Raw genomic sequence first — 72089 nt, forward strand, 5'->3', positions numbered from 1 at the left:
CTAGAATCCCTATGGGTCTTTCTACAGTTTGTGGTAAAAGGTGTAGGGATTGTCTACATGCCCACCATCCTGGATTCCTGAGGGCTGGAACTCCTTTATGCTCCAGGACACAGCACAGTGCTTGGTATCTGATGTGTATACGCATTGATTTGTGCATAGATGATGGTCCACAGTTCCTGGATCCAAAGCAGCTTGGCATCAGAGACTTATGGGACCATTCTCTAACCACATCTCTTGTTCCTATCTGGCCTTCATCTTTCTTATCTGTAAATGGAATTCTCGTCTCTGTTCACTTTTTCAGTCACAGCCAGCTCTGAATGGGATGGTAGCCTGTCATGTTCCAGGGCAGCAGGTTAGTTAGAATCAGCACTGGCCTTAAGAACTCAACCAGGAAAGCGTTTGTTCTGCAACACAAAGACCTAAGCTTGATTCTCAGAATTCATGTAAAATGGCCAGATGTGGTGATATACACCCGTAATCCCAGCACGGGGGAGGCAGAGACAGGGTTCCTGAGGCTCACTGGCCAGACAGTCTAGCCTAATTGGTGGAGCCTCAAGCTGGTGAGAGGCAGGAGATGGGTGGTTCCTGAGGTTGTCCTCTGGCCTCCAGATGCGTGCACACACATGGGTACACACACATGTAAACACACACTTGTGTGCATGCACACACACACACACACATGCATAAAGAAGAAAAACAAAAACAAATCAAATCTGACAAGCTGAGAAGGGTCCCCAACACAGAGTGCAGTTATTTGGACATCAAGGGGAAGTTGTCTTCATGGGGAGGCCCAGGAGTTTCAGAGGAAGATATGCTTTTCTCTACACAATTTCAGAGGGTTGAGGTCCTTTAAAAAACAATCATTGGAAAATGTATTTAATTTATGTGTAGGGGTGTTTTGTCTGCATGTATGTCTGTGCACTGTGTGCATGCCTGGTGCCCATGGAGGCCAGAAGAAGCAATCAGATCTCCTGAGAGTGTAGTTACAGATAGTTTTGAGTCACCGTGTGAGTGTTGGGAAATGAATCCAGGTCCTCTGAAAGAACAGCAAGTGCTCTCAACTACTGAACCATTTCTCCAACTGGTTGGGGTTCTTGTCTGCCTTAAAGGATAAGCAGGTGTCCATTAAATGATAAAAAGAGAAAAGTCAATCAGAACAGAAGGAAATACACACACACACACACACACACACACACACACACACACCCCAAAAACAAACAGACAAAACCACCACCCCACCTCTGAAGTTATAGCTGAAGTTTACTCAGGTGGGGAGGGTGGGGAGGAGGAGATACAGGGCTGGAGTGGGTAGCCAACCAGAGGTCTTGTGGAACCTTGTAGGCCACTCTCAGGGAACTGTGCTGGCTAGTTTTATGTCAACTTGAAACAAACTACAGTCATTTAAGAACAGGGAACCCCAGTTGAGGAAACACCTCCGTAAGATCTGGCTGCAGGCAAGCCTGTAGGGCATTTTCTTAATTAGTGATTGGTGAGAGAGGGCCCAGACCGTTGTGGGTGGGGCCATCCCTGAGCTGGTGGTCCTGGGTTCTATAAGAAAGCAGGCTGAGCAAGGCATGAAGAGCAAGCCAATAAGCAGCACTCACTCCTCCATGGCTTCTGCATCAGCCCCTACTCCCAGACTCCTGCCTTGTTTGAGTGTTGGTCTGGACTTCCTTTGATGATGAACAGTGATATGGAAGTGTAAGCCAAGTAAATCTTTTCCTCCCCAATTTGCTTTCATCAAGATGTTTGATAGTAGAAACCCTAATCAGAACAGAAACCTACGCACCATCCTGAAGGAAGGAAGGCAAGTGGGACACCACACAATGGACATTGCTTTTGTTTTGTCCTGCCTTTGGAGACAAGGTCTTACTCTGTAACTCTGGCTGGCCAAAAAAACATATGCAGATCCCCCGCCTCCCACCTCTGCCTCCAGGGTGCTGAGAATGCAAACCTGGGTCACTATGCCCAGCTTGTGATTGGGATTTTAGACAGACCTCTCTGCTGGGGAGTCCTCTTATTATTCTACGGTTACCCTCCATACCAAGAATGGGGGCCCAGTCACATGCTTGGGCAAAAATCAAGCTTAAACCCAGCCGTCCTGTCCTGTCTTTGGCACTCAAGGGCTTAATCTCTGTGCTTGTCTGCAGTTGTGAAGGCAGTGGGTGGAGAGTCCAGGGCTGATTTAGGAGGGGGGCTCACCCCAGTATCAGGGGGAGAGGAAGAAATAAAATCCTCCTACTCAGTCTCTGGGCTCAACAGTGAATCCAGACCAATGAGCAGATTTTCTGTCCCTTCTACTACAGGTCTGGGATTCTGGGACCAGTTCCAAGTCAAGAAGAGGGTTCCTGCATCGCTGTTACTGTTACAATGGTCCTCCCAGGAGATGATGAGCAAGGTGAATGTCACCCCAAGTGCCCAGGGAAACTGAAGTCCTCTTTACCTTATCCTTCCTCTGCAGGAGCTCTGGGGAAGGGTACACACCCCCAGTAAGGTCCTCGGAGGGTTTCTCTGGCCTCCCCTGTCTTTCCAGAATTCTGTTCCTCTCAGAGGAATCCCTGGATTCAGCTTGGATGGGGGGGGGGCACTCCTATTGTGTCACATGTGGGTGGCCCGGCCCAGTCTGGTTGTCTCTGGGTCAAGTCTGGCCTTGACCTGTCTAAGGCTGGCCTGTGACAATTTCCTTGGGGGCTGGAGGATTTCTCTATCTGAGAAGGGCAGAGTCCCCGTGGGCCAGAGCTGAGAAAACAGACCTGTTTCCTGGTACACAATTTCCACTCAGCTGTGTGGTTTCTGTTTGTGTTTTCCATGGTCCACCGTTTGCACTGCTGCTACGCCATCTACATTTTGCTGAACGTTTCTAGGGACCAGCTGACGTCAGGAGACCCCGGAACTGTGCGTAACATGGCTGATTCATCTCTCCAGGCAGCGGACATCTCGACCTGCCCCTGGAGCTCTGCTTTGTCTTCTGTAGGTCAGGGCGCTGGTTTAATTTTTTTTAATAAATAAAATGGAACCTGACTCACGACTCAGGAGAGGCTACAGCTTGCTCAGTACCTTCAGTGTCTCCATGGCAACAGAGCCATCTGCGAGCACTTGAAAATGTCATTATCAACAGAGACCTTGCATATCCCTTCTCACCTCACAGCAACAGCCTTGGAGCCTCCCCAGCTTTCTCACCCTTGAGGTGGGAGGCTGGATAAATAACCCAGGCTGGACCACACCCCCTCCCAAGAGCAGAAAGTTGAAACTACGCATCCTTGTCCAACCTGCCTACCACTGGGATGTCCTTCTGGAACGGGTTGGGTGGGGGACAGGAATCTCTTTCATGCTGGGACAGGCACTAAGAGTGGGTGTGAAGCCTACACTGGAGCCCCAAAGTTTACGGTTGTCATTCCTAAAGTTGTCTGGTGGATAGACCGCATCGCAGCCGAGGCCTAGAATTCAAATAACGTCCAGGAGCTGATGGCGACAGTGATGACTGAACACCTACCAGCCGTCAGACGGAAGGTAATATGCTATACATCTTATTTTCAGGTCCTCACCGGAACTACTCACCTAGTGACAATCTAAATGAGTGCATGAGTTTCAGCTCATTTAGTAACGATGATGTGGAGCATGTGTGACTTGCCAGACACCCCATCAAGCACGTTAATGTTTAATTTCAAGCAGAACACATACGGTTACCCTTGCTTTACAGATGAGTGGACTGGGGTCAATGGAGGTGAAGTAACTGCCCAAGGCCACTTATTGAAGGGCGAAGCTGAGTTTCAGGTTCAGGACTGAGTCTGACCTGTGTCTGTTGTCTTGTGACTGCCGAAGGCCTAATGGGGGTTCAAGTTCTGGACTCAGTAGACAGAGCTTCCAGGACTGCCTGGTTTAAATGTCCTCCAGGAGCCTAGACTGACATTTCTTCCCTGAGGTGGCCCCTGGTGGCCCTCGTCAAGGTGACCCGAGGAGACTGGGTGTTTCTAGTCCACTAGAGGCGCAGGCTACAGGACCATAGGCTAATAATGATAAAGAGCTGTCACTTGAGAATGTACAGTTAACTGAACTCCTGAGGGTGGGGACCATGTCTTCTTTGAGACATGCTCAGGGTCTAGCAAGGATGTGGCCCAAGGTAGGGCCTTGATAGCATTTGTAGATCTCAAATGAAGAGTGAATGGACACCCCCCCCAAGACCTTCACACTTCTCATTCCTCCACTGCCTCAGCTTGGTTGGACTGTCTGCCAGGCTCTGTTCACTCACTCCTGTGACATCCCCTGCAATGGACAAAGCAGGCCACTTGTTGCTAAAGGAGTCTTTTTTTTTTTTGGTTTTTTGAGACAGGGTTTCTCTGTGTAGCTTTGTGCCTTTCCTGGAACTCGCTTTGGAGACCAGGCTGGCCTCAAACTCACAGAGATCCACCTGTCTCTGCCTCCTGAGTGCTGGGATTAAAGGTGTGGGCCACCACCGCCCGGCTAAAGGAGTCTATTTGATAGCAGGAAGAAACTCAGTCTCCAAGCAGGCTTTCCGGAGTGAGGTGAGATGCATCACTTGGGAGGCTGAGGAAGAAGAATTGAGAGTTCAATTGAGAGCCTGGACGACATAGTGAGACCCTGCCAAAGTTAAAAAAGAAGAACGAAAGAAAAAGAAAGCATGCAGGTGGAGAAAAAGAAGGAAGAGGTAGTGTCCTGACCTCCAGGTCAAGATCTTAGGTGACAATCCACAGTGCAGGGGACAGCTTGGGATCTCTTCAGCTTTCTTCCTCTGAGAAGTGCTTATCTCTAATAATAGTAGTAGTCATAGTAAACTGTATTTCATTTTCTGAGACAATTTCTCACAGTGTAGTCTTGGCTGGCCTTGCATTCACAGAAATTCACCTGCCTCTGTCTTCTGAGTGCTGAGATTAAAGTTGTGTACCACCACACTTGGCAAGTTTAAATTTAAATTTTTTATTATTATTACTGTGTGTATGTGTGCATGATATATGTATGGGAGTGGCTGTGATGCCACCCACATGTAAAGGCCAGAGGACAACTCTTGGGAGTTAGTTGTCTCTTTCCACCTCTACGTGGGCCCCATGAAGAGGACTTGGATTGTCAGGCTTCCACAGCAGGCTCTTCACCTGCTGAGCCCTCTTGCTGGCCCCTAACTTTCTTTTAATATGTATATAAAAAGTGGATAGAAACTCTAAAAGCAAAAATATTAGCAGACATTATTTTCTGGAAGTGAGGCTACAGGTTGTATGTGTTCTTCTGTTTATCTCCATTTTCTAGTTTTCCAACAACAAATGCAAATGCAAACTGTATTACTTCCTTTCTTTTTCTTTTCTTTTTTGGTTTTTTGACAGGGTTTCTCTGTGTAGCTTTGTGCCTTTCCTGGAACTCACTCTTAGCTCAGGTTGGCCTCGAACTCACAGAGATCTGCCTGCCTCTCCCTCGAGTGCTGGGATTAAAGGCATGCGCCACCAACGCCTGGCTACTGTATTACTTTCTAAGTAAGGAAAAAAAAACAATACATAGTACGTGTTGTGATTTTACTATGATCCACCTGAATCTCCGTCATAAAAATACCTTATCAGTAGGGCGGTTCAACTGGTGAGGTGCTTGTCACCCAAGGTGAGGACCTGAGTTCATTCCCTGTCTCCCACATAAAAAGCCAGAGGCGGTGGCACATGCTTACAATCCCTGCACTGGGAAGGCAGAGTCAGCTGGATCCCTGAGGCTTGCTGGTCGACCTCAGTCTGATTGACAAGCCACAGATTCTAGTGAGAAACTCTGTCTCAGAAAAATAATGTGGACAGCACCTGAGGAGAGACACCTGAGTCTGATTTTCTGCTTCCATACACACGTGCTCACACATGTGCCCTTATACTACCATACATGCACACCTACCCATGGGTGACCATGCACATGCCCTCTTTAAAAAATACATTAAAAAACAATTTGTAAGTTTGTTATCCCAGTCCTTGGGAAGACAATGCAGGAGAACTGAGTTTGAGATCAGTCTGGGCTATGTAATGAGAGCCTGGATTTTTTGTTTTTATTTTTTATTTATTTATTTATTTTTTTTGGTTTTTTAAGACAGGGTTTCTCTGTGTAGCTTTGCGCCTCTCCTGGATCTCACTTGGTAGCCCAGGCTGGCCTCGAACTCACAGAGATCCGCCTGCCTCTGCCTCCCGAGTGCTGGGATTAAAAGCGTGCGCCACCACCGCCCGGCTTGTTTTTATTTTTTTATATTTTATTTTTTATAATAGAATCAGAACCTTATGATTACACCAGGAAAAATCCCTTAGAAGATGTATATTTGTATAAACAAGGACACAAGAAACTGTTCAAAATATGGGAAATGGCTTTGCAATCATGAATCCTTTTTAGAGTTTATTCACTTATTTTGTGTTTGTGTGTATGTATGTGTGCCTGTGAGAGTTATGTGCACCATGTTCATGCAGGAGCCCAAAAAGGTCAGGAAAGGGCATCAGATTCCCTGGAACTGGAGTTACAAGTGGTTGTGGGCCAAATGTGCATGCTGGAAACCAAACTCAGATCCTTTGCAAGAACCCTGCATGCTCTTAACTGCTAGACATCCCTCCAGCTCCATGATTTCTTCCCTTACACAAAAAGAATAACATGGCATAAATATACACGAGGGGAAATATGTTAATGCACTAATGGTCTGGTTCTAGAGGGGAGGAGCTAATATGCCTTATGTTTCCCATTCTGTGCTTCAATTTTCATGACTCCTACCCCCAATGAAACCATGCTCTTCTTATTCTATTTTACTTTCGTGTGGAGGAACTCAAACTCTCACTTGTCCTAGACCTGTGCTTCCTCTCCTCACCTGCACCTCCAGACCCTTCTCTTCTTTACTTAGAAACATTTTTACTCAAAGAAATTTTAACAGTACAGAAAAGCACTTTGCAAACAATAATAAAGCACATATTCTTCTCCCTCCAACATTAAAATTACTAATATTTTATCCTTGTAATTACAGTTTGTATTTTAAAGAAATAAGCAGAGTCCATTTATAAAAGTACAGTATGATCATGGAAACTATTTCAATTAGAGAGACCTGACTCATGGGGACAGTCCAGCACGGGTGCTCCTACCAGGCCCGGCAAAGCCATGATTAGGAATTTTTAACTTCCGTCCACCTTTAGCTAGAGGCTTGGCTCTTGGTGACTATTTCCAGGATGGAGGCAGCCTGGGGCCAGGGCGCCAGTTTAGGCTGGCACTTCCTTTGGAACCTCAGTGGCAGGCTGGGAGAGGCCAGGAGCAGCCAGTACTTCCCTCCTGAGGTCAGCCGGTGCCCAGCTAGTGTTTACACACAGGGTGGGGCCTGTGCCTCCGGCTCTGAGCCCTCTGCTCTCAGGGGAGCTGGTCCTGGGCAGGCCACAAGCAGAGGATGGTGAAACCACTGTCTCCTGCAGGCCCAGAGACCACAGTGTGGGGAGGATTCTGGGAAAGAGCACCCCCACCTCCAAAGGTGGCCAGATGGTCAGGGAAGGCTGTGAGGACCCAGAAGGAAGAAGTTATAAAGAGGATGAGGTGGACTCTGTCACCTTTATCAGACACCTGCCCATAGGAAGGCCACTGGATGAGGACCCAGAGCCTCAGAAGGGCAAATGAAGGCACTTGTCCATGGCCTTCTGGCTCCAGTCATCCAGGTTGAGATTGATGCTGACTCTGAGGCTGGGACTCCTGATATCACAGCAGATGGTGGCATCCTGTGATGCTGTCATGAGAGAGACTCAGCCTGCAGCAAGGCTGGGGACATGTGGAGATGGCTTTCCAGGAGGTGGATGTCTGGGGATGAGACATTCGAGGGTGTCTGTCTTTTCCTGAGTTTTCAGAGAACAGGACTTTCAGGGTCTCCAGGAAAATATTTCCGCAGGATTGAGAAGGGGTGAGAGTAGCAGACCCAGTACTGGGCCCACTGGCCCTGCCAAGTCTCAGTCCTTCTAATATCTGGCATGCATCCCAGAGAAAGACCAGGCCTCGCTGAGGCAGATCTCACTTCCTTGCCTCAAATGCCAGCACCCATGGAGCTTCTGTGCAGAGCCACAGACAGAGAGTCACAATAAGTTCCCTGGGTAGCCTGCATTTTGTTTTTGTTTTCTCAGGCAGCCCTGGCTGTCCTGGAACTAGCTCTGTAGACCAGGCTGGCCTTGAGCTCATATATCTATCTGCCTCTGCCTCAGGAGTACTGGGATTAAAGGTGTGCGCCACCACCGCCCGGCCTAGATTGGTTAAAATTCTGTCTCTGCCACCTTCAGGCTGTGTGATCTTAGGCAGGTTCCTTAGCATCCCCAAAACTTGATGCCTTTAAAGAACTGGAATGCGCTGGGTGGTGGGAGAGGAAGAGGCAAGTGGATCTCTGTGAGTTCGAGGCCAGCTTGGTCTGCAAAGTGAGTTCCAGGACAGCCAGTATGGTTACACAGAAACCCTGTCTCAAAAAACCAAAAATAAATTAATTAATACTATTAATAATAAAACTGGGATGCTGCTAGTAACAACGACAGCAAAGGATCATGTCTTGTCCCGTGACTGGAGGGTTAAACACGATAATATACCAGAAGTGACTGTGGATTTTGCACTCACCAGGAGAACAGCAATGTGAGTTAAGGGCACCTGTGTCTCCCCTCAGCCTCCCTCCTGCCTTAGATTCAGTCCTTGGTCTCCAGTGGCCGAGGAGCCACATAGCCTCTGTCTCCTTCCCCAGTTGCTGAGCAGTCCCCTGATGGGAATGTGGCAGCAGCTGGTAAGCAACAAGAGAGAGAGGACGGTGGAGGGAGAAGTGTCGCTGAGTCTGAGATCCCAGGGACATGGTGCCAGTCCTTGGGGTGCCAGCATGTGGACATAGACACACAGACCCCAAATCTTCGCACTTCCAACTTCGATAGCCACATATTGGTCTCCCTTGTCCCTGCTTCCTGAATATTCTCACAGGTAGGCTACTGATGTCTCTCATGCTGCCCAGGCTGGTGTCATCATTGTCATCATCATCATCATCATCATCAACAGTGGTGGCTGGTCCCATTGACTATTTATTTCATACCAGGCAATGAGCGATCTTCTCCACAGTTTGATGAAGACACTGAAGTACCAAGAGGCTATGTTGTTTTCTGAAGTCACAGATATGAAGTGGCCCTGCTGGGATTCTTACTAAGGCTAGGGGAACGTGAGTAGCAGTAAAACCCACTGAACAGGAAGGCATCCCAGACTCTCCTATTGCCAAGACTCATGTGTGGAACACAGTGGGGTCTGGCAGCCAGCAGCATGACCACCTGAGTTGGCAACCATGGGGTACTGTGGTGGCCTAGTTACAGAATGAGGTCCTAGTAACCCTCACATGTGGTGTTTACCTAGCACTTTGCCCTGTGAGGTTCTGCCCAGATCCAGCAGGGGTAGGAAGCAACTCCCGTGACTATCTCCTTCCAGTCTGGGCCAGGCAAGGTCTAGGTAGTGCACCAGTGCCAGATCCAATGACAGAAATGGTTGCCAAGTTAAAAGGAAGTGAAGGGCTGAGGGAGTGGGCAGATAGGCTGTGAACAGCTGTGAACACCACCGCTAACCCTGAGGCTGCACAGAGGGGAGGAGGTGCAAGAGTTCGGTACTTGGGGCTGCCACCAAGAGAGCAGTTATCATCAGAGATGCCAGGGATTGAGAAAAATGCTCGCCTTCCTGCTCCCATCTTCCTCTAGCACTTGGGTGGGGTAATTCTAGTCAGAAGCCAGTGGGCAAGGAGCTCTGAGGCATGAAATTTACCTCCAAGGTGCTAAGTGGAGAAAGGCAGGGGATGAATGTGTCCAACAAAGCATGACTAGGACCCAGACCTCCTACGGCTACCTCCTGTCCCCATGGCCACTCCCATCTGCCAAGACCTGCTCTTGGGTGAAGAACTGCCTGGCAGACTCCCACTGCCCATGACCATATTTCCTCTAGGAAAGACCCTCTGCCCACCCTGACACTGTCTCCATCTCCTGCCTTTCTCTGTATGTAGTTTTGGCCACAGGCTGGGAGCTGTTTCCAGGCTCAGCAGTGTCCAGAGGGAGAGAGAAGAAGAGGGTTCCCTGAAGCTCTCACGTAAACACAAGGACGTTCTTCCTAGAAGCTCTCACTTCCCTTCTGTTTACTGGCCCTAACTAGCTCACATGCTCGGTCCCGAGTCCATTTCTCAGAGCTGAAGGGCCAGGTGTTTACAGACTGTTGGAAAAGCTGCCTCTGAATACAGAAGTCCAAGCAAAACAGAAAAAGATGTCTGTCTCATGTAATACTTTAGATAAAAACAGTCCAAGACTGGTGGGAGGCTTGGCCATCATCTGCACACAGTTTCCCTTTTTAGCTCTGAGGAGAGTGATTCAGTTTCTGTCACCTCCTAGTCAGGGAGAAGAACAAGGGAAGGGTTCAGAAAGCAGTATACATTCCCTCTGAGGGCACAGCTTAGAAACAATACAAAAAAGGCCTGAAGAGGGTGTCAAATTCCCTAGAACTGGAGCTGCACAGTTGCAAGGTGCCGCGAACTGAACCCAGATCCTTTGGAAGAGCAGCCGGTACTCTAACCACTGAGAAGTATCTCTAGTCCCCTTAAAGAAGGGGAGAATGGATATTTGTGGATCAAGGAAGTCTTGTTGCACAGGAACTCAAGCCTGAGTTTCTGGGTCTACTCTTGGAAGGGTGGTAAGCCCATGCTTAGGTTGCATACTGGTCATCTCTGCGGAGGCTCAGGCTTTTGCTTGTTGCAACAGCTGAGCTGCTGTTTGAAGTTACACACTGAGCTTTGCATTTCCTCGGCTCCTCTGAGGGAACTGAAAGGAGGAACGTGCATTGGATAGTCAGTCACCCAGCAGAGTTTACTTTATTACCTGCCTGTGAGCTCCTCAGACCATGGAGGAGGGGACAGATTTAAACAGCTAATGATGGGCCAACGTGACAAATGGTCACATAGTAGCAATAGAAGAGCCATATAAAGCCCAGGGGAAGCAGATGGAAAACTGAGAGAAGCGTCTTAAGGGAGAAGAGCTTTGAGAGTGTGTTTCAGCTGGGTCTTAATTGGTTTGTGAGAATTTCACAAACGCTTGGTAGGGAAGGGGATTTAGACAGAGAGAAGAAGACTTTAGAGGTGTGGAGGATTTCAGGGTGTGACTAGCGGGCTTGTGTAGCCAGAGAGCAGCAAGCTAGAGGCCTGTTGGGATAGGTCAAGGAAGAGCACCCGGAAGCCCCGGGAAAAAGGCAAGCTGCGTGACAGACTTTGGAAGTCAAGAGGGTCAAGACAGGGGAGGTGTGATCAGATTGATGTCTTTTTTCTGAGGTAGGGACTGGAGACTGACTCGTTAGGGAGCTATTTCATGAATCTGAGTGAGTAAGAAGACAGCCTACATCACACCAGGGGTTTGGTGGGAATGGAGGCCGCGAGCCGGTTCACGGTCTACCCTAGGGTAGAACGGCACAGCTTGGTAACCAGTTGACTGAGGAGGGTTGACTGAGGACGAGGGGGTAGTGGTTGAAAGATGGTTAAATACGATCCTCAGTTTATATGTCCGTGCTGGGAATGCAGAAAAAAAGAGCACAGGAAGTGAAAGTTTGGGGGATGAGAGGAGAAGACGCTGGCCCACTGTCCAGAGCCCAGTCTGCTGCAGACTCTCAAGGCATCTGAACACTCTCTCTCCGTTCTGCAGAGCCCCCTCCCCCAGCCTCCAGCTGGCTAAGTCCTCGTGTTCTCCAAGAGCCTCGTTTGATTCCCGTAATCTGGGTCAGAACCCTTTTCTAGAGTCCTGTCTCTCTTTTCCATATGTCTCACTGAAAGCGACTGCTGTCCCAGAAAGCCTGTCATTTCCCTGAGGGCAGGACCCGTGTCTGCCCTGCTTCCTGCTCTAGTAGCAGAACAGAGAACAGAGCCTGCCTAGCACCCGGTGGGTATTCACACTCAGCATGGGGCATTCGCAGCTGCGCCTGGAAACAGGAGTTCACCAGTAGTTTAGATCCAGGCCCACTAGATCAGTGGTTTTGACCCAGTGTCACACTGGCCATCTTTGATTGTCCTGACTGAGTGTGTGCGTGCTACTGGCCTCAGAGGAGGAGTGACTAGGGATGCTACTGAGCACCCTTCCAGGCCAGCGCAGTTCCCCACAAAGAGTGATCCAGCCCAACGTGTCAACAGTGTTGAAGCTGAGAAGCCTGGCTGGAGAGACGGGCAAGTCAGCTGGCACAGTCCAGTTCCAATGCGGCCTACTGGTTGTGACGGCCCGAGTGAGTAAGAGCAGAAGCATAGTGGCTGTCATAAGAAATACGGACTTGTGATGTGCAGCCAGGAACCACCTTGGATGGAGCCTCAGTCAAAGGGCCCACCTTGGGCGGTTTCCCCTTAACTGAACTCCAGGCCATCAGCCCAGTCGGCCCAGCCTGGCGCTCGCCTCTCTCTGACTCACCCCGTTTGGATTTCTCCCACTCTTTAGTGGAAGGGTACCACTTTCTTCCCACCCCATCTGCCTTGCTGATTATTTTCAGCTTGGCTTGCAGAGGTCCAACGCTGCAATTACTCACCAACCTCAATGGCTCCTTCTGAAAATAACATTTGGGTGGAAGGAAACCTCAGTCTGGTGGGCTGGATTTTATACGAAATGGTTAAAGCATGGGTGTGGGGATGGGGGTGGGGAAGAAGACAGGGAGTGGCTCACTGGTACAATTAGGAGAAGAATCTGGAAGAAAGAAAGTGGTAAGGGCTGCTGCGGAGAGAAAATAGGCCTCCTGGACAGGGGTCCTCCCTCACTCTTCCAGAAGCTGCATGCCAAGTCTTCACGCATGCTTCTAATTGAAGGTTCTGTTTGCTGTAATAACTTGTCCCCTCCCCTGATCTCTGAGGCCTGGGAAATCCATGTCTGCCTGGGGCCAGAAGAATTAAGACTATGGGCATACCAATCTTTATCCAAGCTAGTGACCAAATTTTCCGACCCCAAAATAGGAGACACATGGTTGACATAGGATTTTTGCTCACGGTCCAGGAGAGAACGGCATTCTGGGATATGTAGTTTTCGGATTCGTAAGTGGAATTTCTGATTACATGGCCAATAGAGGAAGAGTAGAGAAGGGCCAGAAGATGGCTCCCTGGGTAAAGTGCTGGCTGTGCAGCATGAGGACCTAGTTTGTCTACCCAGCACTAGTAAAATGCTGAACGCGGTGGAATGCATTTGTGACCCCAGATCTAGGGTATAGGAACAGGCAGGCTGGGCGGTGGTGGCGCACACCTTTAATCCCAGCACTAGGGAGGCAGAGGAAGGCGGATCTCTGTGAGTTCAAGGCCAGCCTGGTCTACAGGCACCAAAGCTACACAGAGAAACCTTGTTTCAGGAAAAAAAAAAAAAAAAGGTAGATCCTGGAGGTTTGCTGGTCAGCTACTCTAGCCAAAACGGCAAGCTCCAGGTTCAATTTTTTAAAAAGATTTATTTACTTATTATGTACATTGGTGTTTTGCCTGCATGTATGTCTGTGTGAGGATGCCAGATCCCCTGGAATTGGAGTTGCAGATAGTTGTGAGCTGCCAAGTGGTTGCTGGGAATTGAACCAGGGTCCTTTGGAAGAGCATCCAGTGCTCTTAACCTCTGAGTCATCTCTCCAGCCTGCTCCAGGTTCAATTTGAGACCCCATCTCAAAGAAAGAAAGAAAGAAAGAAAGAAAGAAAGAAAGAAAGAAAGAAAGAAAAAGAGAAAAAAGTGGAGAGCGATTGAGCAACTGAGGCAGACATCTGATGTTAACCTCTGGTTTCCACATGTGCACCCATGTACACGCAAGCATCCGGGGCGCACGCGCACGCACGCACACACGCACGCACGCACACACGCACGCACGCACGCACGCACGCATGCACACACACAGAGGATCCTTGGGGGGGGGATTATAGATTTATGGAGTACTTTGGTTCAGAGAGGAAAATGAAAAAGTAAAGGTAGATAACCTTGTCCCAACCCTTGCCAGGTGGAGTGGGGGCTTTTGTAGGGATGAGGTGGGGACTCACTGGAAGCCCCTATGGGATTTCCAAGGAGGTGAGGGTGGGGGAGAAGGCCATGTGAGGTAAATTTTAGAAAAGAGGTGGGGATAGTTCTACATATTTGTTAAAAGTTTATTTCTGGAGTTTAATTCCAGACGGTTTAAATCCCTGGGTGGACTTCCAAGGGCAGCTTGGCATCTCTGGCTCTCCATTGCCTCACTTAAGGTGAGTAGGGCGGGGCTGAGGGGACATGTGGACTTGATGTTTCAGGAGCGCTGCAGTGGCGAGGGCACTGGAGAACTGAGGCTGAGGGGGTCTCTCCTGAGAGAGTCCAGTGTTGGAATCCTTGCCCTTGTCATCATTTCCGCCTCTGAAGTGTCAGAGCCAGCCCACTGGTTTTCTGGAGCCATAGTACCTGGGGAAGGAGCCTCAGACAGGCAATGTCCTGTGTTCTGTGGGGGATGTTTCCATCATCTGGGACTGGGAAGGGAGGGCCTTCCTCTCTCCAGGACTCACTCTGCTCACTGGTTCAATATGATTTCTCTCGTCCCTGGTTCTGAGAGAGAGGTATTGGAGACGCAGTGGCAAGTGGGCACAGACTGTATGCTCCAGGAGCTTTTGGTCCAGTGGGCAAGCAGGTCATTGCAGTACAGTGCTATTAACTGCCCTAATCCACACAGGTGCCAAGCCAGAACACACTAAGGGTGGAGTCCGAAACCCACCTCACCTTAGAAGAAAGGAAGGCCATTAAAGAAGAGTCTTCTAGGCTGGGAAGTGAGTACTGAGTTGGCCGGATCAAAAGTGTGGGAAGAACACTGGGAGATGGTGGCTCCCACCTTTAATCCCAGCACCCCGGAGGCAGAGGCACAGAAATCTCTGTGAGTTCAAGGCCAGCCTGGTCTACAGGGCTAGTTCCAGGACAATTGGGGGCTACACAGGGAAACCCTGTCTTGAAAACGAAATAAAACAACAAAAAGGTGTGGGAAGAAACTATTACTGGGGCTGGAGAGATGGCTCAGCAGTTAAGAACACTGGCTGATCTTCCAGAGGACCTGGGTTCAATTCCCAGCACCTATAGAGCAGTTTGCAACCATATGCAACTCTAGTTCTATGGAATAAAATGCCCTCTTCTGGGGCTGGAGAGATGGCTCAGAGGTTAAGAGCACTGACTGTTCTTCCAGAAGTCCTGAGTTCAATTCCCAGCACCCACATGGTGGCTCACAACCATCCGTAATGGGATCTGGTGCCCTCTTCTGGCTTGCAGGAATACATGCAAACAAAACACTGTAAACATAATAAATAAATAAATCTTAAAAAAAAAAAAGCCCTCTTCTGGCCTCAGGGCACACAAATGATGCACAGATAACACATACGGATAAAACACTCATATACATAAAATAAAAACAAATAAAACTGAGTAGATTATCTTTAAAAAGAAAGACGCAGTTAAGGCAAAGGCTCAGCTCATAGCTGAGGTGAGCCTCCTCCCTCCTGCGCCTGGATTCCCTGACACTGGATTCCCGGAGGCCTTCATACAGACCCTGGTTTTGGAAGAAGGGTGTGATTTGGAGAAATCCTTGGGTTCTTCTAGCATTGGGCTTTTGAAGGGAGGCCCTGGAATCAGGCTGATGGAGTTTGCCTCCTGGCTCTGTGATCTCAGGCAATTGCTTAACTCCTCTGGGCCTCCCTTTTCTTCTCTGTAAAGATGTAGAAAACAATCACTTCCTAGAGCATCATGAGGCAATTGAATGTGTACAGTGCTTAGAATAGTCCTGGAAACGTTGTCAAAAACCTCAGTACAATGGTTATTATTACCGCTAGACACCCCCAATGTGGTAGGTAAGCTAATTTTAGCTAACACAAAAACATTTTTTATTTGAATAGTTCTGAGTTTATTTTCAGGCTGTGGTTTCTCTAATGTTATCGCTTAGGGCAAGGATACATAAAAAAGGGAATCGATTTAAAGTTAATTTAGAGAAACAGTTAATAAAATAAAAGTCAATTAAAAATCTATAATACAGGGCGAATGTGGATATGGGAGACAATCGTGATATCTGCAAGTTTTGTGAACATATTGACGTGACATGTTCCCATGCAAAGAAAACGTTCAGGGCAAGATAAGAGGTACAGCGTCAGAGATCGGGAGGATCGGGAAGGGAGGCGACTCAAAAGCCAACTCTTCAATTTCTCTCTCCAGGCACGTTTGGGGCGAGTTCGGCCCCTGCGATTTTTTTTTTTTTTTTTTTTTTTTTTTGGATCACTGGGTCAGTCAGCCAATACCTCGGGAGAAGTCTAACTCAGCTCAGATCGCAAGCCCAGCTGCCAAAGGTCTCCGCGCCTCTGGCTCCGCCCCTCTTCCCCGCCCAGCACATCTGGAGAAAAGCTTCCCGCCGCGGGGCGGGGCAGAGCGCAGCCCGCGCATGCGCGTCGGCGGGCCGGCGTGCGGCACCGCAGGCCTCCACTCCCAGGACCGCGTTGCAAACTGTTGCATCAGACAGCAAGCAGCGGCCCGGGCCGCCAAAGGTTTCTAGGAAGATAGCGAGGTTTTGAGCTCCTCCTTGGTGGCTTAGGCGCGTTAACTGTCCCTCCCTATGTATACAGCCGGCAACACAAACCCCTAAAATCTCAAGCTCGCGGGTCAGGGTGACATCCGGGGGACTCTTGCTCCCGCCCCCACCCACGGCCGGCAGCGGGCAGGACCGGCTGAACTGTATTGGGTTTACTTTCTTAACGGCAAGGACCCTGAAGGAAAGAGCTGGGTTTGATTTCTCTTTCCGAGTACAAGAATGCCCCTGAGGAATTTCACACTCTGGGAAAGTGCAAAACTCATTTCCCCAGATTAAGCGCTGCAGACGGTTCCCCAAAGGGCTTGGCAAGCTCCCAGCAGAAATGCGCTGGGAGAGTTTCCAGCTCTGTACCCCGGGCAGCTGAACGTGCAGACGACCCTGCGCTAGGAAGGAGGTCCCCTGGCCACTCGGAACGTCTCTGTAGGAAGACACAGTCCTTCCCAGATAGGTCTACCTTTGGCTTATCGCAGGCCCCAGTGTGGCTGAGATTTGGGGCTTCCGACAGAGAATGCAGAACCACACATTCACGCATAGGCGGCGCCTGTATAGTTTTCTTGACTCAAATAGCTCAAGCGTGCCTGACTGCAGACAAATTTGCCTGTCGCTTCTCCCTCACTCCTCCAGGTTCTAGTCCCGCTGCCGTCCTCAAAGGGAAGAAAACGGTGCGGCGTCTAGAAGCGCTGGAAAGTCTTGGGGGTGGCACGTTAAGAACACTAAGTGGTCTGGGGATGGAGCTCGGTAGGTGAGCGCTTGCCTAGCACGCAGGCACGCATCCCTGCCTGCCAATCCAGCACACAGTGAGAGTACCATCTGAATCTCACCTCCATTCTTTTCGTTTTTAAAAGTAGGTCAAGGCCAAGCTCATTCAGTGTTAATAGGTTTTCCAGAAAAAAAGAAAAACTGGCATTTTACCTTAAGTATTCTGTCTTTTTTAGGGTGTGGATGGTGAAAGTCTATTTTGACTGAATAATCTTGAGAGTTAACAAAAGCCCAGTGTTCTTCCTTCCCCTGATTATTGAGACTCACTTAGTTCCAAAATGGAATTAAAAAAAAAAAGACTGAAAGCCTGGTAAGCTTTATCCAGTGTGTCCCAACAGTCGATGCTGTTTAAAGTAGCATTTTCCCCTCAGCAATGGAATACTGTGTCAGTTTGGGATTTTCATTGTGATACGTGCTTCATAAACATGGCGCGTTTTGTTTCAGTCTGAGTAGCAACATTCTTATGAGCCAAAGGAATGGGATCACAAGCCAGCAGGAGAAGCAAGCTATTTACATCCTGGAGCCAGGCAGGAAAGCTGGAGCGGTGAGCCCTGGGCTCATGCTGGGGTCTTTGCTATATCCCTAGCATCAGTATGTTGCAGGCTGTCATTCCAGGTCTGTGGAGTGAGTGCTCTGACAGAAGGAAAGGCTGCACCCGGCGACGAAGAAGCCTACTGTTTTGCCGGAGACAGCTGAGGACCACCTGAGGCCTCTTGTGCTGGGTGAAGAGGGCTAATTCTTCTGGCTTAAAGATATAGTGCAGTAGAGACAGCTATTAAGTGACAAGTCTCCTGAGATCCTTTCTACACTGGTTTCCCTGTCTGGAAAAGCCACCAGCTGGTAATGCTATAGTCAAGCAATCATTCTACACAACCACACCTCGGGATGTGATCACTGGTAGCCTCACCTGGATTGAATTTCCCAAACAAACTTCTGGAAAAGTAAGAGGCCTGAGTTACAGATTCAGGGGGCAGGAAAAAAAATCCCCTGTAAAGCTATATCTTACACCCGGATGGTCAGAGATGCAGGCGTATTCGAAAAGGGTGATTCAGTCTCTTCATCGGAGCACACCCATCAGACACTAGACCAGCCCAGACCCAGACAAAGCTCCTGTTCTAAGAGCCATGATTGAAATTCCTCGTGGAAAGTCTGTCTTTGAGACACTCAGAACACCTCATTTAATTCTCATTTCCTTTTTAAGTCAGGTCCCTCCTTCCCGAGAACCACATTTAAAGCTGCTAGCTGGCTTCCCTTCTGTTTTTGCTCTTTGTGTGCCAACTTCAAGGGTGGGGAGAGCCACGTTAATTTAAAAATATAGCACACATAGCAAAAGGGGGGTTGGTTTAAAGTAAAAACCACAGGAAGGGTTTTCCCCTTCCCTCCGGTGTTTTTCAGACTTCCCTAGATCCACCTTTATTTCCTCAGAGCCCAGACATAGAAAGTGAGCGAGCCTCATTGGCTGCTCTTCCAAACTGAAGCAAAAAGCCTCCAGTGGACTGCCGCGGGTTTTATTCTCCTGTAGGGTCTTTCTAAGCACTCTAGATTTGGGTCAATTGTGTCCTACCCCTTTGGATCAATTGTATCCACTTTTGGGTTTTGGGAATGTGGCTTTAAGGGTAGAGTTCCTAGATAAAATCCTGATCTCATTATTTATTAGTTTTCTGACTTTACATCAAATGGGAATCATTCACGATGTTCAGGCCATAGTGAGTCAAGGTCTAAAAAGGGCCTGGAGCAAAAGGAGCGACCAATAGGAGGCGGCTATTATGAAAATAGACCGGTTCATCTGTCGGCTCCCTCCTTAGTTTCCATCTCCCGTTTTAGAACGGAAAGAAAATTCGTTATCTATTTCAAGTGGAGGATCTACCTCCATTTTAAATCACTCATGAGCTCACCAGAAGGGGAGGCCAGACCGAGCTGAATTTGCAAATACCTAGGCCTTTTAACCGAATGGAAGCCCGGTCTTTGCGCCTTAACAGAACAAGAGCGAACCGGCTGGGACTTGGGAAGCCTTGAAGGGATGGCAATCGCTCAGTCTAAAGAAGCAGGTCTAAGATACGGGGGTGGGAGGAATTCACCTGAAAAAGGAAAGCCGCTGCAAGGTGTCTGTAGGCAGAGCTGACGGCAGTGAAGCTCCATGCGCGTGCGGCAGCGCCCTCTGCCGGCAGCGGGGGCGCAAATCTGGAGCCTAGCCCCGCGGCTGGTCAAATGGGACTCCGGATCCCTTCTGCTGCCTCCGCCCCCGCTCCGTCCCCTCTCGTGATCGCGCAGCCGGGTCTGGGACTGGATTCCAGAAGAGGCGTCCCCATCCTACGCCTGAAGGCAGGAGCAAGGACGCTGCTCTAAAACACCCGGTTCATCAGCAGAGCGGAGGCTGCAGGAACCTACCCAAACCCACCTGGGGCTGCTTTTGCCTCCCGGAAACCTGGGCAGAAGCCTGCGGGGCGGTCGGAGGTGGTTGGAAGTGGCATCGCCTATGGCCAAGACCGAGGGTTCTGCGGACAGAGAGGAGCCCTGGGTTCGCTTTCTGCCTCATCCAGCTAGGTGACCTTGGGCAAGGTACTTAAATTTCCATGTGCCTTGTTTTCCTCATCTTTAAGATGGAGAGAACGCTCCCGATCTTAACGGGTTGGCTTGAGGATTACACGAGAATAGACAGCCTAGGTTGGTATTCTGGCATTGACATTAGCTAGCTGTGTGCCCTGGGGCAGGTTACTTAACCTCTCTGCCCTTGTTTCCTGCAAAATGGGGATCATAACGGTACTTACCTCCGAGGGTTGTTGCCTGCAAAGCGCTTAACACTGCCTTGGCAGAGTAAGCGCTCAATAAACTGTGGCTATTATGGCTGTTGTCGTCATTATTGTCCTTAAGAGTGCTGAGCACAGGAGCAGAGCTCTAGCTGGCTGGTTATTATTAGTCTGTTTCTCGGGTCTGGCTATTTCTTTCCCGGCATTGTTAAAAATCTTTATTATTATTATTATTTTATACATAAACTATTAGCTCAAGTCCTTATCAATAGCTGAAGAACTAAGAGCCTTCCCGAATTAGCAAAATCTAGGTTTCCTGGGAGGAGAGCCAAGGATGCGGTGGCGGGCTGCAGGGACCCAGACCTGCCGGGAGGAAGCCCGCGCCCGGGTTAGCGCGCGTCAGAGCCGCGGTGACGTCGCCAGGCCCTCGGGCCCCGGAGGCACGGCCTGCGCTTGCTGGGCGCCTGCGGTGGCGGGGGATGGCCGGGTGGTACCCAGAGCCGAACTCCAGCTGCTTTGGTGCCCGACTTTCCGAGGCGGCAGGGAAGAGCTTGCCTTGGTCAGCAGCCCCGCGCCTGCCGCTGAGGGGCGCACCCGGGGCTGGAGATGCCAACCTCAGCTCGGGTGTTCCTGCCCCGCCCAGCCTGGCGCACCGCTAGCCTCTTGGAGACTGCTTTGCATCTTCTTGATCCCCCCTTTCCCGGTCCTCCATCCTCCAGAAACCCATTCCTCATCATCCCGCAGGGCCCCAGCTCAGTTTCTGCTTCCTCTGCGTTTGTTGTGACCGACTCCTCCTCGGTTTCTGGCTCCTCCCACTTGCCCGCAGCGCCGGGAGCACGCCCCGCAGGTCCACTTAGCTTGCCATGCACGCGTCTCCAACTCGCCGCATCTTGTCCCCGTTACTCTCCGTCGCAGTGAAGGTGACACCACCCACCCGATCACTCGAGATGCGTCCTGGATGCTTTTCCCAGCAGTGGCTACTCCAGCCTAAGCCGCTCTGTCTGTGACCTTGTAAAGTACCCTCACTCCGTTGGCTATTAACATGTTTCTCTCCAAGATCTACCGAGTCTGTCCTGCCTCGTTCAGATCCTTTTTCTAACAGGCCGTGAGCTCCCTACACCCCAGTTAGCCCAAGCCTTGCAGCTTCTGCAGGGCGGCCTGGTGCTCCAGGCACTCCCTATTTTCCTGAGCACGCAGGTCTGCCATTTTCTAACGCCTCATAAGCTAGTCCCAGTTTAGACCCTGCCTGGGTCGCGCTATTTAAGGTGTTCAGTACTTACCCCACCTCCGATTACCTTCCTCTTATTCTCCTGAACTCAAGAGTTTCCGCTTCAAGGATGTCCTCTCCTCCTGTTCTACTATCCGGAAATGTTTTTGGGCCCCGATTTTGTCAAGCTCAGAGGAGACACAGGACCTTTCTAGGTGGCCAAATGTCTGCCCCGCCCCCATTCCACTCCTTTCTTTCCATAGCTGGGTTCTTTCACATGGAACACCCTTCCACCCATTCTGTTTTCCTCATCCCCCTCCCCCATCCTAAGGAACCCCCCCCCCCACACACACACACGCCTTCTCCCCACCCCACCCCAACCTCGACTCAATACTACTTTGATAGGTCAAAGGCCAATTAAAAAAAAAATCTAAAGCTTACAAAACTACATTTATAAAAAGCTTACAAAAACGGCTTGTTTATACCACATGTTTTCTTTTCTTTGTTGAAACGTAACATTTCCCTATTCAATCCAGTTTCTTAAAAGGAGACAAACCCTTTGGATCTGGATAGAGTCCTCGGAACCAGTTTCTGTCCCTTCCCAACAGAGTCACGTTAGTGTTTTGGTTCTTCATTCCCACGCATGCTTTTGTGGTTTTACTCCATATCTTGGTGCCTGTAGGCACTTCAAAAGAGTCATCTGAAATGATTTTAAACGTTGAAGAGATGCTATTAGACTGATGATTGTGTAACTTGCTTTTTTTGACTAGGCAGCATGAACCCACATTAATGTATGTATTTCTAGATCTTCCTTTTCACTGCCCACGAGGGGCCCATTTTATGAAGTCAGCACACTTTATTTTCCCAGTCTCCTTCTGGAAGATATTTAGCGCATTTTCACTTTATTTTCTCTTAGAAACAATGCTATAATAGCTTTTAAAAAAAATCCCATTCCCTGGAGTGAAAGCAGACTTCGGGTAGATAGTTGGGTGTGGAATTGCTGGGCTCAGGACATAGAAACTGGCAGCATTGTTGGGCACGGCTCAATGGGTTTTCAAAGTGGTTGTACTAATTCACAGTTCCATGAGTTATGTGAGAGTTCCCCCATGTTCCACATCCTCAACACTTGCTAATGTCAAACTTTAAAGATGTTGCCAAGCCGATGGTGTGAAGTGGCATTTCAATGTTTTAATTTGCAATTCCCTGTTTACAAGTGATAGAGATCGGAGCATACTTTCTGTTTATTGGCCATTTGCCTTCTTTTTTTAAAATTGGCCATTGGTTTATTTGACAGTACAGTATTGATCATGTCATAGTATGTGTAGGAGTTCTTTATATATTCTGGGTACTAATCCTTTGTCAGTCTGTGGCCCATCTGGTGTCTTTTATTCCATTCAATTGCAGTTTTAAGTTGATGCAATTATTGGATGAATATCTGATTTTTCTGTTAGACAATGAGTCTATGAGAAGAGGGACTATTTCTTGTAATAAGTGCAATATTAATACATACCGGGAAGTCAATAAATACTTCTGACTGAAATGTGTTGATAATTGACATTATTATTATTATTATTATTATTATTATTATTATTAATGTGTTTGCTTTCCTTCCTCTGGCTTTTCCCCTCAATTGCTTGAGAGCAGGAATCTGGTGATATTTTATTTCTTTGTGTCCCCAATGCCCACTGAAGCACAGTGCTTTGATCACAGAGCATGCGTCCAGTGGTTTTTAAGTTCCTTTGTGGTTTCTCTTTCTATTTTTCCACCTCATTCTTCTCAGGTCATCTTCTATCTCTGAGCCCGGTTATAGCTCTGCAAGAAGAATAAATAATAAATATCTCCTGCGTGTTTGTGGTAATATATGAGATATGTAAAAATGAAGTACTTAACACTTAGCTATCAATAAATGGTGACTTTCAGTGGCCCCACAACAATCATTTTGGTCACTAAAGGTACACTGTCGTTAATTTTAACAGAAAGATCTTTCAGAGACAGAATAAAAGTGATCCTCCTAAAGATGTGGTGACCGAGTTTTTCCCCCTTTTTTCTTTTTCTTTCCTTTTATTGGCATTTGACCCACAATGAAGGCTTGGTTCCAATGTGGACTCTGAAAAGCATCAAATATCATTCTTCTGCCTTTCTTTTCTAAATTCCAGATATATCAAAGCATGTGAACTGTACATAGAATTCCAGCCTTTAAGAGGAAACATAAAGGCCAGTCCTACATCTTTGGCCAGAAGTCAGAGAGCAGAGAAGGTCTGTGAGCAATGCTAGAGCCAGTTTGAGGTGGTTGCAGCTGAGACAAAAGCAGAATTCTTACATCTGTTTCCCACATCTGCACTGATTGCATGACCTTTGATCTATTTATAAAATGAAAATAATAACTCTTGCTTTTTATGGAGCAAGGATTTTATGGTTAAAATTCACTAATTACTCATTGAAAAGTCTTTGAGATTCTTGACATGAAAGGCAGTTTGCATTTATTTAAACAGAGCTTCCCAAAGGTAAACGGCCTTGCAGAAACATCTGTCCCCACAGACATAGCATGTGCGCTGTTTTGCCAGAACATGAGGCCCAGGAGGGTGGATCTAACCCCCTACAACACACCACCACCATTTGTAAGTCACCTACAGGCCAGGCAAGCTCAAGCAGCTGGCTGACCCCCTTTTGCCTACAGCCTGACGTTGGCATGAATGAGCAGTTTCTGGGCAGCCGTATTTGATCATGAGGAACTTACCAGGAGGCCTGTTATCTTCAGGGCTTCATCCCTGCAGGAGGAAAGCAGGTGTCTATACTGAGTTCGCCGTGATTTGAGCCCTCCAGAGTGAGCACTTAGCCACAAGGACTGCTGGCATAGGTACTTTCCAGAAAGGCCTGGGAGATGCGTCAGGAGAAGGTGGACTGAACCCAGAAAGGCCCAATGGAAACTGAACTTTGCCTTACAAGAGCACAGACACACGGCAGGGCCACCTCATGCAGCAGCCTGCCCGCTTTGTTTTTCCTGTACTGCAGGGAAGCAGCAGCCATGTAGTTAGTGTGTGGGCTGACTGAGGAGAGAACCATCCAGTCAGATCTCACTGCTCAACCCCAAAAGATCACTAAACCTCTGAGCCTCAGGCCTCAGCTGTGGGTTAGGATAAACACACCAATCTGTCAGAGTTACCAGGGAGCTCACAGTCAATGCGTGTTAGCTCAAAATACCAAAACTCCATTTAAGACTGAGCACATTTTATTTCCTTTAATTAAATTAAAAAAATTTTTTTTTTTGTGTGTGGTACTGGGGCTTGACCCAGTACCTTGAACTTGATAGATATGATTGTACTGCTAAGCTCCACTACCAGCCCTCTTTTTACTTTTTATTTACTTTTTAAATATGGGGTCTCACTCCTGGTCTCCAACATGCATATGTGGAGGGAAGCACACATATACACTAGAGCGAGAGAGCGAGAGAGAGCAAGAGAGAGAGAGAGAGAGAGAGAGAGGGAGAGAGAGAGAGAGAAGAAAACGAAAATTTACCCTTGAAAATTTTTTTCAAGACAGAGTTTCTCTGTGTAGCTTTGGAGCCTGTCCTAGAACTCACTCTGTAGACCAGGCTGGCCTTGAACTCACAGAGATCTGCCTGCCTCCCTAGTGCTGGGATTAAAGGCTTGCACCACTACTACCCAGCTTAATTTTTTTTTTTTAAGAATTGGAATCACTATAAATATGATGTTTAGTGAAACTAACATCTTTCCAGTGGTATACCATCCTATTAAAAAATCAGGGCATGCCTTCACCTTAATGCAGACTCCTCTATCAGTGGGAGAGAGTCAGGTGGCATCCCTCCTGTACACTTAGCACATGGCAATGCTCTTCTATTGTGTTCTTGTTCACAGAGGTGGGTGTTGTGGAATATTTGTTTAACTATGTAAAGATGTGTTGCTGTTTCACCTTGCCTGCCTAAGGCACCTGATTGGTCTAATGAAAAGCTGAATGGCCAGTGGTGAGGGTGCAAGTATAGGCAGGCTGTAAGTAGGAGGAGGAATTTAAGCTCGGGAGGAGAAGGAAAAGAGACGCCAGGGAGATGCCAGGGGCCAGCCAGCAGACACCAGGAAACAGGAAAGTAGGAAATATAAAATGAAAGAAAGGCAAAAAGCCCCTAGAGGAATAGAGACAGGTAAAATTAAGTTATAAGAGCTAGTGGGACAAGCTTGAACTAAGGCTGGGCATTCATAATTAATAACAATGTGTCTATATTTGGGACTGTTTGGCAGCCCAAAGAAAACCCCAACTACAGATGGGATTTCTTTCTGGTACCTAATTGCATAGAAGAAAGACCCTGTTTTTTGTTTTTTGTTTTTTTTTTGTATATCATCTTAGTTTATTGATAGTCGATAGTGAATTATTTTATCCGTTGCTTCTCAGCTAATTATCTTGAATTACTTTATAGTCATAGCCCCTCTGATAATTTGGTTTTCCTCCTTTTTTTTTTTTTTTTTTTTTGGTTTTTCGAGACAGGGTTTCTCTGTGTAGTTTTGCGCCTTTCCTGGAACTCACTTGGTAGCCCAGGCTGGCCTCGAACTCACAGAGATCCGCCTGGCTCTGCCTCCCGAGTGCTGGGACTAAAGGCGTGCGCCACCACCGCCCGGCTGGTTTTCCTCTTTTCTATTTACGTGCCTTTTTTGTTTGTTTGTTTGGTTTGAGAGAGGGTTCCACTCTATAGCCCAGGCTGACCTGGAACTCACTGTGTAGCCCAGGTTGGCTGAAAACTAGAGGCAATCTTGTGCCTGTGCCTCCTGAGTGCCACAGTTACAGGTGCTGCTGTCATAGTTCTGCTTCTGCAGTATCACTGTAGAGGCCCCTGCTTCCAGAACAGTGTCAAATAAACGGTGACGGTGTTAGTGGCCGTCTGTATTTTATTTGGGTCTCTCAGACATGCTCCCAGCATTTAGGCTTGGCAGAGGGCAGCTTTCGGGCTACCCCCAGAATCTACTGTGTTTTCTGTTTGTCTGGTCTCCTGTAGTGTCATGCTAGAAGTTTCTCTGCATGTTCTCCATAGGTAGAATTCACTCATGAAAGCGTCCGTTTTGACACTTCTTTTGAGTGTGTGTTTCTACTGCATTCTCAATTCAGTCCACTGAATCTGCTGTTTCCCCCACTGTGTATGGAAAAAAAAACCCCAAAAACCTGAAAAAGCAAGAAAACAAAAAAACTCTCCTGGAATTATTTGCAATATGTTTTATTTCCCTGGAAAGCCGCCATCCTTGACTGTATTGGATCTTTTTGCTTTGTTTTCTGTGATGGGGTCTCTCTAGGTAGTCCTGGCTGGCCTGGACCTGTATTTGATTTTTTAAAAGTGGCATTGGGGGTTCTTCTGATATACCAGCCCTGACTCCTGCTCTCTAAGCGACTTCAGCCTGCCCAGCTCGGCACTTCGATTTAATTCCCACAAGATCTTTGCCGAGGAGGAAGCAGAGACTCAGAGAGTTAAAAGTAACTCACTGGAGGCCACTGGGCCACAGGCGGGCACAGCTGGCAGACTTGACCTGTCTGCCTCCTCGGACCCATTCTAGGCACATGGCTTCCTACCTGCCAGTTCCACATTCTCCATGTCCCCCGCTGTTAAAGCAACCTAGACACCCACAGTTGGTAGGCTTTTCACTCAGCCGGCTTCCTGAGGTGCCCAGCAGGGTGACTCCCTCTACCTCCCAACACTACTAGCTATTTTTTTTTTTTTTTTTTTTTTTGAGGCTTCCTGTGTACCTAACACTGTCCCGGGCTCCCCTGAGAGAACAGCTGTGGCTCTGGGCCCTGCTGTGTGCGGTGTGGCAGAGATTATAATCCAGCCAGGTAGATTTAGCTGTGTCACGGGTTCTCATTTAAACTGGGCGGTGGTGGCACACGCCTTTAATCCCAGAGGCAGAGGCAGGTAGATCACTGAGTCTGAGGCCTCCTGGTCTAGAGAGTGAGTTCTACAGCCAGAGCTGCACAGGGAAACCCTGTCTCAACCCTCCCCCCACCCCAAAAAAAAAAAAAAAATCTCATTTAAGGGCTGGAGACACAACTTGGAGGTAAGAGTGCGGGATAAGCATTCGTGAGGCCCCAAATTCAATCCCCAGTAACACACAGGTACATCCACACATCCACAGAGGGGGCGCGGAGAGAGCAGATGGGGGTCAGAGACTCTCACTGAGATATCAGAGCAATTGACAGAAAAAAAAGGAAAAACCATGCAAATCCATTATAGTGCCTCGAGGTGCAGTTGTAGAGAGAGCTCACACTGGTTTCAGTCACCCTTGGTGGACTCTGGACAACCACCTAACTAAGACACACCACTTTGTCTCTCTGCCACCACATCTACGAAATCTTGACCGTATCACACACTTTGTTCAGGGGCTGGGGGTGCATTTTACACTTGAGGGTGGCTGAGAAGCACACCAGCGAGTCACAAGGGAGTGTCTGTCTCTCCAGATGTACGTGTGTCATGGTCTTGGGTTTGATGACACATAAACAGTGTTTGTTAGGGGCATAGAAGGGGAAAAGGTGAGGTGAAAGGCCAGGTACAGATTCAGGATCGAAATCTACAGTCTACACCGCCGCACCACGGGGAAACACCCTCACGGCTCATTCCTTCAGCAAACACCTACTCTGCCGGTGATCCTGGATGCTGACAGAGGACAAAGACTGATCCTGTGAGCAGGAAACAGAGGAAGGTGTGTAGGGGGGACAGAAGGGGCTGTGTCAGGAGCATGAGCTGACCTCAGAGGTCTTTTCTGGCTGCTTTTCTGTTCTAGATGTAGGGGCTGTGTTTGGAAAATCCATATGATAGAGAAACGATCTCAGGCTAGCTAGTCGGGCTACTTTCTAGCTGTGTGGCCTTGGTCCAATGACACAATATTTCTGAACCTCAGGAGTCCTATCGATAAAATGGGAAAAATGATAATTCAGGGTTTTTTTTGGTTGTTGTTTTTAGGTATTTTTGTTTTTTTGAGACAGGGTCTCACTGTGTAGCTCTAACTGACCTAGAACTTTGTAGACCAGGCTGGCCTTGAACTCACAGAGACCCACCTGGCTCTGCCTCAAGGTGTGCTCCACCACACCTGGCTTTTTTGTTTTGAGTGCTGAGTAAGAGTTGGATGAGATGTAGTTCTGAAAACCCTTAGCTGAGCTGAAGTATGAGCAAGCCATCACTGAATGGTCCCTTCCTCTCCTCCTTCAACCCTCTTCGCTCTCTCTGCCTGCCTCCCTCCCTCCTCTTCTTTTTCTGCCTCTCCATCCTCTCCCTCTCCTTCTCCTCAGCTTTACTTCTACTTAAGAACTTTCCAGGTAAGGAATCTCCCGTTCTGCTTGTTGTACATTCTGTTTTGATCTTGGCTCAGAGAAGCCCACTCTACTGAATACACTGGCTTCTCCCTTCTCTGGAAGTTTCTGGCATTTTCTATCAACCTTGACAAAGGCCTGAGGAAAGACACTTCCCTCCTGGAGGAAACTGGGAAAATGCAGAGCCTGGGGCTTTGTGCTTTTGCAGTGAGGACTGGAAAAGTTACCGATTCCAAAACATAAAAAGAAAATATTTAAATCTAGAAATGTCTGGTTGAAAGTCTTATTGCAACTTGATATGCCACGTTTGGTGGATATCCCTGGGGGAGGCCTGCCCTTTTCTGATGGGAAAGGAGGAGTGGATGGTGGGGGCGTTGGGGGGGGGAGGAGGAGGAGAGAAGGGAGGGGAAATGGCGGTCTGGATGTAATATATGAGAAGAATAAATAAAAAAGAAGTTTACAAAATATGGCATTGTGTTAACTTCATTAGTTGTTCCATTTAATGTTTGGTTATTTTTGAAACCTGAGACCCAGGCTAGCCTTGAATATATGGCAACCCTCCTGCCCCCCCTTTCCTTCTTTGGAGTTCTGGAATTTCAGACGTGCCCTTAATATTATAATATTATTTGTTTGTTTGTTTATTTTGAACAGGGTCTCACTATGTAGTCCAGGCTGGCCTTGAACTCACAGAGATCCTCCTGCCTCTGTCTCCTGAGTGCTGGGATTAAAGGTGTGAGCTACCATACCGAGTTCCTTAACATTTTCTCTAGATCTGTAAACAACCCGTAGATTGGATTCTTCTTAGTTTTCTTTTATTTTCTTTTTTTTTTTTTTAAATTTATTTATTTATTATGTATACAGAAGAGGGTGCCAGATCTCATTACAGATGGTTGTGAGCCACCATGTGGGTGCTGGGAATTGAACTCAGGACCTCTGGAAGAATAGTCGGTTCCCTTAACCTCTGAGCCATCTCTCCAGCCCTCTTCTTAGTTTTCAAAAGTCCCAGAAATGCACAATAATTACTGAGAAATTTATCTCCAATTGTAAATGAAGAGACTTATTTGTCAGTTGTGAACTAAATGAGTGTGTTTAGTCAAATACAAAAGCAAAGTTAGAAAAAGGCTTTTCAAATTGTACAGTTAAAATTGTTAATATGGAATATTTTAAACTGTCTCATGAGACAGAGGCCTCTGTAGGGCAGTCTTTCAATAGTGTGTGTTGTGGTTGGAGGTTGTTGACTTTCTAATACTTTAAATTATTTTTCTGCCTTGTGATAGCTGATTTTCTAGCCTGTCACGAGATATGCAATATTTGGAATTTGAAATAACTTTGGAAAATGTTCAAAATGTAATAAAAAAATTGCAAAATATTAAACTATAGTTCAATTTGATCTCCAGTAGCTTAAAAATTCATGCGTGCATTAGAAAAGACACTAGAAAGAATTTTACCAAAATGTTAGTAGACTCTCTAGGTAGAACAAGATGCATAATTATCTTATTTTTTTTTTTTATACTTTTGAGGCTTTGTGAATTTTCTACAACGAAAATGCATTACAATCAGAAAAACAATTTTTGGTAGTTACAATTTTTTTTCCCTTACTACAAAAGTAATTTATACTCATTATAGAAAAATCACAAAATACATATAAAGTACAAGGAACGAAAAGAAACATGCAAATTCCACCCACCCAGAAACAGGCACTGGGTCCTTCCAGATCTTTCTCTGCATACATAAACATTTATATTTTTATCACAAAACAGGATCATTCTGTGCACAGGACTGGTTTGAAACCCGCTTTCCCCTCCTGGTCTATATTGAGAACGCTAGAAAGTGTCAACAGCGAACTTCTAGGAGATGATTTTTAATGGCAGCACACTGCTAGGCTTTGAGGATAAGCCATCATCTACTTAACGCCTAATATTAGACATTTATGTTGTTTTCAGATTTTTTTTCTCCCTTCCCCCCTTTTTTTTTTGAGACAGGGTTTCTCTGTGTAGTCCTGGTTGTCCTGGAACTCACTCTAGATCAGGCTAGCCTTGAACTCAGAGCTCTGCCTGCCTCTGTCTCCCAAGTGCTGGGATTAAAGGTGTGTGTCACCACACCAGGCTAAGATTCTGTGTTGTAATTGGATACAGCAGAAAGGCTGTTGGGTCTACTAAGGATGTCTGTGCGGACAGGTCAACTTCAGCTTGCCTACATGCATCGGAGTCCCTGTAACTCCAGTTACAGATGCCTGTTAGCCTCCATGTGGGTGCTGGGAGTTGAACCCAGGTGTTCTGGAAGAGCTGCCAGTGCTCTAACCACTGATCCATCGTTTCGGTCCTCAGATCTTTTTTGATAATAACCATGTGATAACCAGCTATGCCATGTCAGGGCTACCACAGCCAATGGGTCAAGGTCAACTCCAGCACGGTTTTGTTTGTTTCAATAGCCATTGCTCACAGCTTGAAAGAGCTCACAGCTTGCCACCATCTTGGACTCCATCCAAGATCTGTTAAACCAGCCTGGCCCCCTCCACTGGACATCGCTGAAAGCCGTAGGGTTAGGCTCAGAGCAGCGTGTGTGGGGGATGGTAAGACATTCAGGAAATCAGGAGCATGGACGTAAGGGCTGAGTGGATAGCCAAAGAATGGTCCAGAGACGGGAATATGGGGAGATGGGGATGCAGGGAGATGGGGAAATGGGGAGATGGATGGCTTATGCAAAGTGTAGACCAGTAGCATTTGTCAAGGGAATGATACTTTCTAACAGTTCCTTAGGAAAACAAGGAGCTCCTGAGAGGCTAGCAAGGCCTGGGCTTGCAGGCATAGCCAACCTTTTAACATTGTGACACAGCAGGCGGGCGGTGGTGGCGCACTCCTTTAATCCCAGCACTCGGGAGGCAGAGACAGGTGGATCTCTGTGAGTTCGAGGCCAGCCTGGGCTACAAAGCGAGTTCCAGGAAAGGGGAAAAACTACACAGAGAAACCCTGTCTCAAAAAACAAAACAAAACAAAAAAACAAAAAACACTGTGACACAGTATGGTCAACCACAAAGTTCGTGATCAAGAACTGAATGGCTGAATTAGTTTTTTAAAAAAGCACAACAACCTCCTAGCAGTTGAGGAGTTTGCGTTGGCCTACCTTTCTTAGCAATCACTGGCTGCACAGGTCCGGAAGACCAGGGGAAGGTGGGTGTTAGAGACAGTAGTAAATTACAGACTGAATATAAGAGCAACTGAAATTTGGGTCATCAGATGCTCTTCTAAGCATTTACAACCGTCTTAACTGGGGCTGAAGGGGTGGCTCAGCAGTTAAGAGCACTGGCTGCTCTTCCAGAGGTCCTGAGTTCAATTCCCAGCATCCACATGGTGACTCAAGACCATTTATAATGGGATCTGATGCCTTCTTCTGGTGTGCAGACATACATCTAGACAAAACTCCCATGTACATAAGTAAATAAATCTTTAAAAAAACCTTAACTGTCATAATCTCTACAAGGTAGGGACTCACCTGCTTTTTCAAGTGAGAAAAGGGAAGCACAGAGAGGTGAACTGACTTCTTCAAGATCACACAGTACTTGGAGAAAAGAAATCGAGATTTAGACAAAGGTCGCCCACTTCTCACAATTCATCCGGCTCTGTTGAATTTTTTGAAGCTGAAGGAAGCAGTCTGTTCGAGGCCTATGGATCTGATTAACCCTGACGTCTCTGCGCAGAGCTAGCTTCTAGAGGTACTGTTGGTGGGTACTGGATTAATGAGTGCATTTGAAGGATGCACTTGGCCTAACCTGGCAGGGAGATGGGAGGGAGGAAAGGTTACTGACTGAGAATGGAAGGTCTTGGTTAGAGAATGTGGGGATGAAAGGTTGGAAAGGGAGGACTCAGGGGGAATCAGGCTAGTGGAGCAGGTGGGAGGGGTGTCACTGATGCACAGTTGTCTGTGAGTCATTACCTCAGCGGCCTGTGGGCTCATCCCCAGCTCCCCATGTGAGAGTCACACAACACTCACTTGTTCTTAGATTTGGATGGCGAAGCGAACAGGCTTGCAAACTTCTCACATGCTAATTAAGAAACTAATTAAAACCCATGAGTTCTTAAGGACATATGGTTTATTTAAGGTTGATCCAAGATTGATGTTGAGTTAAACAATGTTCTAATAAATCATAAAATAAGTTGGCTTTAATAATACTGGCACGCTGTCTCAGTGTGCAGGATCAGTTCATGCGAATTTATTCTTTTATTTGAGATATGATAGAAAAGAAATGATGTAGACACAGGGGTCTCAGGGCCTTTTCAAGGCAGTTCCCTCCTCCTTGAATCCCACAGCAACCCTGCTGGGCATGTGTGCTCGGAATGCCCATAGAACAGGAAACGAATAATCAAAAGAGGTTAAGAGCTGTGCAAGGTGGCACACACCTTTAATCCCAGCACTTGGGAGGCAGAGGCAGGTGGATCTCTGTGAGTTCGAGGCCAGCCTGGACTACAGAGTGAGTTCCAGGACAGCCAAGGGCTACACAGAGAAACACTGTCTTTAAAAAAAAAAAAAGTTAAGGGATTCAGTGAATGTGCAAAAAACTTAGAAACTTGGGGGTTGGGAAAAGTACCTGCTGTGTAAGTATGAGGGCCTGAGGCTTGATCCCAGAACCCACATAAAAAAAAAAGCTGGGTGTGAGCCAGGTGTGGTAGCACATTCGGGAGGCAGAGACAAGCCTATGAGCTGGTGGCTAGTCTGGTCTACATAGCAAATCCCAGGACAGCCAGGACTATGTAGAGAGACCTTGTCTCGTAACAAAACAAAACAACAATAAAAAGCTGAGTATGGCGACGTGTTATAGTCCCAACACTGGAGAGGCGGAGATGGGTAGGTCCGCAGGGCTCACTGGCCAGCCCGCCTAGCCTAATTAGTGAGGACCAGTACCAGTGAGAGACCCTGCCTCAAAAAACAAGGTGTGTAATGGCTGAGGGAAGAGCCACATCTTAGGTTGACCTCTGACCTCCACACTAATGCCACTCTCCCCCCCACAAATATAGCGTGATGGGGGTGGAAGGAAGAGAGTCTGAGATGGTGAGTAAGAGGAGAAAGTATTAAAAAACGTGCTGGTCTGGTGGTGGCACACACCGTTGATCCCAGCACCTGGGGGGCAGAGGCAGGTGGACCTCTGTGAGTTCGAGGTCAGCCTGGTCTACAGAGTGAGTTCTAAGACAGCCAGGTCTATACAGAGAAACCCTGTCTGGAAAAGCAACAACAAAATTAAAATAAAACTAAATAAAAATGCAGTCTTTTTATCATCTATACTTACAAGCAACATTCCATCGGTTTTCTGTATTCTGCTCTTAGAAGAGGGTCATTAGGTCCGGCTTCCACTCAGTGAGAGGGGACCTCTCAAGGCTGCGTGCGAATGGCAGGACTCCTTGGGGACCATTTTAGGGTTTCCCCATGGGTGTCTTTCCTTCTGGATCAGCCACATCTTTGCATCTTGTCTCTCCTCACTTCCTCACCCTCCAAATAGGATCACTTTATGAACTTAGTAAGTGGCAATGTGGCCAGTTTGGGGCGATTTATGTCTCCTATAGACAGAGGCATTGAACTACTTAGGAAACCAGGAAGTGGAAAATGGTTATAAAGGGATCCAATTACTTTCACTGCCAGAGCAATGTAAAAATGTAACATGAAAAAAATGGACTTAATTGGTGAAAAATTAATTAGACAATTAAACTTATTTCTGCTTAAATACATTTGGGTGTTAATTGGTAATCTGCTTAAGGTTTATGTGAAGGTGGATTTGCTGTTTTGACTCTGTCCTAGGAGGATGGTCTGGTCTAGTTTGCTATGAACACTGCAGGTCTTGCTGAGAAACCAAGGCCAGTTCATTGTTGTTCCTCTCCAGGAAGGACCAGCGGGGTCAGACTGCCCCAAAGGGCAGAGAAGCATTTGTCTGGGAAGCCCAAGATGGAATTTTTGCTCCTGCCTCAGGTCTTTTCTAGGGGGGTCAGACTGCCCCAGAGGACAGAGAAGCATTTGTTTGGGAAGCCCAAGAGGGAATTTCTGCTCCTGCCTCAGGTCTCTTCTAGGAAGGACAGCAAACTCCAGGAGGGCACAGCTTTGCAAGAGGGAGGCAGAGGGGCTCAAACTCTACTGCTGGGCAAGAAACTAAAAAAAAAGCTTTTAAAAAATATTACATTTGTGTGTATGTGTAGGGGGTGTTTCTGGTTTTCTTGAAAATTTACTTAACCTCTCTCGATGATTTCTTTCCTTGTCTATAACACGGGCTTTTGGCACACTCCCCAGGCTGAGGAGGCCAGAGAATGACTTGTCTGTGTTAGTTCCCTTTCCACCATCTGGGTTCAGGAGATCCAACTTAGGTTGTCCGATTGGTAGGAAACACCTTTACCCCCTGAGCCATCCTGCCCTCCGCACTCACCCCGGGCCATGTGATTGGGGTAAGTAGGTAGAGAGAAAGAAATTGCAGACCGGAAATGAGATCTGCACACTAAAATGCAAAAAGTTTGCCTTAACTGGATCCTAGAAGGGCCTGGGAACTTCAGGGAATCACTGACACCTGAGTGAGGGCAATGGAGCCAAGTCGAATGAATGAATGAATGAATGAATGAATGAACGCATGCATGGATGCATGGTGGTGTCCCCATCCCACCAGACTCCCCTCTGCTCCCTGGCAGGAGACTAGAAGCTCCTCAGAGGCAATACCTAGCAAACCCTGAGGATGGTGTTCTTTGCTGAAAAAGCCAACATGCCTTCCAATAGTGTCACCTCTGAGCAGTGAGAGGTCACCACTTCACCCAGACCCAAGGGCGTCCCACCAGCTTCCAGGATCACCCTCTCCTAGACGGTTCAGCTAGGACTCACCAGCCATGTGAGGAAAGCTCTGTGTTGAGAAAGAGACTAAAAACAACAGACGAGAGGGCTGGGATGCCGCCCAGTGGGTAGCGTGCCGGTCTAACATGCCTAAAGCTCTGAGTTGGATGTCCAGCACCAGGTACATGCCCCCAAGCTAGGGAGGTGGAGGCAGGAGGATCAGACCTTTAAGGTCATCCTTGGCCACATATTGAGTTTGAGGCCAGCCTGGAATACATGAGACGAGAATCTATCTAAAATAAAAATGAACAAAAAGGAAAGATACCATTCAAGGAACAAAAGAAAAATAATTTTTCTCAGAGGCAAGAAGATCTCTCTCTCCTCTCTCTCTCTCTCTCTCTCTCTCTCTCTCTCTCTCTATATATATATATATATATATATATATATATATATATATATATATATATATATATATATATACCTTTCTGCTCAAATGTTACTTCATCAGAAAGACTTCTTCTGGCCATTCACAGTATCTCTTATCACTCTATCTTATTTCAGTAGGAGAGAACAGAGGCAAAGAGTTGAGAATAAATTGAAATAAGTAATACAGAAACTTTCCCCAGAACTGAAGAGTCCTTTGAGTGTCAAGCACAATGAAGGAAAAGAGACACCACCAAGCCATCGTGACGTTCCAGAACTCAAGGACAAGGAGCCTAAAAGCTTCCCCAGAAATAAAAGAGTGAATTTTTTCCTTAAAGGATCAGCTATCAGAATGGCCTCGGACTGCTCTATAAGAGCATCTCAGAAAGTAGTGCGAGGCCCTAGAACCCCAAGAAGAAGGCTGGAGCTCACTGAGTGGCCAAGGCTGACCTTGAACCACCTCTGCCTCCTGACCTGCCATTCTGTTCTCTGCTCAGTTATCAGTGAAGTACTCCAAGGAAATGGAGGGAATGTTAGACATGCAATTTCTCAAAGACTTGCTGTCTCCTCTCTTGGAATAAATCAAGAAAGAGGGTGACAGGGGATCCCAAACCAGGCAAATGGCAAAAGAAAGTCTTAGGACGTAGGAAAGCGAAACATCCAGCCCAGACTACGGGGGACAGAAGGAGATGGGAGATCTCTGAGAAAAAGTGAGCGGGGTGAATGACCCAGATTTCTTGGTGGGTGGAAACACTGAGGCTGTTGTAAAGTCTAAGACAACTATCTGACATTCAGAATTTAAAGCAAAAAACCCACAACCAAACCAAACCACCAACAGCCCAGGGTGCTGGGAAGCTGGCTCAGCAGTTAAGAGGACTGCTTTTGCAGAGGACTGGAGTTCAGGGCCCAGCATCCCCATCAGGTGACTCACAACCACCTGTATCTCCAGCGCCAGGGTCTGATGTTCTCTTCTGGCCTCTGTGTGTACCTGCAGCCACAGGTACAGAAACTCACATACATATATGCTGCAAACTTACAAAGGAAAAAAAAACCCCAACAACACAGCTCACTGTTAACTTTAGTTAGAACAAAAAAGAGCTCAGGGCTGGAGTTGTAGCTGAGTGGTGGAGTTCTTGCCTAGTATGCATGATGCATCAGGCCCTGGGATGGAGGGTCAGGTCAGGGAGGGAGAGAGAGTGCCACTGTGGAAAACTGTTAGCTGTTAATTTGTGCAAGAGTCATAATCGTACTGAGCAGAGGAGAAAGTTACTCATTGTTGGTACATCACAAGAGCAGACAGGGTCCAGGCCTGTCTTTAGACATAGGAAGGTAAACACCAGAAAATACGTCCAACAGCATGATATTGGTCACTCTGAGACCAAGAGAAAGTAAAATAAAGTGTTTTTCAGTGCTTTTGACTTTTTTTTTTGTTTTTTGACAGGTCCTCATGTAGCCCAGGCTGGCCTGGAATTCACTAAGCAGCAGAGGCTGATCTTGAACTGCCTTTACCTCCCAAGTGCTAGGGTTACAGGATACTCTGCAATTATCACTCCGAGAACCATCAACATGAAGTTGGAAAGGCATTCTTAGTTCCCAAGACCTGCCAATGGGGACCAGAACAGAATCGCTGCTGGGGAGACCACTGCTCCCCAAGTCTGGTCAGGCTGGGAAGGCTGTCCTGGTCTGGGATCCTAGCCTGGATGATGATGTATGCCTTCAGAGGTGGTGGGCAATGAACTAGAGTTAAAGGACATAGTTTTAAGTATCATTTAAACGTTTCTCATGTCAGAAAGCTTTGTTATTATTTTTAAAGTTTATCTTTGTGTATGTACATGTACGTGTGCATGCGTGCATGCATGCCTGTGTGTGCCCGTGCGCAGGCGCAGTTACACGTGTGGGCATGCTTATGAAGCCCAGGCGAAAGCCTTTCCTGTTGTTTTCAGGTGCTCTGTCCATCTTAGTTTCTTTCCCTCATCATCTTGAAGCTCACCAAGCAGGTCAGTGTGACTGGCCAGCAAGTTTCTTCCTCTTCAACATGGGATTACAGCTGTGCTGTGCCTCCATACCGGTTTTTTTTTTTTTTTTTGTTTTGTTTTTTAACATGGGTTCTAGGGGATTGAATTTAGGCCCTTATCCAAACACTTTACCAACTGAGCCATCATCGCAGCCCAACCAATCGTTTGTTAGAGACAGCGTTAGGTCTCAATCAAACTCACTATGTAGCTGAGGGTGATCTTAAACTCCTGATCCCCCGGCCTCTCCCCACAAGCGTGAGGCACACAGGTGTACAGTTGTATACTCCCATGCCTGGCTACTGAAAATATCACATCTTCAAGTCCCCAGACACCCACCACCAGGGCTAACGTTTTAGACACCACCAATACCATCTTGTCCTTGAGGGTTGAGGAGGGACATGAGTCAGTCTCTTCACCGTTAAAGCCGGACTCATTCAGTTATTCAACAGCTATTTCCTGAGTACCTACTGTGTGCAGGAGCCTGGCATGGGGCTGGGGAAATGCTGGATTGGTCTATTGCTGGGCTCCAAGTGGCCAGATGGACAGAGCAGATGGAGGAGGGGGGGGATGGGGACGCGGGGACTCACGGGCATGTGGCAAAGGCCCAAACTCAAGGCTTGTGTTCTGGTGGGGGAGGGGTCCCTGGTGTCCCTTTCACCAGCATGGATAGGACTTCGGAGGATGCTCTTCAGAGGACTGGAGTCTGGTTTTGGAGGAGGGGACCTTGATAGGGACTGCATGGTATGTGTCCCACGGGCTTTTGTGGCTATTTTGGGAGGCTGAGGGAACTTTAGGAAGTGAGGCCTACCCTAGGGGAAGCAGGTCACTGGGAGTAGGTTCTTTGTGGGAACCTCACCCTTGGCTCCTTCCTGGTCCTCTCTCTGCTTCCTGGTTGGCTGGGTGATCATGAAGTGAAGAGCACTACGTCACCACCTTGCACCCAAACACATGGGGTCATGTGACCATGGACGGACCCAGGCGAATCTGAGAGCCAGACTCAATCTTTCTTCCCCAAATCCTACGATTCCAGGTAATTTGGTCACAATGACAGAAGATTAACAAATGTAAGCTCTAGAAAATGTCTAGGCCATTCATTCCTTTTGCAATTCACGAATCAGTGACATTCCTAAACCAACTCTGCGGGCCAATAGCCTAAGCAGCTGTTTACTCACCACGTGAAGACACAGCAAAGAAACTTCGGGGTGGGGGGACCCTCACCTCATATCTACTGTTATGTCACAACAAAAGCAAGAATTAAAATCTCAAATACAAGACAGTCACTAAAAGATTTTTAAGGATGCGCGTCTGTGTCTGTGTGTCTGCGTGCACGTGGAGGTCAGAGGACATCTTGTGGAGTCGGTGTCTTCAGCCACCTTTTTGTGGACTCCGGGAATTGAACTCAGGTTGTCAGGCTTGCACAGCAAGGGCTTTCACTGGTCAGCCCTCTCAGCAGCCCTACAACAGTCTTTTAAACTGCATACATTTAACGCCTTTCATGAAAGAAAACCAAAACAAACGGCTACTTGAGCCTTCTTTTCTGCTTGTCACTCACGCAGTTCCTTACACCTGGTGCAGTCTCACATCTAAGCTCTAGTGGGTTTAAGGCTTCCCCTGTCCACGGCTCCTGTCCCAGGCTAGGGCCCCCCAGCTGATTCTTCAGGTTTTGCTTCTGCACCAGGGTGGGCTCAGGTAAGTCGGGAACAGAATTTAGACCAGCTCTTGCCATCATGAAAGTAAGAGGAAAAACTGTAGGGGAGTGCCCCGGAGTCAAGACGGAGTTCTCTTTCCTCACACCCTCAATTTAACTTCCTTCCCAGCTGTGGTCTGGGATTTCCACCCCAGGGTCCTCCCTGAGGTCCTGCTCCACCTGGCCTTCCTATCTTTGACTGCTGGAAGCCTTGGACTTTGCTCACATCCCATTTCTTTCTTTCTATTTTCCCTTAAATGCTTTTTTACATTTCTTTATTTCGTTTCATGTGTATCTGTGCATGGTGTGCATGCCTGGTATTCTTGGAGGTCAGAGGAAGGCACTTGGGGCCCCTCGGGGTCAGCTGAGAACACACCCGGACACTGAATTCTCCGCACGAAGGAGATTTATTACCTGGAGGGATAAAGGAGGGGGGTGCCACTGGACTGGACAAAGGCAGACATCAAGCCGCAGGGGTGGTTTTTAAGGAGAAAAGGGCAAAGTCTGTGCTCGGGTGAGTTGATAAGTTCTTATTGGACAGGTTAGCCAGTGTAGCCAAATAATGAATTTTGATTGCTGGACCTTGGTGTTTTGTCTCAGGAATGAGTCTAGTGGCCAAATAAGGGAATGGACCTTGGGGTCAGCTTTAGGAATGTAACCTACCGGTTTAGCAAGGGAGAGGGAAGGAGAAAGGGTAAAACCTGTTCATGCTGTGTTTGCCTGCTCTGGCTTGTCAGAGAACCCTTCAGGCATTGGAACCTCTGGAACTGGAGTTATGGTTGGGAGCCGCTATATGGGTGCTGGGAATTGAACCTGGGTCCTCTGCAAGAGCAACTGCTGAGCCATCTCTCTAGCCCCGCATTCCCATTTCTCCAGCGTCTCCCTTGGCTTGGACACTAGTATCTGTTGGTTCCTGGCTGCTTGCAAAGCAGCTCTCTCCACACTCTTCCTTCGGCCATGAGGACGTGTACAAGTCTCTTCCAGAGTCTTTTCCAAACCCCCAGGGATCTCACTCGTGACCATCCCCAGCTTCTACCCCCAGCATCCCGTTCTCTTCCCTGCTTCAGCCTGAGGTTCATGCTCTAACCAGCATTTCCAGTCTCCTCCTAGACTTTCCTGGGCACCTGAAGTGACAGGCTGCAAACAGGGCACTTGCTTCCTCTACGCCTGGTCCACCCTGTGCCCCGAACGCCTTCCTTCAGAGGCAACCTCTGCACTTCCTCTTCATCCCTCCCCTGGTTGCTTCAGCCTGGTGGTGCTCACCTTCAATCCCAGCCCTGAGGAGGCAGAGGCAGGTGGATCTCTGTGAGTTCCAAGACAACTAGAGCTGTGTAGAGAGACCCTGCCTTAAAAAAACCACACACACACACACACACACACACACACACACTTACACACACTCACACACTCACACATACTCACACATTCACAATACACACAATACACACTCACACATACTCTCACACACACACTCTCACACACACATATTCACACACACACACATACACACACACACACACTGTTTAATTTCAATTAAACATTGGTGCTGGTGCTGGCCTCTCTTTCACAAACACATCATCGCCTTCAACCTCTCCCCTGTGAAACTTCTGTTAGAGAGAAAATAAAAGCCAGGCATGGAGGCCACACTTCAGTAATCCCAGCACACAGGAGATTGCGGCAGGAGCATTGCTGTAAGTGGTAGTCTCTCCTTAGCTGCATAATGAGACCTTGTGTCCAAAATCAAAACAAAAATAAACAAATAACCACCAAAGAATCAAAATAAAAATAACAAGGAGTTTAAAAAGTGTACTTCTCAGTGCTGGTGAGGCTGCTGCTGAACGGACACTAACCATCAGAAGTTCGACTTGTCCAACCCCTTCAGAATACAGTTTAGGAATGCATACTAAGAACCTAAATATATTCAGTCTTTGACCCAATAGTTTCATTTCTGAGAAGCTAAGGAAATAACCCATCTATGAAAATGCTTCATGCTTTTATAAAAGCTTATTTATTACATCATTATTTACATAAGAAAAAATTAGAAATTACCTAACTACATTACAATAGAAGTAATTTGACGCTGTGTGCCTATTGTACAGCTACTAAAAAGGGCGCTCGCTCACAGGAAGAAAGGCGAAATCACGGTGGTAAGATGCTTACAGTGGTTACTTCCAGCTAGTGGGATTATGGATGATTTTAATTTTCTTCTTTCTTTGTAATTTCCTATATTTTCCAAATTTTCTACAATAAATCACTACTATAATTAGATGAGAAAGTTATTTTTAAATGATGTTCAGAATAAGTTTGTGGTAAAGAAGAGGAAAAAAACCCCAGCCATATACCCGATTGTAAATAAGATACAGTCTGAGCACAAACACAAACAAGAACGTAAGTGACAGCCTCTGTGTGGTGGCATCCCAGGCATCTGTGTGTCGATTTCAGCATCGTGATTGCTAAGAAACTTGTCTTCAGGATTTAACTCACACCCCTCAGCATCTCACAGTGACCCCCAATGACTTTTCAAAATTTGAGATGTAGGAGGCTGGGGAGGTGGCTCAGTGGGTAAGAGCACTCGAGGACCTGAGTTCAAATCCACAGCACCCAAGTGACAGAAAGCTTGATGTGGTTGCATGCACTTATAACTCCGGTTAAGGGGCCAGAGAGAAGTGGGTCTGAAGGGCTCACTGAGCTCCACCCTGGCTGAAATGGTGGGCTCCTGGTTCAGTGAGCTGTCATGTTTCCAGGCAAGACTGAAGAGAGACACCTGACTCCTGCCTTGGCCTCTGCACACATGAGCACTGGCTTACACACCTGCATACGCACACATGTGCACACTCTTGTATACTTATACATATCACACCACACCCACACCCATCACCACACCCACATACCCCTCCCATTTCAGCCCACATACACCACACACACACACACACACACACACACACACACACACACACACACACCACACCACACCACAATCCTATACTACCCACCCCCGCCACCATCACAGATTGAGATATAATTCACATACCTTAAGATCCACCCTTTCAGGGCTGGAGAAATGGCTCAGCTGTTAAGAGCACTGGCTGCTCTTCAAGAAGACCCCGGCTTAATTCCCAGCACCCAAACATGGCAGTTCACAACTGTCTGTAATTCCAGCTCCAGGGGATCTGACATCCACACAGACATACATGCAGGCAGAACACCAATGCACATTAAAAAAAAAAAAAACAAACACCCACCCTTTCATATGTCCAGCTCAGCGGAGTATGATATCTTCACAAAGCTGTACTTGCTGTTAGCACTCACTCCCCATCCCTCCATGTCCACAGCCTTGCCAACTGCCGGTGTTCTAGTCTGTGATGCATTTCCCTATTCTGGACATTTTGAAAGATCAAGGGATATGTGGTCCTTTGTCTGGCTTCTTTTGTGTAGCAGAATGTTTTCCAGGTTCATTCCTTCATGAGATGGCATGGACCAGCTCTTTCTTACTGCTGAGTCACGAGCATTCTGGTGAATGGACGTACCACACCTTGTTTATTCACTTGATGAACCGTTGTCTGCACACGCTTTGGCTATCATGATTCACACTGCTATCAATATCTACGTGTACATTTTTGTATGGGCATGTGTTTTCTTTTTAATTGTGTGCCTGGACATACATGGCCCAGTATGCACGTGGGAGTCAGAGGACAACTTTTATGGAGTTGGTTCTCTCCTTCTTTTATGTGGGTTCTAGGGTCAGACTCAGGTCACCAGTTTTGCATGGCAATAGCTACCACCTCCTCCCCCCCTCTCCTCCTCCCTCTCCTCCTCCATCTTCCTTTCCCCCTCCCCCCTCGCGGGGGGGGGGGGGGCGGGCCGTCTCCTCCTCCTCCATCTCCCTCCCCCTCTCCTCCTCCATCTCCCTCCCCCCTCTCCTCCTCCATCTCCCTCCCCCCTCTCCTCCTCCATCTCCCTCCCCCTCTCCTCCTCCATCTCCCTCCCCCTCTCCTCCTCCATCTCCCTCCCCCCTCTCCTCCTCCATCTCCCTCCCCCCTCTCCTCCTCCATCTCCCTCCCCCCTCTCCTCCTCCATCTTCCTCCCCCTCTCCTCCTCCCCCTCCCCCTCCTCCCCCTCCTCCCCCTCTCCTCCTCCACCTCCTCCCCCCTCTCCTCCTCCACCTCCTCCCCCTCTCCTCCTCCACCTCCTCCCCCCTCTCCTCCTCCACCTCCTCCCCCCTCTCCTCCTCCACCTCCTCCCCCTCTCCTCATCCATCTCCCTCCCCCCTCTCCTCCTCCCCATCTCCCTCCCCCCTCTCCTCCTCCATCTCCCTCCCCCCTCTCCTCCTCCATCTCCCTCCCCCTCTCCTCCTCCATCTCCCTCCCCCCTCTCCTCCTCCATCTCCCTCCCCCTCTCCTCCTCCATCTCCCTCCCCTCTCTCCTCCTCCATCTCCCTCCCCCCTCTCCTCCTCCATCTCCCTCCTCCCTCTCCTCCTCCATCTCCCTCCCCCTCTCCTCCTCCATCTCCCTCCTCCCTCTCCTCCTCCATCTCCCTCCCCCCTCTCCTCCTCCATCTCCCTCCCCCCTCTCCTCCTCCATCTCCCTCCTCCCTCTCCTTCTCCATCTCCCTCCCCCTCTCCTCCTCCATCTCCCTCCTCCCTCTCCTCCTCCATCTCCCTCCCCACTCTCCTCCTCCATCTCCCTCCCCCCTCTCCTCCTCCATCTCCCTCCTTATTTGAGACAAGGTTTTGCTACAAAGACCAGCCTGGCCTGGAACTCCCAGGGAGCTTCCCGCTGCCTCAGTCTCCTAAATGCTGGGACTGCAGCTGTGCGCTACCATGCCTGGCATGGATCTATGTTTCAGTTCTCTTGGGTCTGTGTTTAGGAGTGGCTTGTGGGGTGACATGATAACTCCATGCTTAGTTTTTGGAGAGACTGTTTTCCAAAGCAACTCCATCGGCTTACGTTCCCACTCATGATGCAAGAAGATTCTAGTTTGTCCCTATCCTCTCTGACACTTGCTAATGTCTGCCTTTTTTTTTAATTACAGCCATTTTGGTATGAAATGGTTTTCGTTTACAGTTCCCTGGTGACTATTGACATTTCCCCCCAGGCATCTTCTCATGTTCTCATTGATCATCAATACATCTTTGGGGGAAATATCTGTTTAAACCCTTTGGCTTATTTAAATATTTACTTATCCACTTATAGACAGGGTTTCACTATGCATCCCACACTAGCTTTGAACTTGCTATGTAACTCAGTCTGGCTTCAAATTCACAATCCTCCTGTCTCTGCCTCCAAAGTGTTAGGATTACAAGTGTGTACCAGCTGGGCAGTGGTATCACATGCTTTTATTTCCAGCACTCAGGAGGCAGAGGCAAGCAGATCTCTCTGAGTTCAAGGTCAGCCTGCTCTACAGAGTGAGTTCTAGGACAGCCAGGGCTACGCAGAGAAACTCTGTCTTGAAAAAAAAAAAAACAAAATGAAAACAAACAAACAAAAAATAAAACCTAACCAACCAACCAAACAAACAAATACAAGTGTGTACCAACCCAGCTACACTTGGCCCATTTTATTTATTATATATTTTACAATTTATTTATTTATTTGCCTGTATGTGTGCCACGGCACACACGCGGAGGTCAGAAACAGGTTCTGGGAGTCGGTTCTCACCCTTCTGTCCTGATTCTGAAGCTGGGTCTCTCTGCTTCTGTGCTATGTACTCCAAGCTTGGTGGCCTGTGAGCTTCTGGCCAGTTCTCCTTCTCTGTCTCCCACCGCCCTACAAGAGTTCGGGGATTAGAGATACAGGCTGCACATTCGGCTAACGACAGGAGTTCCAGGCTTGGACAGTGGGCACCTGCTGGGTCCAACTCGTCTCATTTGAAATTAGGTGACTTGTCTTACTATTGATGAGCTGTATTTCTCACATATTCTGGATGCCTGTCTGCTATCAGATGAACAATTACATAATTGTGTGCCCATCTTTCCTTCCTTTTTTTCAAGATAGTATTTCATGTAGCCCAGGCTGGCCACCAACCTACTGTGTAAACAATCTTATTTTCTTTCTTTCTTTTTTTAAAAAATAATTTATTTACTTATTTTATGTGCATTGGTGTTTGCCTTCGTGTATGTCTGGGGTCCCCTGGAACTGGAGTTACAGCTAGTTGTGAGCTGCCATGTGGGTGCTGGGAATTGAACCTGGTCCTCTGGAAGAGCAGTCAGTGCTCTTAACCGCTGAGCCATCTCTCCAGCCCACAACCTTATTTTTGAACTGCCAATCTTCCTACCTGCATCTCTCAAGTGTTGGGATTCTTTTCGAGACAAGGTTTCTCTGTAGTTTTTGTGCCTGTCCTGGAACTCACTCTGTAGACCAGGCTGGCCTCGAACCCACAGAGATCTGTCTGCCTCTGCCTCCCGAGTGCTGGGATTAAAGGTGTGCGCCACCACCGCCCGGCAAGTGTGCACCACTGCAGCTGGACCACTCCCTTGGTCTGTTAGAAGAACAACCTTCCAATTTGATGAAGTCCAGCTTACGTTCTTCTTTCTTTTTAGTATGTGCTCTTGGTGTCCTATTTAACAGGCGTTTGCCCAATCCAGGGCTGTGAGGATGTACGCCTATGCTGTCTTTTGAGAGTTTTGTAGTTTCAGCATTCACAGGCAGGTTTTTGGTTAATTCTAAATTAGTTGTTGTGCATGGTGTGAGACAGGCAGGTGTCTACCTTTCTTCTTTCTCAGGGACCAAACCCTGTAAAAATACTATATTCCTTCTCTCTCCCCACACTGAATTATCTTGACACCCTTTCACAAACCAGTCGACATACATAGAGGCCAGGAGACATTTTACATTTTTATGTTATGTGTGTCTGCATGCATGCTTACACATGTGTATGCAGGGCCCTCAGAGGCCAGAAAAGGGTGTTAGGTCCCCTGCTCCAGGGACAGCTTCCCAGTGTGCTGGGAGTTGAACTCTGGACTCCTGGAGCAATAGCAGCTGCTCGTAACCACAGAGTCGAGTCTCCAGACTGACATTTTATTGTAGCTTCAGGCTCCCATTTTTGAGCTGGCCCACTCTCTATGCCTTTGTGCACACTGCCCTTTGCCTGACTTCTGGTCTTGGTGGCTGATGTCCTCACCCTCCAGGCCCTATCTATATGCACAGCCTTCCCTTCCCCTCCAAGCAGTCCGACTCCAGGAGCATTTTTCTCATATTTCTGTCTACCCCTGCTCTGCTTCCATGGTGTTCTTGTTAACAGCAAGTGCTTTTAACCACTGAGACGTCTCTCTGGCCCTCCACCTTATTTTTTGAGACAGTGTCTCTCACTGAATGCAGGGCCTATTGGTTCAGTAGGCTGGCTAGTCAGTAAATTCTAGAGATCTATTTGTCTCAGCCTCACCCAGCACAGGGACAGAGATGCCTGCCACCATGCATGGATTTTATATTGCTGCTGAGGATCCAAACTCAAGTTCCCATGCTTGACAGGTACTTTACCAGCTAAGTTATTTCTCCAGCACCTCAATAGAGTTTGATTTGCATTTCCTTGACTAAAGATGGTGACTATTTTTTTCATGCACTCTTTGAGAAGTGTCTGCTCGTTTTATTATGTACTTTTGTACCTTTGTTTGTTTGTTTGTTTTGAGATAGGGTCTCTCTGTGTCTCCCCGGCTGGCATGGAGGTTGCTCTGTAGACCAGGCTGGCCTTGAACTCACAGAGATCCATCTGTCTCTGCCTCCTGAGTGCTGGGATTGAAAGTGTGTGCTGCCATGTCTGGCTCATTTTGTTCTTTTGACGTCTAATTGTTTTCAGGGGTGGGGCTGAGACAAGATCTACTGTAAACTCCCTGTTTAGCTGAGGCTGACTTTGAACTTCTGATCCTCCTGCCTCAACTAACCAAGTCCTCGGGTTACAAGTATGTCTCTATGGCCATCCTTGTGTTTAATTGTTTGAGTTATTTATGTATTCTAGGCATTAACTCCCATTGGATGGAGAATTGGCCTGGATCATGGAAGCACTCTTTACTCTGTTGATTGTCTCCCGCGCTGTGGAAAAGCTTTTAGATTCGATGTGATCCCATTTGTTAATCCTGCTATTCTTCCTGTGTTCTTTGAGTCCCATTAAGAACATCCTTTCCTATGCCTAGCTCTTAAAAAAAGGTTTATTATAGTGTGCGTGCATGCGTGTGTGTGTGTGTGTGTGTGTGTGTGTGTGTGTGTGTGTGTGCAGGTGTCAAGGTGGTGGGGGTTGCTCAGAGGACAGCTTTGAAGAGTCAGTTCTCTACTTCTACCATGTAGGTCTTGGGGATTGAACTCAGGTTGTCAGGTTTTGCGGCAAGCACCTTTACCCACTAAGCCATCTCACTGGCCCTCCTATGCTGAGATCTTGAAGTAGTTTTTTCCTAGATGTATCAAATTTCCAGGTCATACTTGAAGGTCTTTGATCTGCTTCCTGTTGATTTTTGCACAGGGCAGGAGGTAGGGCGCTAGTTTCTCTCTTCTGCTTGTAGAAGTCCATTTCCCAGCACAGGACACCTGCTCTCTTGATCCCCGACACCCACCATGCCGTACATTCTATGCATGCCTGTTTTTCTTTGTTTACTGCCTCTTCTTGTGTTTGAATGGAAGCTCTCCGGGGGCAGGGCTTTCTTTGTTTGTTATCTTATATTCCCAGGCTTTGGAATCCTGTTTTCACATAGTAGGGACTCGGCACATATGAATTAATGAACGTGATTAAATAACTTTCCATGATTCCATGAGAACGTATAGGGAAGGAAAGGTGGAGACCATTTCCTCAAGCACACACGCTTACAATGCTGTCTGAATAAATAGACTCAATCTGGTAGGGGTAGAGTGTGAGTGTGGCAGGGACAGGTGTTCCAGACTGCCCTAGTTCAGGGTCTATGGCTGTGGTTCAGGTACCAAGGTCAAGAGCAACTTGGGGAGGAAAGAGTTTATTTCCTCTTACAGCTGGTCATCCATCCTCAAGAGAAGTCAAGGCAGGAACGTGGGAAACTTAAGACAGGAACTGTCTTCAGATTTCTATTGCTGTGAAGAGACATCATTCTCATGGCAACTCTTATGAGGAAAACATTTAATTGGGGTGGCTCACTTACAGTTTCAGAGGGTCAGTCCATTATCCTCATGGTGGGGAGCATGGCAGCGTGCAGGCAGACATGGTGCTGGCTACATCTTGATATGTAGGCAACAGGAGTTCGACTGAGACATTTGGCAGTATCCTGAGCATAGGAAACCTCAAGCCCACCCCTACAGTGACACACTTCCTCCAACAAGGCCATACCCACTCCAACAAAGCCACACCTCCTAATAGTGCCACTCCCTGTGAGCTTATGGAGGCCAATTACATTCGAATTACCACAGGAACCTAGAGGCAGAAATTGATGATGCAGAGGCCATGGAGGGGTGCTGCTTACTGGCTTGCTTCCCATGGCTTGCTCAGCCTACCTTCTCATAGCACCCGGGACCATCAATCCAGGGCTGGTACCACCCACAGTGAGCTGGGTCCTCCCACATCAATCATCCATCAAGAAAACGTGCCATAGGGTTGCCCACAGGCCAATCTGGTAGGGGCATTTTCTCGATTGAGGTTCCTTCTTCCGAAATGACTCTAGCTTGTGTCACATTGACCCGAAACTAGCCAGCTTGTAGACCACAGATGTGTGCAAAGGCCTGGAGACTAGAAGGGAGTGTTGAACTTGAGAAGCTGAGAGAAGGCCAGTGTTGGAACATGAGAGAAAGCTTGTGCAAAGTGGGCAGGAACTAGGTCTTGCAGAGTCTGAGGGAGCATGGCCAGTCTCTGTCCTTGGTTGTAAGAGCAGAGGAAATCCTTGGCCACAAGGCAAGACATGATTAAATTGACATTTGGAAAGCCCCCCCCTCCCCAATCCAATTATCATTGCTAATGATGATGAGGAAAAAAATGCTTGCGTCTGTATAGTACAAACAATATTTTCCTATCCTCCGTGCTAGCCTGTTTATTGAATCCGTCAGCAAAGGCTGCCAGACACGAAGACAAAGTACTCCCTTCTTAGAGGATCTGTCCCCTGAATCCCAAATCAGGTCACATGGTCAGACAAAGGATATTTAAAAAGTACACAGAAAGCTACATATTCTAATCACATTTAATTATGCATTTGACAAATGGCCTCAATTAAGACACCACAACATGCTCAGCTGTCGAGACTGTTGCTGAAAGTTAGAGAAAAGGTATTTCTGGAAGGAAGCCCCATTCCAAGACCCTGTCACTCTTTAGAGAGCTATGTGTGCTAACATCCCCAGGCTGGAAGTTCAATCTATCACGACACTAATCTGAAAGTCAGCCAAAGTTATTATCCCTTAGAAAAACAGAGTGGCTTTCCTGTGATTCCAGGGCTGACTCATATGGGGGGGGGGGGGTGGTCAGGAAGGTCTGAGAACACTACCCAGGAGGGGCCCAGGGCTCAGGGTCCGTTCTTCCTGAGCCAGTGTCCCTTCAATGACCTGTCGGCTATAAATTGGAGCTCAGGGATGGACGCAGGTTTTTCTGTTTAGGAAAGACACTGGGGAGATGTAGCTCAGCTAGTGGGGTGCTTGCCTACCATGCTCAAGACCCTGGCCTCCATCTCTATCACCACACAAAACCAAGTGTGTTGGTGATGCCTGTAATCCTAGCCCCAGGGTCATGGAGGCAGGAGGATAACAAGTTCAAGGTCATCCATGGCTACACAGCAAGTTTGAGGCCAGCTTGGAGTACATGTGATTCTATTTCTAAAAACAAAACTAATTTTTAAAAAGGAATACATGACACGAATGAAGAGGCTGAACTTGGCCTGCAAGTGAGGTGACTAGGTGTGACCTCGCCAATTGACTGACAATCTTGAGAATCAACCCTTCTAGAGTTCTCCTGGGAAAAAGTGGGAAGAGAGGGCGGTTTTCTGGAGAAGGCTTAGAAAGAAGTGGGGCAGCCTCCAGGGACAGGAGGATGCTGGGGACATCAGTGAGTCACCCTCCCCTCTGAGGTGTTAGGAGCCACATCGAAGGACTGGGAAATGGGAGGTGGAGGCTGGCTTCTTAACCGCCTTTCGATGGGGAGGGAGAAGGCTTTTCCCTGAAGCCGAGAGCTGCTTGTCTCTTCCACAGGGAGGAAACCCTTTCCCACACTGGATGTGGGGTTCAAGAGCTTTTCAGTTTAAATGCGAGAATTACCAGATTCTGAGGCTGGCTTTCCTGTTGACCCAGGAAGACTCTGATCTCTGAGCAGGAGGCTTTGAGTGTGCTATCCTGACCCGTCATGCTTTTTTCTCCACACTTTGGGCAACATTGATCCCAGGACGGAGAGCTGGGGAGACAGCTCAGTCTGTAGTGCTTACCATGGGAGTACAAGGACCTGAGTTTGATTCTAGGCCAACGAAGAGACCCTGTCTCAAAAAAATGAGGTGGCTGACATCCGAGGAACAATACCCAAGGTTAACCTTTGGTGGACACACATGCATGCATGTAGGTGTGCACTCCCCTTCAAACATACACACACAGATCAATGGATCAATTGGATTCTCATATGGGTGTGGTGGCATACACTTTTAATCTTAGCACTCAGGAGGTAGAGGCAGGTAGATCTCTGAGTTCAAGGCCAGCATGGTCTACAGAGCAAGTTCTCTGCCAGCCAGGGCTACATTGAGACCTTACTTCAAACAACCAAAAGAGTCTTTAGATGATGACTAGTGACCATGGCATCCTAAAGGGTGAGTCTGGGTTTCCTGACAACTGCTCACTCTGCCCTCTTTTTCTTAATGAGGGTAGATTCCAGAAATGTCTCCGTTTTCCTAACAGTCCTCCAATAATCTGAAAGGGATGTTTGGCATTTCAAGGCCTCTTGTCCTCTGAGGCTACTGAGCTCCACTGTTCCTTCATTCATAGTGGAATCCCTGAGTGCCCGCCCTCTGCCAGACCTGGAGGCAGACAAAACTGCCAGGCATGAGTACCATGTCGGCTGCAGCCTTGTGCCAGGACGGAGAATATTCCTGAGTTTTATGAGGCCTGAGGTTTGTAGAGTCTGGGAAAACAGACCTTAAGAAGATTACAGAATCATGAAGGAAAGCCTTGTGTCCCTTCCGGTGACATTTGGCAGGAGGAAATGGATGACTGAGGGAGGCCATTGTGTGAAAAAACAGTAGTTTTAACTGATTGCTCTTGGCGTGCTTTGCAAGACGTGACCATGTAAACCCATCGATGGAGACTCCGTGAGAGCCTTGGGAAGGGCTTACACACCCGTGTCTCCATCCCTTTGTTCCCCCCTCGCCAGGGAGGAGTAGGAGAGACGGATAGCTCCTAGAATGCCCTTGGCTTCAGGGAGGACCTTCTTTTGATGCCCAACACTGCAATGCCACTCCGTCACAGTACTGTGAGGTTCATTCTGTCCTGACTTCATTTTCCTGAGGAAGAGCTGGAGACCCCGGGAGGTTGGGCACTTCTCAGGCAGCTAGAGTATGGCAGGCAGGGCTTTAAACCAGGTTATCCTGAGCCCAGAGTACACCTCCAGCCTGCTCTTGGCCCCCTCTTGGAACCCGTTATGGTTCCCCAGAGGAGCGAAACACACACAAATGTCCCCTCAGTTCATCCAGTCTCTGGAATGTTCCTTCCGCATGGAGGTCACCCCATCTGTATGGAACAGTCCTCTCCACTCTTAACACAGCGCTCACAACTTTATTTTATTTTAAACTGTATGTATGTGTGTGTCTATAGGTGCACGTGCACATGAGTGTCCACAGAGGTCAGAGGTGTCAGACACCTTGGAAGTTTGAGTTACAGTTGGTTGTGAGCTGACTGACGTGGGTGCTGGGAACTGAACTCTGTCCTTTGCAAGAGCAGGGTATGTTCTGAACCACTGAGCCATCTCTCCAGCGCCTCCGAAGCACTTTTCATCATCTGATATATCACGTATTTATTTTCTGTCCCCACCTTCCCGTGTAAGGGTGTGAGCTTTGTGAGGAGAGGGACCCGTGTGCTTTGCGGCTGTCATATCACTAGGACACTGGTAACGCAGAAAGCATTTTGTACGTAGGTCTTGAACTAACTAATGAATGAACTTAGCAGTTATGGTACCAGTCTGGTTTTGGCAAATACCTGAAGAATGTCACACTCAACAGGTGTTCAAGTGGTTAGAAGACTGAAAAGCTTCCAGACCAGGAACTGGAGGCTGGCTGGAGAAGAACGGCTAAGCATGCATACACACACACACACACACACACACACACACACACACACACACACACATATATATATATATATATATATATATATATATATATATATATATATATATATGTGGCGGGGGAAGGTACGGGATGGTGGCAGTCCAGCAGGCTGCTTGGCATGCCTCCCAGCCTTGTCAGCCTCCTTGGATGTGGGCCTCTGTGCTATATTCACACATCATCTAAGTGGGTTCTTAAACACAGGCACCAGCTACCCAGGGATGCTATGGTCTCCTTCCTTGGAGATCTTTAAAAATAGTCGGAAGCGCTCAACTGTCCCATATTACTGAGGAAGGGAACTGCTGGCAGTGCCGCTCTCCCAGTGTGTCGGGCACTGTGACTGTCGTCTCGTGCCGTCCTGTCGGGGCTTCCGTGAGGTTGACTCTCTTCCCCTGAGTCCCGTTTTGCAGATGGGGAAAGGTAAGTGACCTTCCGGTCTCTGACTGCAGAGCCTGTAGTCTTCTTGGTACCCTGGAGGCTCTTGCAAGTTTCTCTTGTAATCCATCCTTTTTTAGAACTTAACACATTCTAGATTAGAATAGTACGTGGTACGCTAAGAGACTGACATTAACTACCAGACTTGTCATAACAATGATGGCAGGGGCTGGAGGGATGGCTCAGCAGTTAAGGGCACTGGCTGTTCTTCCAGAGGACCCAGGTTCGATTCCCAGGATTCACATGACAGCTCACAGCAGGCTGTAAAATTAGTTCTAGGGGACTTGACCCTTTCTCAGGCCACCATGGGCCCTGCACATGTGGTGCACAGTCATGCAGGAAAAACACCCGCACACATAAAAACAAACAAACAAACAAGCAAACAAATGAAAAACCCCTTACTTAAAAGAGCAGTGAGGGCAAAAGACGTGACTGTAGTCATGTGACTGAATTATTGATTTTAGAGTGGTATTTTAAAGGCAGGGGTTTAGACTTGGCTCATGTTCCTCCTTCAGTATTACTCTATTCTTCTTTGTGTGTCTGTGCATATGCATGGGTATGCGGGGCACCGGGGCCTGTGTATGCACCAGAGGTTGATGGTGTGCGGGGCACCAGGGCCTGTGTATGCACCAGAGGTTGATGGTGGATGCTTCCCTCAGGCACCCTCCTTAGTTTTCAATGATTATTTTATTTATTACTCTCTATACATGTGTACACATGTGTGTATGTAAATGAATGTGGGCGTGCACATGCTGCAGCATGTGTTTTGAGGTCAGAGGGCAACTTCTGGGAATCAGTTCTTTCCTTGCACCATGGATTCTAGATTTTTCAGCTCACGTTGTTATGCTTGTACGGCGAGTGCACACCCAGTGGGCTATGTCAATGGTCCAACATCCTATTTGGTTGAGACAGGGTCTCTCATGGAACCCGGGGCTGAATGATTCAGTGAGGCCAGCTGGCCAGAGCACCTCAGAGATAGACCTCTGTCTCCTCATGTGGGGGTTACAGATGTGAGCCACCACCATGGCTGTTTTTTTGTTTTGTTTTTTTTTAAGTTTGAATCCTGGGGATCCAGGCTCAGGGCCTCATGCTTGTGGAGCAAGCCCTTTCCCGATGGCCTGACTGAACCACCTTCCCAGACTTAGTGCTTTTCTGTTTACAGAGAAGTGGTGTGAGTGTAAATTGTGTCCCCCTACAGTAAGTCTAAGAGTGAGCGTTAAAGAGGTCACTGAATTAAAGAGGTCACCCGGGATCATTGCATCCCCGAAGTGGAGGCGCTGCTCCATGATGGCAGTGATGACATGGTACACGCCATGTCAGGGGGACAGATGAGCACGGAGGCAGGGAAGGGAAGGTGAGGACTTGGAAGCCACCTCAACTTGACCTCTTATTCTTGGCATTAGAGAAGCAGTGTGGGGTTGACACAAGACATCCCTGGGTTCATAGCCGTCACCTACTAGCTGGCTGCCTGTGAGAGCGAGACACTCTTCTTTTCTGCTCCACATTCTTGAGTCACATAAAACAGAAAGTAGCTGTAGCCCGAGCTGAGGGAACTCAGATTCCTGAGCTGAGAGATAAGCTCTGCTCTCCCTCCCTCCCTCCCACCCTCTAGGCTGGGTGCTTTGATGGTTGTTTCCATTGTGGCAATATCCACTGAGGGAGGGGGCTCTCTGAGGCAGATATCAGAAGCACAGGTTAGTCATGGCTAACTGAGCCTCGGCTCATGGGTCTGTAAAATGGGCTGATGGCACCTCCTTACAGAGGCTTGTGTGTAGGGATCAGAGGAAGGTCTGAGTGAATGTGTATTGTTGACATAGGCATGACCGTGTTGAGCTCTCCAATGCCTCAGTCCCATGGAAGTGGCAAAGCTTTACCTCCGTGAGGCTCACGAGGGGTGGCAAAGCTTTCCTCCGGAGTCCAAATGGGAGTGACCGGTGTGTGCAAAGACTAGCAGCTTCCTAGTTTTTCCTGATGTTTACAGCCCCAAACTGTTCATCTACAGAGACCTTCTATGAGACTAGCTAGCCCTCCCCCTGTGCTGTGCATAATAGACATGTTGAGGTTCTGTAGGGTAGTAGCAGACCCCCACCTGACCCCAGCTGTATTGTACCCATGTCAGTGTATGTGACCTTTCTTCATTCCCTTACCATCCCTACTCAGGGTTCCAGGACCCAAGCCGAGTGGCTCTCAGCACTAGTTACAATGTACAAGTTGGTGTGTCTAAGCCAGTGTGTGCACAAAGCCCTCAGAACAGTCACTAGTCAAATGCTTAATATTCCTTTTGCAGATGGCTCATTGTGGTGACACATTGTGGGGAATCACATGCTTTTAATCCCAGTACTTGAGAACCACACACCTTTAATCCTAGCACTCAGGAGGCAGAGATCCGTCTGTGAGTTCAAAGCCACCCTGGACTACATGAGATTGATTCAGTCTAGGAGAGAAACAGAGCCAGGCAGTGGTGGCACACACTTTTAATCCCAATACTTGGGAGTCACACGCCTTTAATCCCAGCATTAGGACGGTTGAGACAGGAAGTGATGGCTGGGTAGAGAAAGGTATATAAGGTGTGAGGAGACAGGAACTAAAGGCTTTTTCAGGCTGAGGAGTCCAAGAGGTGAGACATGGCAGTGGCTTGTTCCTTTGTCTCTCTGATCTTTTAGCAATTAACCCAATAACTGGTGCCAGGTTCTTATTAAAAGAACTTTTAGAATTCAAGCAACAGCTCATGTTAACTTTTATTTACCCAATTATTGATTCTAGTGTGCAATTTTAAAAGGAAAAAATGTCTAGGTATGGTAGTGTCATGCCTGTATTCCAGCGTTTGGCAGGCTGAGGCAAGAGGATCTTGATTTCTTGGTCTAGGTTATATAGCCACGTCTTAACTCTAAATAAATAAGTACAGCTATCTCCATACAGCCGTAGCAATATCAGTGGCTCTCTTAATTTCTCTCCTTCTTCCGTTCTTACATGGGGAAGGTGGCACAGGCTTGTGGTCCCGGCCCTGGGGAACTGGAGACAGGAGCATCCCCGGGGCTGGCTAGCCAATCAGTTTAGCCAAATCAGTGAGCTCCAGGTCTAGTGAGAGACCCTGTCTCAAAAACTAAGATGAAGAATGATAGAGGAAGAAACCTGACTTTGGTCTGTGGCTTGTTACATGAACACATGAATATGTGAACACATGAACACACACACACACACACACACACACGCACACGCACACGCACACGCACGCATGACTTAAACTGAAATAAACAAAATAATAAAATCTTTTCCACATGCATGGCTGCAGTGAAGAGTAAGCCTGGGGCCGTGGGCCACGTCTTTAATCCCAGCACTTGAGAGGCAGAAGCAGGTGCATCATTGTGGGTTTGAAGCCAGCTTGGTCTATATATTGAGTTTCATGAGAGCCAGAGTTACATAGAGAGACCTGTCTCAAGTAAAGGGGTGTGGAGAGGACAAGGACAAAGAGTGAACACAGCACATTGTTTCTGTAAGGCAAGGACCCTCCCTTTGAGCTACATGGCCAATCCAACAAATAATAATTTCTTGATATCTTTTAATATGTCCCATTGTCATAGTTACTTTCTACTGTTGTGATAACACACCAGGACCAAGGCAACATATAGAAGGAAGAGTTTATTTGAGGCTTCCAGTTCTAGAGGAGTCCATCACCACCATGGTGGGAGCACAGCAGTCCATCACCATCATGGTGGGAGCACGGCAGCAGGGGGTGGGCATGGCTCAGGAGCAGCAGCTGAGAGCACCCATCTCAATCCACAAACAGGAAGCAGAGACTTACCTGAGGATGGTGAGAGGCTTTTGAAACCTCAAGCCTGCCCACAGTGACACACCTCCTCCAACAGGGCCACACCTCCTAATTTTTCACAATTAGCCACCAACTGGGGACTAAGTTAAATGCCGGGGACTTATAGAGGACCATTCATTCAAATACCACACTCTATTCACATTTCCTTAGATTTTACTATATAGCCCTGACTAGCTTGGAATTTGCTATGTAGAACAGGCTGCCAACTCCTGAGAGCTGGGATTAAGGGTGTGTCCACCACATCCAACTCCTTGATGACTTTGAAATCCCACCAGGAAACTCGGTTGCCCAGCCCATCCTCTTCACGGGCTCATGGAGGATGAACTTACTGCCATATTTGCCTAAGCCAAACAGAACTGGAAAGGTTACATCGGTTACAGGGGAAGCCCGTGGACTGCGTTTCCAGACTTCGTAGAGTTCACTCGGAGTTCCCTGCTGTGGTGTATTCAGGTCACCCTCTCCCTCGGTGCCTGCTGTATTTAACGCTGCCACGGTTAATGAAAGCTTTTGTAGTTAAGCACGCACGTGGCATCCTCTTTTCCTCCAGACTGCATGTCCTGATCTTGCAGCATAGTTCAACAAACATTTATCCAGTGCCCATTATGTGCACGTTTCTCCTTATAAACTTCACTGTGGAGAACTAATGTTGAACTTCAGAGTTTTTTATTCCCCCTCCCGGTAAATCTGTTTTGATTGTCTAAGATAGGAGGGAAGGAACAGACACATTACAGCCTCACCGTGGGTGAAAGGGAGCTTCCAGCGGCTTCTGGCACAACAATTTTACAATTTAAACGTGAAAATTAACGAAGTGGGTTTTTTTTCCTTTTAATTTTTTTTAAATAATTTTTTTATTTCATATGCATTTGTGTGCATGTGTTTTGCCTGCATGTATGTCTGTGTGAAGGTGTCAGATTCCCTGAAACTGGAGTTACAGTTGTGAACTGCAATATGAGTGCTGGGAATTGAACCCTGGTCCTCTGGAAGAGCAGCCAGTGCTCTTAACCGCTAAGCCATCTCTCCAGCCCTTGTTTTTTAAACTGTCTGTGATGGTTTTTCTAGCAGAGCAAAGAGATTTTCGAAGAAAAGTCTTAAGGGTGGAGCGATGGCTCAGTGGTAAGGGTGCCTGCTACCAAGCCTGGCAGAAGAGGAGAACCACAAGCAGTCTGTGACGCTAGGTGTGTGCCATGGCATGCCCTCCCAACCTGCTACAAAAACAAACCGATACTTAGATCTCTCTCCCTCAAAAAGTTCTTAGGTGCCAGGCAGTCCCAGCACATGGAAGGCAGAGGCAGATAGATCTCTGTGAGTTCAAGGCCAGCCTGGTCTACAGGGCTAGTTCCAGGACAGCCAAAGCTACACAGAGAAACCCTGTCTTGAAAAAAACAAACAAACAAACAAATCCCCCTCCCCCAACACACACAAAGTTCTTAGGCTTTTGTCTGGGCAACTTAGCTTTCAGGATTTGTGATGAAGAGGGAAAGCCAACAGTCCCGACCTGGACCTAGAAGTCAGAGAAGCCAGAGAAAGTCAGCCTTCAAGACAACAAAGAGAAAGAAAAGTTCCTTTTAAAGCCAGCGTTAAAAAGACGCCACACTGGAGCTGAAGAGAGGGCTTAGCACTTTAGAGCGCTGACTGCTCTTCCAGAGGACCCAGGTTAGTCTCCTCACACCACACAGCTGCCTCACAAGCATCCATAAGTCCAGTTCCGGAGGACCTGACCTCTGGAAGCACCACAGTGGACAACAGCACACTCATACACATAAAACAATAAATAAATTAAAAGAAAACACTGCAATCAAAAGTCTTAAAAATGACTATACTCTTGGAATTGATCCCAAGGAAATAAACTGGGCTAAACTCAAAGATTTATCCATAGGAATAGTAACCTCAGCATTGTTTATAGCAATAAAACAAACTGGGGAATAATCTAAATGTCCAATTAGAAGGGACTGATTAAGGCTGGCCTGAGAACCTATTCAGCATCCTTCTGTGATGGAATGTCACGCAGACATTAAAAATGGTATTGCAATATTAGGGCTCTCAGCCAGGGTCCATGGCTCAGGGAATTTCTGAAATCCCGTGCATAATTGTTGGGTGTGTGTTTACTTCTGGAAGGAAGATTCTTAGGAATTCTCAAATAGGGACAATGACCCAAGAGAGTAAAACAGTCACTGTTGTAGGAAGTAATCAAAGCAGAAAGATGTTGGCAGTGTATTACTAAGGGAGTGAGTGGGAAGGATAGGTTGAAAGCAAATATAATGTGATCTTACTTTTATTAAAAACACATACACATGTATACGTGTGTATAGGAAAAACATGAACGTGTTACTAACCAGAGCAGTAATCATGGTGTGTTGGTTACTTCCCACATGACTGTGGTGAATGCCTCACCGGACAAACTTAAAGCACGAGGATTCATTTCGGTTCACTTTCAAGTGCTGTGGTCTGTCCCTGGTGAGGGGGACACGGTGGCTAGGGGGGCATGGTGTCTGGGGAGGATGGTGGTGGGAAGGCATGGTGTCTGGGGGGATGGTGGTGGGGAGGCATGGTGTCTGGGGGGATGGTGGTGGGGAGGCATGGTGTCTGGGGGGGATGGTGGTGGGGAGGCATGGTGTCTGGGGGGGATGGTGGTGGGGAGGCATGGTGTCTGGGGGCGATGGTGGTGGGGAGGCATGGCGTCTGGAGTGGCTCAGTGATGGCAGCTTGCAGAGATGTTTAGTCACATCTTGGTGAGTCAGGAGAAATGAGATTAGAAGCAGAGACCAGCCTCCAGCTCTCTGTGATCACCAGCTCTCACCGCCAACTGGACTGGTTTAGACTCGCTTGGGAGACACACCTCTAGGTGTGTCTGTGAAGGCATTTCCAGAGAGGATTAGCTGAGGAGAGAAGATCCACACTGAATGCGGGCTGCACCTTGGCACAAGAGTGAATAAAAAGAAGGAAGGGAGCTGAGCACCAGCCTTCCTCTCTCCCTGCTCCCTGTCTGTGGACCCGGTGTGACCAGCTGCCTCACATTCTAGCTGCCACATGAAGAGCTCTGCCATGACGCCTTCTCCACCATGATGACCCGGACCCTCTGAGTGTGAGCCCAAACAAGCCCTTCCTCCCTCAGCTGCTTCTTGTCAGCTATCTTTCCACAAGGAACAGGAAAAGGTGACTAATATGACCTGGAAGGCCCAGGTGACACATTGTGCCATCCACCTCAAAGGTTTCCCAACCCTTCCAAAGCAGAACCGGTTGGGGACCAAGTGTCAACTCACATGAGCCTTTGGGAGACTTGTACTGTAAACCATAGCAAGTGGTGATCTCAGCAGAGAAGTTGTTACTATTATTTCTTTTTGTCACAGGAGCTTGCGACTGTAGTCCACGTTGGCTTTGAACTCATGTAGTTCAGGATGTCCTCAAATTCCCGATCTTTCTCAGATTCCTAAATGCTGGCACATGGGAACCACAATGGCTGGAGATTCTCCTCTGCCACTTCCCCCCTCCTTTTTTTGAGATAGGATCTCATGTATCTCAGGCTGGCCTCCCATTTATTATGTAGCTGAGTCTGACCTTGAACTTCTGGCCCTCTGGCCTCCCAGACTCTGTGATTACAGGTGTGTGCCACTGCATCCAGTTTCTTATACATCCACATTGCTTATACCTTAACTTAGCGGCCAAGGGATCCCTAGTGGCTTTCTTTAGTTTTCTAGACCTTCAGTTCCTCGTCTGTAAAGTAGGTTCGATAGTTCTGACCGATAGTTGTGAAATGCCGGGGCTTGGCATGGGGAGGAGTTCATGGAAGGCCGACTGTCGTTAGAAATGCGAAGGTGAGGCAGTGTGGCACGGCAGACAGTACGTGAGCAAAGAAGCACACAGCCTGGGCCCAGCCCAGATTTAAGACTCATTCTCTAATGTTTCCCTTATCCAAGCTTTACTTTTCCCATCTGTAAAATGGATACAGTAATACCAACTTTGCTTTAGCAAAGTGGAGAAAATAAGACATTTCAGTATGTGCATCCTGGGCATAATAGGGGCTTAAAAATGATACGAGTAGCTCAGTAGTTAAGAGCACTTGTTGCTCTTGCACAAGACCCAGTTCAGTTCCCAGCACCTACACAAGACAGCTCACAACTGTCCCATAACTCCAGCTCCAGAGTCCAGCGTCTTCTTCTGGCCCCCTCAGGCACCTGTACGCATGTGGTGTACATAAACCCATGTATACAGAGAAAAAAAAAAACAATAAATAAATGGTAGGAATGCTTCCGCCAGAGTCTGGCAGCATCCACTGAGCCTCAGGTAAACAGCGCTGCAGGAAGGAAGCTGACCTAGCTTGTCTCTGTGATTACAGAGCGTTACCTATGGCTTTATTATTTTGTACTCGTCCTAGGATGAGTCATTCTTATTTTTCTCTGTAGCAAACACAGTTTATCTGCTCTTTCCAGAACTGAGATGCGGACAAGAAGCTACAGCATACGGAAGAGGGCTTTTAGGGGCTGGCAGAACTTAGCCAGCCTCTCCTGGTTCCCTGTGTGTCCTGCACCCAACCTCCACCCTTCCCAGCATATGACCTTGAGAAGACCATCTTCTCTGGCAAAATTTTATGAGATTTTGGGTGTGTGATGTATATGTATATGAACTGAGTGTGATGGCACATACACACTTGTGACCACAGTGCTCAGGAGGCTGAGGCAGGAGGATCTAGAGTTGGAGGCCAATCCCCAAGGTTCCACTAACAAACTACACAGAATATTGTTTTTATAAATTTTTTTTTTTAAAAAATGATTTATTTCTGGGTAGTGGTATCGCATACTTTTAATCCCAGCAGTTGGGAGGCAGAGGCAAGTGGATCTCTGAGTTCAAGGCCAGCCTGGTCTACACAGCAAGTTCCAAGACAGTCAGGGTACACAGAGAAACTCTTGAAAAACAAACAAACAAAACAAACAAAAGATTTATTTATTTTTATGTGTATGTGTATGCAATATCTATGTATGTATCACATGCATGCCTGGTGTCCTTGGAGGCCAGAAGAGGGCAACAGAACTGGGTAACTGGAGTTACAGGAGGTTGTGAGCCACCATGTGAGTGCGGGGAACCAAACCTGGGTCTTTTGCAAAAGCTGCCAGCACTCTTAACTGATGAGCCATAGCTCCAACAGCAAACTTGAAATGAATATTTATTATGTGCTTAGCACTCTGTGTGTGTGTGTGCATGTGTGTGTGTTGCTGGGGATCAAACCCAGGGCTTTGTGTGTGCTAACTAAGCGTGCCCTTTACCACTGGCCCCCAGTCCTTAGACCTTTCCCCTGTTGCCTTATGTAGTGCAGGCTGAAGCCTCCACCGTCCGCACAGCCAACATCTAATCCACTGGCAACTTCTCTGGACTCTTCTTGGAAAATATATCCAGAATGAAATCATCTCCCTTATTTCACAGTTACTATTCTTGCCCAAGTGGTCATCATCTCTCACCTGGATTTTTTTTAATTAAATAAACTATTTTTAAAGCATCTCTAGCCTCATAGCAAGTTTTATAATTTTTAAAAATTTATTACTGTATGTGTGATGTGTGACTGTGAGCATGTGTGCATCACAGCGTGAATGTGGAGGTCAAAGGATGATTTTGTGAAGTCAGTTTTCTTTGACTATTGTTATGTGGGTTCCAATGATTAAATCAGGTCCTCAGGCTTGCCTAACAAGCCCTTTACCTACCCAGCTAAGGCATACTGCTGGCTCTGTTTTTTGAGACAGAATGTTACTGTAGCCTGGTACTTGTCATGGAGTCAACACTGATTTCAAACTCATGATGATGCTCCTGTATCACCCTTCCAAATGCTGGGATTACAGGTCTAATTTTTTTTTGTGTGGGGGAGGGTTTGTCATAGGATCTCACTGTATTACATCGGCTGCCTTGAGCTCTTGGCCTCAATGCTCCTCCTGCCTCAGCCTCCTGAGTGACTGCAGCTACAGGCTTTGCTAGCAAACCTATCCCCCTAGCTGATTCAGCAGGAGGAGCAGAGATTTCCTACAAGCCCCTTCCTCTTCACAAGCTTGCCTCCCTTGTTAGTGCCTCCACCAGAATGGTGTATTCATTGTAATCAATGGCCCTGCATTGACACACCATTATTACTCAAAGGCCAATTTACTCTTGGTTATCTTACAGTCTGCGGGAGGGGCAAACATATACTTACATGTATCTGCCATCATACCTCACCAATACATTGCCACTGCTCCCCGCCAAAATCCCTAAAACTGCTCTGCCTGTCTGTCTCTCTCTCCTTTCTAACTCTACCACCACTAAGCATGTGTCTAGCTCTCTAATTTTGATTTTTCTAGAAAGCCAGGTAGTTGAATAACTAGTCAAGCAGCCTCGTCAGCTTGGCTTCCTCACTTATTGTCTTAGGGTTACTATTGCTGTAACCCTGTTGCTTAGGGTTACAGGCTGATGAAACACCATGACCAAAAGCAAGCTGGGGAGGGAAGGGTTTGGTTGGTTTATACTTCCACATTGTAGTCCATCGCCAAAGGAGGTCAGGACAGGAACTCAAACAGGGCAGGAACCTGGAGGCAGGAGCTGATGCAGAGGCCATGGAGGCATGATGCTTCCTGGCTTGCTCCTCATGGCTTGCTCAGTCTGCTTTCTTATAAACACCCTACAGGACTGCCTACAGTCCTAACTTCTGGAAGCCTTTTCTCAGCTTAGTTCCCTCCTCGCAGGTGACTACATGTTATGTCAAGTTGACATAAAACTAGCCAGCAAAGGAATATACAATTGTTTCCTCCGAGTCTTTTCATGATCTGATAGCTCACTTCTTTAAATATAATTTAAATTGTATTTACTTATTTTATGTGCCTGAGAGTTTTGTTTCTATGTCCATGCACCACATGCATGCCTGGATCCTTGGAGGTGGGAAGAGGGTGTTGGATCCCCTGGAGCTCATTTCTATTCAACACTAACTATTCCATTGCCACCATTTATTTACCAGGTCACATAATCAAGGACATCCTGGTTCCTCCATGATTTGGATGAACAATAATGCTACCCTAGCTGTCTCTGCAGATTTTTCTTCCCTTGTGTAAGCATGAATGTGCGCAGGAAGGCATGTTCATATACATGCCTATGTGGTGGAGGTTGGCAGGGAGGCACTGGAGATCAAAGCCAGGACCTTGTATGTGCTAGGCAAGTACTCGACCACTGAGTGTCTTTCCACCCTTTCCTGCAGGATTTTTGTGTAAGCACATTTCCTATTCCTTTAAGTAAGTACAGAAAGTGTGTGTGATTCCTAGAGTGTATGTATGGTAAGAGTCTGTTTGTTTGGAAAGAAACTGCTAACTCGTGCTCCAGTCTGGCTTTGCAATTTGGGGTTCCTAGCAGGAGTAAGTGGAGCCCCCATGGTGTTGTCAGTATTCTGGACTCTGGCCATTCTCGTAAGAGTGTAGTGATGCACAATATGCTGGTTGCTTTCATTTGCATTTCCCTAATGGCAAAGGAGAGGAAATAAATGTGGCTGTTTCCTATTAGTATGTATTCTCTGGTGAGATTTTTTAAAGGCCTTGGCCCACACACGTGTGTGTGTGTGTGTGTGTGTGTGTGTGTGTGTGTGTGTGTGTGTGGTTTGTGCATACTTGTGTGTAGGTGCACATACATGCATACATATGCACTTGTGTGGGAGCCAGAGGGGTTGTATGCAGGCTGGAGGAGGAGGTTGGGTGTCTTGCTCCATCACTCTGCATTTGAGACAGGGTCTCTCACTGAATCTGTAGTTAAGCTGGTGGCCAACAAGCTCTGGCAATCCTCCTGTCTCTGCCTACCAGGGCTGGGGCTACAGGCACATGAAAACATGCCTAGCTTTGTATGTGGGTGCTAGGGATTTGAATCCAGGTCCTCATGCTTGTACAGCATGTGCTCTTGCCCACTGAACCATGTAGCCACAGCCTCCATTACAGTAAGACTATTTTCCTTTTAAAAATATTTATTCTTGAGAATGTCATATTTGCAATTTGTGGCTATTCTTGGTTATCAACTTGACTACATCTGGAGTTAACTAAACCCAAGTGGTTGGGTACACCTGTGAGGGATTTTTTTCTTAATTAAATCATTTGAAATGGGAAGGCCCATTTTTAAACTGGATCTTTTGAAGTGGGGAAATACACCTTTAATACAGATCTTTTGAGGTGGGAATATTCATCTTTAATCTGGACCACACCTTCTGTTGGCAGCTTATATAAAGGACACGGAAGAAGGAAGCTTGCTCTTTGCCTGCTTGCTCTCACTCTTGATGGCAGGTCCATTCCTTCACTGGCATTAGAGCCTACTTCTTCAGGATTCTGGTGTATAGTGAAGATTGGCTGAGACATTTAGCCTCATGGACTGAACAAATACTGGATTCTTGAACCTTCCATTGATGGACAGTCATTGTGGGATTAGCTGGACCACAGCCCACAAGCCATTCTAATAAATCTCATATATATATTCATTCTATAAGTTTTGTTCCTTAGAGAACCCTGACCAATACACATATAATGAAATATATTTACTCACATTTCCTCCTTCAACTTCCCCATGTCACTCAATATCCCTCCCTCCTAACTTTATGTTTTTTTTTTTTTTTTTATAATCCACTAAGTCCTCTTAGCGATGCTCATATATGTGTGGCTATGGAGATGCCCATATATGTGTGGCTATGGAGTTGCCCACTGGAGTATGGGAAGCCTATAAGTGGTCACATCCTCATCAATAAAGAATGATTCTCTCATTGCCCAGCATGGTGGCCCATGTCTTTAATTTCAGCACTCAGGAGACAGAGGCTGGTAGATCTCTATGAGTTCCAGGCCAGCCTGGTCTCTAGAGTGAGTTCTAGGACTACCAGTACTATGTAGAGAGACTTTGTCTTAATAAACAAACAAACAAACAAACAAAAACAAGAATGCTTTTGTACCCCAGCAACCATTAGCTCCTCAGTTAGTGGTGGAGCCTGGAGTTCATCTATACCACACACACACACCCCCATCTAGGCTGGAATGTTGACTGGCTTGATCTTGTATAGGTCTTGAGAAGTAACCATGGTTGCTGTGAATTCATGATTACTATAGTTATATCAAGTCCAGAAGACAGCATTTCACAGTATGCCCCCCTACCCCATCTTTCAGCTTTTACATTCTTTCCATCTCCTCTTCTAGTGTGAGCCCTGGTATTGGTGGGGTTAATATAGGTATCTCATTTAGGTGTAATGCTCAGTCTTTCTTCCTCAGCACTGACCAGTTATGCATCTCTCCACTGACTGCTTCCCACTGCAAAGAGAAGCTTCTGTGACCAAGGTCAAGAGTAGCTCAGGTTTCATATGTTTTATATATTCTTTAAAATTTTTTAATATTTTGTTTTTATTTTTAAATGATGTGTGTGTGTATGTGTGTGTGTGTGTGTGTGTGTGTGTGTGTGTGTGTGTGTATGTATGTATGTGTCTGTGCATTTGCGAGTACAAGCATACATGGAGTCCAGAAGAAGGTGTCAGAGCCCCTGGAGATGGAGTTACAGGCAGTTGTCAGCTGTTGGACGTGGGTGCATAGGACATTGGTCCTATGCAACAGCAGTACACACTCTTAACTGCTGAGCCATCTCTCCAGCCCCATGTATATTCTTTATGTATTACTTATAGCAACTCCTTATTAGATATATTTGCAAATAGTTCCTCCAAGCCACCATTCTCTTGACAATGCATTTTAAAATCTTTCATTTCAATGAAGACCAGCTTATCTTTTATTTTTTAATGGATGATACCTTTAGACTTATATATAAAAAGCTAAAGTTAAAATCAAGGTTGTCTTTCATGGTACCAGAAGGCGCCACACAAGCTTCTAAAGCAGGGAGGTGACTAACGATCCTATCCAGTTGTGACACCTATGAACCATACCAACAAGCAGCGTGACACGATAACCCTAAAGGTGCAGTAGAGGCACACACATTGGTGGTAACCAGTGCCTCTGTAATTGGGCTTAACACCCACCCAACAAGAGGAAGACTATGCCTGGTACTGGAAACCCGGCTAACTACTCAGTGCTAGTTAAGTCACGGTGATTAGAAGAGAATCTACAACCACTAATTTCCTAATCAAACATGATCCCTAACAACAATCTATAAACATTTGTCCTTTCACTCACAGAAAAGAGTAGTCTTCACCACTCATCAAGAAACTCCTTTCTCACAGCAGATAGTGACCACTGCAGAAAACCACAATTAATCAAAATGCAGAGTTGTGTAGTTCAGTCCCAGTGGATACACCTATAAAACTCCCACACCCAGGAGTCAGGAAACATTGTGGTTAGAAGGGCAGAAAGACCGTAAGGGCCAGGAGATCAGAGAGTTTGCTGTGTGATTATGTCTCCTAGTCATATAAGGAGCCATACCTACAGAGTTTCATCATCATGACTGCCCAAACATGAGCAGAGCAAGGATGACCGCAACAAAGATGCCAAGGAGGGCACCCACCAGCTCTAGTCTCCTTTAACATTGTACTGTCTGTTTGAGACCTTTGGCCCCCAAATCCATCTGTTGTTTACTTTGTACAGACACAATGATTTGTTTGTCCTTTTACTAGTGCTGTGCTGAACACACAGTTTAGATAGGGAGGAACTGGCAACCTGAAAATAGTGAGCCACCACATCATGAACATAGGCTATCTCTCTATTCCCCATCATGAACATAGGCTATCTCTCTATTCATTTGGTTCTGCTTCCGTTTCTTCCGGAGAGTTTTGTATTGTTCCTCAAGTAAGTTTTATACACATTTCATTAGATCTAGCTCTACATATTTTATTTTGGGGCTGTTGGTTTAATTGCTATTGTGTTTCTAATATCAAATTTCACTCACCTGTTGCTGGTTAAAAGCCCAGTTGACTTTCTTATGTTAACTTTGCATCCTGCTCCTTGACTGCCATCCCTTATTATATATATTCACACACATATACTTAAATTTAAATTTGTTGAGGTATGTTTTGTTGCCCAGAATGTGGTTAACCTTGCTGTTCTTTCTGAATATCTTAACTGTTCAGCGCCTGACATCACTGTTTTTACAAGTCAACTCTCCAGTCTCTAATAGTAAACTCTCTTTATCAACTGAGGAAATTTGTCTATGTTCCTAGTTCTCCTCAAGTGTGTGTGTGTCTGTGTGTCTGTGTGTCTCTGTGTGTGCACATGTGCCATGTGCCATGTGGCACACATGAGGAGGTTAGAGGTTAACTAGTGGGATTTGCTTCTCTCCTTCCAACCATGTGGCCTCAAAGGATTGGACTCATGTTGTCAGACTTGGCAACAAGTGTCCCTTACCCCTTGAGCCATCATCTAGCTGGTCCATTCCTTCTGTTTACTCTGGATTTAAATTGTTCTTCTTTTCCTTGCTTCCTCAGTAGAATATTAGATGTTTGATTTTAGATCTTCCTTTTCTTCTCTTCTGTATGTGCTATGCTATAAATATTCCTGGGGGTATGGCTTTCACTGCATCCCACAACTTTAATAGATGGTATTTTAATTATAATTTAGTTTAAAAGATTTTTGGAATTTCTTTTGAGTTTTTTTTTTCTTTGATCCATGTATTACCAAGTATGTTATTTAATTCCCACTTATTTAAGGAACTTTTCCAATAACCTTTCTCTTTTGAAAAAATTTTTGGGTCAGCTGTATCTGGTTCTGAGAGTGGATGTATGATTATGTGTATATATATATATATAATATATATATATATATATATATATTCACACACATATACTTAAATTTAAATTTGTTGAGGTATGTTTTGTTGCCCAGAATGTGGTTAACCTTGATGAATGTTCCATATGAACTTGAGATGAATTTATGTGGTTGTGGTTGCTGGATGAATTTGTTAATGGTATTAATTATAGTCATTGAATTGATGGTGATGTTGAGTCCAGTGACATCTTTGCTGACGGCCTGCCTGCTGATTCTGTCCCTCTCAGGTCTACCCATTTTTGATTTATGTTTTGATGCTCAGTTGGTAGGCACTTACACTTTGAGGATTGATATCTTCTTAGAAAATTGCCCCTTTTAACATTATGAAACACCCTTCTGTTTCCTTGATATCCGTTACCCTCGATGGCTGTCTTTGCTCCGCAACTGTCTGAAATGCTGCCTTCTTCTGGGCAGTGTTAGGGTGAGGCTTGTATCCTGCCCATTTACTGTGAGTCATGTGGGTCTTTGAGTTGAAAATAGAGTTCTTTCACATGGACTGTATTTGGAGCATGATTTTGATCCACTTTCATAAAATTTGGCTTTAAAAAAAAGCCATATATGTGTGTGTATATGTGTGTGCATGGGCATGCAGGTATCCTTGGAGGCCAGAAGAGGGCATTAGATCCCCCGGAGCTGGAGTTGCAGGTGGTTGCAAGCTGTTCAAGGTGGGTGATGGGGACCAAACTTGGTTCCTCTGTAAGAGGAAGAGGCATTCTTAAACACAGAGCCATCTCTCTAGTCCCAGGATTATTTTTGTTGTATTTATTTATTTATTTATTTATTTATTTATTTATTTATTGCTGAGGATCAAACCAAGAGCATTGTGCTTCCTGTGCAAGCACTCTACCATTGAGCTCTACCCTAGCTCTTAAAATTTTGTCTTTTAATTGGTGAATTTTGTTTTGTTTGTTTGTTTTTGGTTTTTCGAGACAGGGTTTCTCTGTGTAGCTTTGCTCCTTTCCTGGAACTCACTCTGTAGCCCAGGTTGGCCTCGAACTCACAGAGATCTGCCTGCCTCTGCCTCCTGAGTGCTGGGATTAAAGGTGTGTGCCACCATGGCCGGCTAATTGGTGAATTTTGATCACTAATGCTCCAACTATTCATTGGATCCTGGTGGCTACAGAACTGAAGACAATGGGTGCCCTTCCCTTAGAATCCATCAGTAGTCAATGGTTTAGGGGGAGCAATAGGACCCTGTGAGGCCCTCTCCAATCAATCCATGATTGTCCTTTGATAGATCCAGTCTAGTGCATACTCAGTGTGGACAGCCGCAAATGAGAATCATGATTACATTCATTGTATACTGCCTACAAGACAGCATTTCACAACTTCTCCCTAACTTCTGGGTCTCACGTTCTTTCTGTCTCCTCCTCTGCAATGTCCCTGAACCTTCAAGGGGTGGTATAAATGTCTTTAGGGCTGAACACTAAACAGTCTCTCCTCAGCACCTTGAATATGACCTCCCCAGCCATGAGTTTTTGGCCAGGTTTTACAGTACCTGGCATGAATTCCTTCTTGTGGAGCAGCCTTCAAATCTAATCAGAGAAGGCTTGGCTGTCTTCATAACAGTCATGCCGCTATTTTACCCCCTGGCCCATCTTGTATGGCAGGTTAGTGTGGCAGTCACAGGGTTCACAGCTGTGTGAGACTGTCGGTGATTTTCTTCTCCAGCAGCCTGTATACCTCCGTCCAGCCCTGTGTGTGTAGCCGGCCAATCCAGCTAGACTGGCTGTAGTGAGCCCCGGGGAGCTCCGTCTCTACCTCCACAGTGCCGGGGTTACTGTCATGCTGCTCCATGTGGCTTTTTTCTGTGGGTTCTAGACTATTAACCCAGTTCCTCATGCTTGTGGTGCAGCACTGTACCGACAGCCATCCCTAGTCCAATCCTTAACTTTTGAAAGATCACTTTTCAGAGTCTAAGATTCTAGGCTAGTGAATTTTTTTTTTCATCAACACTAAATGTGTTACTCCGCTCTTGTCTTCCTTCTACAGTTCTCAAGGGGAGTTAGATATAATTCTACTTTGTTTCTCTCTAAGCTAAGATGTATTTCTCTTCTGTTTGCCTTCAAGGTTTTTAGTATTTTTTATTTTTTCCCTTTAGATGTTGAGATTTTTATTTCTTTGTTGTTGTTGTTGTTGTTGTTGTTGTTGTTGTTTGGGGTTTTTGTTTGTTTTGTTTTTATAGAGCCTTAGTAGCACAGGCTGGTCTTGAGTGGGTGATCCTCTTGCCTAGGCCTCCCAAGTGCCGACAGTACAGGCATGAAACACCTATTTAATTACTTTTTTTTTTTTTTTTGACATTTGTCCTCTGAGCATCCCGGATCTGTGGTCTGGTGTTTGACAGTTGTGGAGATGTCCTCCGTTACATTTCTCGTCTTCTTGTCTATCTTTCTTCTGGCATTTTCATCATGTATAGGTCACACCTTTCATAGCTGTCCCACAGTTCTTAGGCATTCTGTTCTGTTTCAGCCTGTTTTTTGTTTGTTTGTTTGTTGATTGATTTTTGTTCTTGCTTTTCAATTTGCAAGTTCTATGGTGGTGTCCTCAAGCTTGGCTCCTTCCTTATCCACACCTGGTCTACTAATGAACCTGTCAAGCTTATTCTTCATTTATGTTACAGTGTTCTTGACCTCCAGTGTTTATCTTCTATTCTTTTTAGAAGTTCTCTCTGCTTACCTTGCCTGTATTTTCATGCTCTTTATCCATTAGAGTTCTTAGCATCTTTAAAAAAATCCTCATTACTTTATTTTATGTGTATGAGTGTTTTACCTGCATGTAAGGATGTGCATCATGTATGTTCTTGGTAACTCAGAGGCTAGAATAGGGTGTCCCTAGAGCTGAAGTTGTAGACAGTTATGAGCCACTATGTGGGTGCTGGGAACTGAGTTCTGGTCCTTTGCAACAGTAGCAACTGCTCTTACCTGTAGCCTGACATGATGGGTAAAAAGGACTGTGGTAAAGTGTCACTAGCGATGTGCTGGTAAGGTTGGAGGGAGGGGGAAGTTCTATAGAGCTGTGATTAGGCCTCAGTGTTTTAGTGAGCCCATGTGCCCGGCACTGAATTTCACAAGTGTTTCTTATTCCCCTGTCCCCTTAAGTAAGAAACAAATGACCAGAATGAGCTGAAGTTGGATATTTCCCTTCCGCAAACCTCAGTGTTTTAGGCTCTAGGAAAACAGCTTATCCGGCAGAGGGTCGACCTCGCTAAGAACAGGGTACAGGCCTACTTCAGAATGTCTGATTTCTAGGCCAGAAGCAACGGACGTTTTTTGTTTTGTTTCCTGTGCATGTGTGTGTACATGTATGTGTGTATGTACATGTATGTGGGTACATGTGCATGAATTCAAAAGCCAGAAAGGTATGTGGTATGTCTTCCTTTGCAGTGCTCTGTCTTAATGCCTTGAGACGGGG

The sequence above is a fragment of the Peromyscus eremicus genome, chromosome 4, assembly GCF_949786415.1.
Source record: "Peromyscus eremicus chromosome 4, PerEre_H2_v1, whole genome shotgun sequence".
In the NCBI taxonomy this organism is placed as follows: domain Eukaryota; kingdom Metazoa; phylum Chordata; class Mammalia; order Rodentia; family Cricetidae; genus Peromyscus; species Peromyscus eremicus.